The sequence below is a fragment of the Amaranthus tricolor genome, chromosome 16, assembly GCF_026212465.1.
Source record: "Amaranthus tricolor cultivar Red isolate AtriRed21 chromosome 16, ASM2621246v1, whole genome shotgun sequence".
Taxonomy (NCBI): Eukaryota; Viridiplantae; Streptophyta; class Magnoliopsida; order Caryophyllales; family Amaranthaceae; genus Amaranthus; species Amaranthus tricolor.
In genome coordinates this window covers 22,810,101-22,882,189 of record NC_080062.1, presented here as the reverse complement: position 1 = coordinate 22,882,189, position 72,089 = coordinate 22,810,101, and the positions used below count along the sequence as shown (strand labels likewise).

The window sequence follows — 72,089 nt, the reverse complement described above, 5'->3', positions numbered from 1 at the left end:
AACCCTAAACCCTAAACCCTAAACCCTAAACCCTAAACCCTAAACCCTAAACCCTAAACCCTAAACCCTAAACCCTAAACCCTAAACCCTAAACCCTAAACCCTAAACCCTAAACCCTAAACCCTAAACCCTAAACCCTAAACCCTAAACCCTAAACCCTAAACCCTAAACCCTAAACCCTAAACCCTAAACCCTAAACCCTATACCCTAAACCCTAAACCCTAAACCCTAAACCCTAAACCCTAAACCCTAAACCCTAAACCCTAAACCCTAAACCCTAAACCCTAAACCCTAAACCCTAAACCCTAAACCCTAAACCCTAAACCCTAAACCCTAAACCCTAAACCCTAAACCCTAAACCCTAAACCCTAAACCCTAAACCCTAAACCCTAAACCCTAAACCCTAAACCCTAAACCCTAAACCCTAAACCCTAAACCCTAAACCCTAAACCCTAAACCCTAAACCCTAAACCCTAAACCCTAAACCCTAAACCCTAAACCCTAAACCCTAAACCCTAAACCCTAAACCCTAAACCCTAAACCCTAAACCCTAAACCCTAAACCCTAAACCCTAAACCCTAAACCCTAAACCCTAAACCCTAAACCCTAAACCCTAAACCCTAAACCCTAAACCCTAAACCCTAAACCCTAAACCCTAAACCCTAAACCCTAAACCCTAAACCCTAAACCCTAAACCCTAAACCCTAAACCCTAAACCCTAAACCCTAAACCCTAAACCCTAAACCCTAAACCCTAAACCCTAAACCCTAAACCCTAAACCCTAAACCCTAAACCCTAAACCCTAAACCCTAAACCCTAAACCCTAAACCCTAAACCCTAAACCCTAAACCCTAAACCCTAAACCCTAAACCCTAAACCCTAAACCCTAAACCCTAAACCCTAAACCCTAAACCCTAAACCCTAAACCCTAAACCCTAAACCCTAAACCCTAAACCCTAAACCCTAAACCCTAAACCCTAAACCCTAAACCCTAAACCCTAAACCCTAAACCCTAAACCCTAAACCCTAAACCCTAAACCCTAAACCCTAAACCCTAAACCCTAAACCCTAAACCCTAAACCCTAAACCCTAAACCCTAAACCCTAAACCCTAAACCCTAAACCCTAAACCCTAAACCCTAAACCCTAAACCCTAAACCCTAAACCCTAAACCCTAAACCCTAAACCCTAAACCCTAAACCCTAAACCCTAAACCCTAAACCCTAAACCCTAAACCCTAAACCCTAAACCCTAAACCCTAAACCCTAAACCCTAAACCCTAAACCCTAAACCCTAAACCCTAAACCCTAAACCCTAAACCCTAAACCCTAAACCCTAAACCCTAAACCCTAAACCCTAAACCCTAAACCCTAAACCCTAAACCCTAAACCCTAAACCCTAAACCCTAAACCCTAAACCCTAAACCCTAAACCCTAAACCCTAAACCCTAAACCCTAAACCCTAAACCCTAAACCCTAAACCCTAAACCCTAAACCCTAAACCCTAAACCCTAAACCCTAAACCCTAAACCCTAAACCCTAAACCCTAAACCCTAAACCCTAAACCCTAAACCCTAAACCCTAAACCCTAAACCCTAAACCCTAAACCCTAAACCCTAAACCCTAAACCCTAAACCCTAAACCCTAAACCCTAAACCCTAAACCCTAAACCCTAAACCCTAAACCCTAAACCCTAAACCCTAAACCCTAAACCCTAAACCCTAAACCCTAAACCCTAAACCCTAAACCCTAAACCCTAAACCCTAAACCCTAAACCCTAAACCCTAAACCCTAAACCCTAAACCCTAAACCCTAAACCCTAAACCCTAAACCCTAAACCCTAAACCCTAAACCCTAAACCCTAAACCCTAAACCCTAAACCCTAAACCCTAAACCCTAAACCCTAAACCCTAAACCCTAAACCCTAAACCCTAAACCCTAAACCCTAAACCCTAAACCCTAAACCCTAAACCCTAAACCCTAAACCCTAAACCCTAAACCCTAAACCCTAAACCCTAAACCCTAAACCCTAAACCCTAAACCCTAAACCCTAAACCCTAAACCCTAAACCCTAAACCCTAAACCCTAAACCCTAAACCCTAAACCCTAAACCCTAAACCCTAAACCCTAAACCCTAAACCCTAAACCCTAAACCCTAAACCCTAAACCCTAAACCCTAAACCCTAAACCCTAAACCCTAAACCCTAAACCCTAAACCCTAAACCCTAAACCCTAAACCCTAAACCCTAAACCCTAAACCCTAAACCCTAAACCCTAAACCCTAAACCCTAAACCCTAAACCCTAAACCCTAAACCCTAAACCCTAAACCCTAAACCCTAAACCCTAAACCCTAAACCCTAAACCCTAAACCCTAAACCCTAAACCCTAAACCCTAAACCCTAAACCCTAAACCCTAAACCCTAAACCCTAAACCCTAAACCCTAAACCCTAAACCCTAAACCCTAAACCCTAAACCCTAAACCCTAAACCCTAAACCCTAAACCCTAAACCCTAAACCCTAAACCCTAAACCCTAAACCCTAAACCCTAAACCCTAAACCCTAAACCCTAAACCCTAAACCCTAAACCCTAAACCCTAAACCCTAAACCCTAAACCCTAAACCCTAAACCCTAAACCCTAAACCCTAAACCCTAAACCCTAAACCCTAAACCCTAAACCCTAAACCCTAAACCCTAAACCCTAAACCCTAAACCCTAAACCCTAAACCCTAAACCCTAAACCCTAAACCCTAAACCCTAAACCCTAAACCCTAAACCCTAAACCCTAAACCCTAAACCCTAAACCCTAAACCCTAAACCCTAAACCCTAAACCCTAAACCCTAAACCCTAAACCCTAAACCCTAAACCCTAAACCCTAAACCCTAAACCCTAAACCCTAAACCCTAAACCCTAAACCCTAAACCCTAAACCCTAAACCCTAAACCCTAAACCCTAAACCCTAAACCCTAAACCCTAAACCCTAAACCCTAAACCCTAAACCCTAAACCCTAAACCCTAAACCCTAAACCCTAAACCCTAAACCCTAAACCCTAAACCCTAAACCCTAAACCCTAAACCCTAAACCCTAAACCCTAAACCCTAAACCCTAAACCCTAAACCCTAAACCCTAAACCCTAAACCCTAAACCCTAAACCCTAAACCCTAAACCCTAAACCCTAAACCCTAAACCCTAAACCCTAAACCCTAAACCCTAAACCCTAAACCCTAAACCCTAAACCCTAAACCCTAAACCCTAAACCCTAAACCCTAAACCCTAAACCCTAAACCCTAAACCCTAAACCCTAAACCCTAAACCCTAAACCCTAAACCCTAAACCCTAAACCCTAAACCCTAAACCCTAAACCCTAAACCCTAAACCCTAAACCCTAAACCCTAAACCCTAAACCCTAAACCCTAAACCCTAAACCCTAAACCCTAAACCCTAAACCCTAAACCCTAAACCCTAAACCCTAAACCCTAAACCCTAAACCCTAAACCCTAAACCCTAAACCCTAAACCCTAAACCCTAAACCCTAAACCCTAAACCCTAAACCCTAAACCCTAAACCCTAAACCCTAAACCCTAAACCCTAAACCCTAAACCCTAAACCCTAAACCCTAAACCCTAAACCCTAAACCCTAAACCCTAAACCCTAAACCCTAAACCCTAAACCCTAAACCCTAAACCCTAAACCCTAAACCCTAAACCCTAAACCCTAAACCCTAAACCCTAAACCCTAAACCCTAAACCCTAAACCCTAAACCCTAAACCCTAAACCCTAAACCCTAAACCCTAAACCCTAAACCCTAAACCCTAAACCCTAAACCCTAAACCCTAAACCCTAAACCCTAAACCCTAAACCCTAAACCCTAAACCCTAAACCCTAAACCCTAAACCCTAAACCCTAAACCCTAAACCCTAAACCCTAAACCCTAAACCCTAAACCCTAAACCCTAAACCCTAAACCCTAAACCCTAAACCCTAAACCCTAAACCCTAAACCCTAAACCCTAAACCCTAAACCCTAAACCCTAAACCCTAAACCCTAAACCCTAAACCCTAAACCCTAAACCCTAAACCCTAAACCCTAAACCCTAAACCCTAAACCCTAAACCCTAAACCCTAAACCCTAAACCCTAAACCCTAAACCCTAAACCCTAAACCCTAAACCCTAAACCCTAAACCCTAAACCCTAAACCCTAAACCCTAAACCCTAAACCCTAAACCCTAAACCCTAAACCCTAAACCCTAAACCCTAAACCCTAAACCCTAAACCCTAAACCCTAAACCCTAAACCCTAAACCCTAAACCCTAAACCCTAAACCCTAAACCCTAAACCCTAAACCCTAAACCCTAAACCCTAAACCCTAAACCCTAAACCCTAAACCCTAAACCCTAAACCCTAAACCCTAAAACCCTAAACCCTAAAACCCTAAACCCTAAACCCTAAACCCTAAACCCTAAACCCTAAGGCAACTACTAGATAACACTATATTATAAAACAACATAAGATGATTTCATAAAACGCAAGTACAGATAGTAACCGTTTATCGACCGCTTATACTTCTTAATTTCATTACGTTCTTTCCAACCCCAACCATGCGTTCTTGGGTAGAATGCAGGTCTTCACGCTCCTCTTTTCAAACATAAACTCTTGCAAAACACGTATAGTATCAACTCGACCAAGGTATTAACAGAATACCTAACACATGACCTTATAGATCTTGTTTATCTTAAGGTAAGCGTGATCATAGTCTGTAATACCCTTGAGGTAATTTAACTTAGGCACACTTCTTCCTAGCATAAACTATTCTATCAATAAGTAGATGTTCTATCATTGAGAAAATATTCTATCAAAGAGTAAATGTTCTATCAATGTGTAAGCTTTCTATCAAAGAATGAACCTTCTATCAGTAAATAACTTTCGATCGATGAAAAAATTTTCTATCACTGAATAACTTTCTATCAGTGGATTTTTCTCTATTTCCTGGCATAGTGACACGGCCAAGGGCGTTATCGGCCATCCGGCGCCCATGGCAAAGTACGAGCTCATGCCCCCTCCAGCTGACTTTCTCGGGTACTAACTTCGGGAAAAACTAACACACTGGGGTTCTAAACCAGTGAAGAGGCCACCATATTGGGGTTTGCAAGGCCCGCATGGTAACACCTCGGTCAAGGGGCGGTATCGGCTATCCGACGCCCAGTGACCCAAGCATGCTCATACCCCCCTTACGGTGGTCCCGTCGAACCTCACGTAGGGGACTAATAAATCAACCGGACATAATCCAGTTGAGTCACGCCAGCTAATCATAATCTAATACTTTATCAAATGGGAATAACTTCCACTTTCGACTAATAATGAGCGCCCTGGGATAGCAGCACGCCAAAACCCACTGAGCCACTCATCAAAATATGAAATTCACCTCTAAAGGAGTCATTCTAACTCCAAGTAAGGCATAATCCAATTCTTAAATGGATAAGGGGTAGTTCTCGCCTTCTAGTAACCCTCTCATTCTCTAAACCATTCTAAGCGCAAGGATTCCATAGTCGATAGCTCTTTATGTAAAGTGCACTCACTAGTATCTCATAGTTTCAATGCAATGTATATTATCACAATAAACAATAATGTCTTAAAGCAAATTGCATATAAGGGTTAGTTACTGCGTGCGTGTACGTACCTGTAAGCGTCACTACACGATCAAAAGTCACAAAATCACCCTATATTATGTAGGTATAGACTGTTAGTGAAGGTTGTAAGAGACTGTATTGTATTATGTTTTGTATTTTTTTGTTTGTAACCGGAATATATGTATTATGTTTTTGCTAGGGGATGGTCCGACGAGGAGGACCCAGAGGAAGACCCTGAAGAGGACCCAGAGGAAGCACCAGTGAACAACCAAGTGTCTGGGGGTGAATATAGTGATATGGAGGATGCATGTTCGGATTCAAGCATTGATTCTGGAGGAGATGAGGATGATGAAGACTTCAACCCAACAGTCTATGATGAGTGTTCGGACACTAGAGACACCAGGCGCTAGATGTTTCTTTTAGTTATTATTTTGTTATCTTTCAGTTGTTTTTCTTTTTTTTTTAATTTTAGATTTTTTAAATGTAAACCTTCGGGTAAAGTGATTTTTGATTTTGTTTTTTTAATTTTTATCTTTATTTTTATATTTATTTATATTTTTTACTTAGTGTAAGTCTTTTTGTTTATAAAAATAATATTATGGTTTGTTTTCATCTCATATGTGGTGAGCCTTATTGCATGAAATAATTAATATTGAAAAAAACAATGGGAACTTGAGTTATCAATTAGATGTTCTTCCTTGTGTGCCGTTGTTTTAAAAGGTGTAAAAGAAAGAAGTTAATAGGGCCTGACCTCATCTTGAATCATAGGAAATATACTTATAGTACCCTTTATTTTCATTTGCAGAAGATGCCTCCAATTTCCTGGAAAAGACTAGCTAGAAATGACACTAACCGCACACTAAGGAATTTGGTTAAGGCATTAACCGAAGTTGGCACACCACGAACGAAATCTATGTCTAAACAAGCCTCTGAGATGAGCAAGAGGATTAGTCAGAAAAAACCATCACCCTTTGATGGTAAAGGAGAACCGTCAGAGCTCAAACACTGGTTAAGGGAGTTTGACAAACTCTTTGATGTGGTGGAGTGCCTGGAGGAACTAAAAGTCAATCAAGCTGCTTTCTATCTGACTGGGGAAGTTGACTATTGGTGGGCAAACAGTAAGGCGGGGCTTTTAGAGCAAGCTGATGGGGATTTGGATTGGGGTATGTTTAAGAGAGCTATGCGGGAGAAGTTTTTACCCGCTGCATGTGAGAAAGGACAAGTTGAACGAGTTTGCTCGATTCGAGATGGGTAGTTTGACTGTTGATGAATACTACCACAAGTTTATGGAGTACATCAAATACTGTCAAGATGATGTACCCACTTAAGAAAAGAAAATGCAACGCTTCGAACTGAGATTATCTTTTGATATTCAAAAACATATCGAAAGTGATCGCTATAGCACGTTAGAGCAGACGTATAAGCGTGCAGCTCAGGTAGGGAATATCTTACGAAATGAGAAAGAGAAGGAGAAGGTCAATGTTACCGAGAAGAGGAAGGAAATGGTTAGCCAAGGAGCACCGTCAGGCTTCTATCAGAAGAAGCCAAAGACTTTTGGAAGTTTTCAAGGGAATAGTTCGAGTGTGAATGTAGGGTTTAAGGGAGAAGTGAGGTCTGCTAAGCCTTTGCTCGATCGGGATGGCAAGGAAAGAAAGTATTTCCGCAGGAGGTGCAAGAAAAACCTTCCCGGGAAAGATTGTGAAGGAAATTTGGTTGCATGTAATTTCTGCCACAAGAGACGGCATAGGGAGTATGAGTGCTACATAAAGAAAGGAAGTGAGAATCCACAGCTGGGAGATTAACAAGGCAACTTTAGGAAACAAGACAACCAACAAACTGGGGGAGGTCATCATGGTAACAATGGTTAGAGGCTCCAACGACAATTTAATAGGGGGCAGGGTTGGACGGAAGGAAATCGGGTCGAAGGTTTAGGAATGCAACGTGTGGGAAACCAGGGGGGAGGAATGAACGCACAGCCGGCCAGTGGACGAGTATCTGCGGTCAGTTCAAGGGAAGCTGACCAAGCGACGGATGTGGTTACAGGTACGTTCACCATCCATTCTATAGCTGTTAATGTATTGTTTGATCTGGGTGCAACTTGTTCACTTCTTGCAAAGAGTAAAGTAGAAGAATTGAATTTAGAAACGTTTGAAAAAATATCATATAATGTGGCTATTCCATCAGGGAAATTATATAGTTGTGATAGGTTGTATAAGTATGTACCTTTGAAGATAGGGAAAGTTGTCTTTCCGAGTAATTTTTATGTGTTAGACATTGAGGGTTTGGAGGTAATTTTGGGAATGGATTGGTTAGGAAAATACAAAGCTACAATTGAATGTAGAGAACAGAGAGTGTTGTTTGTAGGACCACTTGGGGAAAACATTCGGTTTAGGAAATATTCCAAGGGGCCTAAAACGAACATAGTGTCGACCTTGAATTTGCAAAGACTCGTGAGACAAGGACATCCTTTGTACTTGTGTCACATTAGTCAGGAGGGGAAAAAGGAGGTAGACCCTAATGAAATTGTTATTTTGAATGAGTTCTTGTATGTTTTTCCTGATGATATTTCTAGCATGCCACCTCAATGAGAAATTGATTTCACGATAGACTTGGTGCCTAGAACGGGACCAATTTCAAAGGCCCTGTATCGCATGGCCCCAAAGGAAATGGAGGAATTGAAGTCTCAACTCGAAGAATTTTTGGATAAGGGTTATATCCGACCAAGTGTTTCCCCTTGGGGCGCTCCAGTGCTGTTCGTGAGAAAGAAGGACGCTAGTTTGAGGTTATGTATTGATTATATGGAGTTAAACAAGGTGACCATTAATAATAAGTACCCGTTACCTCGAATAGACGATTTGTTTGACCAATTGAGGGGAGTTGGGATCTTTTCAAAAATTGACTTGAGGTCGGTTATCATCAAGTGAGGATCGCTAAGGGAGACATACATAAGACAGCTTTTAGGATACCTTATGGACACTTTGAGTTCACCGTGATGCCTTTTGGGTTAACAAATGCCCCAGCTGCTTTTATATGTTTGATGAACCAGGTATTTAGTGCTTACTTGGATAAGTTCTTAGTAGTCTTCATTGATGACATACTGGTTTATTCCAAGGACCGGGATGATCATGAGGGACATCTACATTTAGTTTTACAAACTCTGCGTGAACACAAATTGTACGCAAAGCTGTAGAAGTGCGAATTTTGGTTGGAGAATGTGTCGTTTCTGAGTTATTTTGTTTCTAAAGAGGGTGTTTCGATGGATCCGGCAAAGATAGAGGCGGGGTGGTGCTGGTCGTCGCCAAAGAATGTCACAGAAGTACGAAGTTTCTTAGGCTTGGCTGGGTATTACCGTCGTTTTGTCAAAGATTTCTCACACAATGCTCGGCCTATGACTTCGTTGGTAAAGAGTGAGAAAAAGTGTGAGTGGACTGACGAGTGTGAATAGGCCTTCATGATTTTGTAGGAAAGGTTAACTACGGCCCCTGTCCTTACTCTACCTGATCCTACGTTGGATTATACAGTTTACAGTGACGCATCGAAGAAAGGCTTGGGATGCGTGCTTATGCAAGATCGTACAGTGATCGCTTACGCTTCACGACAGTTAAAAACACACGAGGTTAGCTATCCTACTCACGACTTAGAGTTAGCTGCTCTAGTCTTCGCTCTCAAGATATGGCGACATTACCTGTATAGAGTTAAGTGCAGAATCTACACCGATCATCAAAGTCTGAAGTACAAATTCATAAAAAATTGAATTCGTAAACAATATTTCTTCCCCAAATGAACACAATGACAAAAAAAGGATGTCAAAAAGGAGGCATACCTATTATGTTATGAAGTACAGTAATGTGTATAAGATCCCATAGCTAAAATACCAAAATGGTAATAGTTAGTATTGATAAAGAGTGTAGGATTCGAAAAAAAAAAGATAAATATAAGGACAAGATGTTAAATCCAACAAATTAGGACGTCCGAACTGTTGTTGTCGTATGTGGGAGATATTATTGTTGTATCGAGAACATATTTATGATGCGAGACCAATTACCCATTCTAATCCCGAAACATAAAGCAATTAATTAGTGTTTCAAAAAATTCTTATGAGAGATTTTAAATTTAGATTCTAGAAACTAATGAAAATAGTGTTAATAAAGTTACAACAATTTTAATAACTATATAAAAAAACGACTAACCCCATAAATGTTTTATGTTGTTTTTAGTTTTAAATCGTTAATCTCTATAATGGAGTAGGCTTGATGAGATATCACAATTTAACTAATTAATTAGTTCAATGAAGCCACAATTCATGCCAATTTAATCAAGTAGGCAGATAACTTTTGCAAAAATAATATAAAAAAACAGGTTGATGAAACATCACCTTGATTGGTGAGATAGACAGCAACATTGAGCTCTTTAGTAATCTTTATCAAATAGAACAATATCTGAATAAGTTTTTGCTGCAAATGCAAATTAGTTTAATCATGTACAAAACAAAGGACGACAAGTATATAACTTATGAATGTGAATATGTATTCTATGATAAGTATATAATTAATCTCTGACAATTGTTATAATCAACTAAGATGTTGTTTGGTATGGCATAATTAATATCAGGTAAGGGAAGCAAATACCGTTACCCCAATTTTTTTGTTTGGTATGAGATCAGGTAAATGCAATCCGTTACTCTAAGGTATTACCTCTCATGTACCAGGAGTAACAAATACCGTTATTTAGTTTTTTCTCTCCTCTCATGTACTAGGAGTAACAAATATCCTTATTCAGTTTTTTCTCTTTACCCATCTTCCCACACTCTCTCTCCTCTCCTGATTTGTCCTCTACATTCAACTCTAGCTATCTTCCATTAGCATAGGCAAGCTTCAATAGTGGAACTTTGAGGCCCAATCCTCATTACCTCCACCTTCATTCAACATAAACGTTGTTAGGTAATTTCAATTGTATTTTTCTTTGTATTGTGCAGAGTAATTTTCAGAACCCTTCTTTTATTTTTCAGTTTTTGAAAGTCATCTGTATCATCCCTAATTGATAAAAACTTGAAATTATATTGCAGTAGTTGACAAAAATGTGTTAGAATTGTTTTAGGAAGTCTTCTTCACTTTTTAGGAAGTGTTCTGTATTATTTTAGAAAGTCTTTATGTAACACCCTGAGATTTTGTGACGTCATTAATTAATATTTTAATGACTTGTGGGTATTTTATAATTATATTAAATTAATTTTGAAGTAGTTTTAATAAATTCCTTTCATATACGAATTTAAATATTAACATATATTTATATTAAAAATATAATTACGATTTCTAAATAAAGAGGTTCAAATCAAAATAATTATTTTTTTTATTAAAATGTGTGAGCATACAGAGGTGAGTTCTTAATTGGATCTCGCAAGAAGATGAATCTAGATAAATAAATAAATAAATAGATAGATAAATAATATAAAAGGATGGGTTAGGGTTGTGAGTACTTCCTCCCTCACTCACAAAGAATTACGCCACCTTCCTCCTTCTCTTTACCTCTCTTCTCCATTTCCTCCTTGTGTGCCGCAGCTGCTGCCTTGAGAGGCTGCCCATGGAGCCCCAGCAGCCACCACTATAGGCCGCCTGCCTTTTTCCCTCCACCGTGAGCAGCCACCGCAGCAGGGAAAGCCTCCTTTCCCCACAAGGAGTCACGGCTGCAGTAGCTTTCCTTGCTCAGCCTGCCGCCAGAAAACAGGACCCAGGCAGCCGGTTTTTCGCCCTGCGCCACCACCTCCGCGACCTCCTCTCACTTCTTCACCCTCTTGCTAGTTTTATTATGTTAGCCATCTCCTTTCTCTTATTTGATTTCATCTTATTTCCAATTAAAATTTATAAAGTTAATGAGAAAAGGGTTGAACTTTGTAAGATTGTTATTGAATCTTGTAATGAGTGAGAATTGGATTGATGACTTGAATGTACTTATGAATTAGGTTTTTGAAATATGAATGAAAAGTGTTGAACTTGTATTATTTTCATTGAATCTTTTTGTGGGTAAGAATTTGATTGATGAATTGAACATGTTTATGATGTAGGGTTTGAAGTGTGATTTGAAATTATGGGTGATATGTTGGTTTTGTATTAGTTTCTTTGAATCTTAGTAAGGGTACTAATTAAATATGTTATCTTTGAACACAAAATGACAAGGATTTGAATTTAGAAATGAAATCACTAATGATGTGTATTTTATGCTATATTTTGGGTGGTGCGATGATTGATTAAATAACCTTAAAAGTTGTTTTGAAACTTAGTCGATTGATTGTTGTTGTGATAATTAGTAATGGTTGATTGTTGCTGATTATGGAAGTGATTTTAATTGTTAAATTGGAAATAATAGTTGCTAATTGCTGTGGGTTGATTGTTGCGAATTACAAGTACCCTTATTAGGTTGTTATTGAAGTCATAATGCATAATGTTAGTAAGGCTATGAACATAGTGTCAACTTGTTTAGAATTATTAAAGTTACTTGTTATGATGTCTTGATTATAGTTCTTCCTAACCTTGAAGAATATAATATATGATATTGCGATGTGATAAACTTAAGATTCGTCATTTTCGTCATATTAGCACTACATTAACATCGCAAGATTTAAGTGTGAATTGATATGTTATCCTAAAGTAACGTGGATCGATATAACTCAAGTTGGTTAATGTAAAGGAATGATTCACACGATCCATTTCTCTTAAATTGATGGGAAGAATTGTGTTGAGTTAATGCTTTTTGACTTGTATTGAATGAGTTGTGTGTGTGTTAGAGTAATCGAAAAATCATGTTGAATGGGTGATAGTGGTTACTTGGGCATTTAGTTTGGTATGGCAAAGTAGTGAAGGGAAATTATTAGTTCTACTCATAACTTATATAGGTGCCCATTTCATAAGAGGAAGTAGAGCCTTAGTTGGGTGATTTTGTGACTCTTGATCGTGCAATGACGCTTACAGGTACGTATACGCAGTAACTAACCCTTATATGCAATCTGCTTTAAGAAATTATTGTTTATTGTGATAATATACATTGCATTGAAACTATGAGATACTAGTGAGTACACTTTATATGAAGAGCTATCGATTATGAAATCCTTACGCTTAGAATAGCTATAGAGAATGAGAGTGTTAGTAGGAGGCGGGGACCACTCCCTTATTATCTAAGAATTGGATTATGCCTTACTTGGAGTTAGAATGACTCCCTTAGAGGTGAATATCATATTTTGATGAGTGGCTCAAAGGGTTTTGGCGTGCTGATATCCCAGGGCGCTCATTATTAGGCGAAAGTGGAAGTTATTCCCATCTGATAAAGTAATTGATTATGATTAGTTGGCATGACTCAGCTAGATTATGTCCGGTTGATTTAGTAGACCCCTAGGTGAGGTTCGACGGGACCACCGTAAGGGGGGTATGAGCATGCTTGGGTCACTGGGCGCCGGATGGCCGATAACGCCCTTGGCCGTGTCACTATGCCAGGAAGTAGAGAAAGTTCCACTGATAGAAAGTTATTCAGTAATAGAAATTTTATTCATTGATTGAAAGTTATTTAATGATAGAAGGTTCATTCTTTGATAGAAAGCTTAGACATTGATAGAACATTTACTCTTTGATAGAATATTTTCTTATTGATAGATTATCCACTTATTGATAGAAAACTTTATGCTAGTGAGAAGTGTGCCTAAGTTAAGCTACCTCAAGGGTATTATAGACTATGATCACACTTATCTTAAGATAGTCAAGCTCTATAAGGTCATGTGTTAGGTATTCTGTTAATGCCTTGGTTGAGTTGATACTATACGTGTTTTGCAAGAGTTTATGTTTGAAAAGAGGAGCGTGAAGACCTGTATTTTACCAAGAACACGTGGTTCTGGTTGGAAAGAACGTAATGAAATTAAGAAGTATAAGTGGCCGATAAACGGTTAATATCTGTGCTTGTGTCTTATGAAATCATCTTATGTTATTTTATAATATAATGTTATCTAGTAGTTGGCCTTATTATATTTGATGCCAGTTACTGACGTGTACGTGTTTGTGTTTATGTTTGATTGTTGATGACATTTTATGATTGTCCTGCTATGACACATTGGCCTTTGGTCTAATGTCGAGCAGTAGGAGGATCATAGACATATATAGCAAGTTTTGGAGCTTCTTTTGCATTGCATTGCATTGGGGGAGAGTGATGAGGGCGGAGCATAACCTGTGTCATACCGTTATCTTTCGATTTTGTAGTTCTTGTTATCTTTTGTAAACTTTGGTTGTATATGTTTTGTTATGAGGCCTTGTGTCCTCCCTTGTATAATTGTATTTTCGCTATGTAGTTTATAACTCTGTATGGTTTTAAGGAGTTAAGTCTTTTTAAAACGCAAACGTCGACACTGGAACCACGATCCATGCTTGGCATGTTGATTTGAGAAGCCGGCGACGAATCATTCCGCCGTGGTGTGAGATTTTAAAGGCAATGATGCCTTAGATTAGTTCAATGTTTTTATTTTGTTAAGTGCTCTACCACATGTTTGATTTTTAGAAGAGATGCTGCCGAAATTTTCACTCACCTTTTTAAAGTTAATAATTAAAATTTATCCAAATTTTTTTCCTTTTCTTTTATGTAACACCCGAATTTCCTCTCGTCCTTTACGGTTTTGGTTTCTTTAAGGGGTCGGAAATTCAGGGGTGTTACAGTTTATCATTGTATTATAGTAATTGATATTAAAGTAATTACTCTAACTGATATTGTCCTTTTCAATATTTAGGAAAATTACTCTATGTTAGGTTTAGTTCATCGACAAACTTCTTTAAATTTTTTGACTTCACCATAATTATTTTTTGAATTTTTAGGTTTAGTTATTTTCTTTTTCCATTTCAGTTATCTCCTAATAACAAATTTGTATGCAAATCAAAAGAATGATGAAGTCCAATACCAAATTTCGACCATTTACAAAGTAGATGCACTTTGTCTGAAACTTTTTGATCTTTCTTCAATTTGTTAATTGTCCCCTCTTCTAACCTTGTTACGATACCAATTTGATTTTGATTTTTTGAATAATATTTTGTCAGCTTCTTGTTAACGTTGTAAATGGATGACATTATGCAATCAGTACGGAGAAAAAGAAGTCTTAAACAACTTCAATTGGTTGTAATAAATGTCATTATAGTTCTTATGATGTATTGGGTTAGGTATATGAAGAGCGTTAATACAATTAGGGGTGTTCAATTGATCGAAAATAAAGGGGATAGAAAAAATTTACGGTTAAATGTCATGTATCGCTTAATACAAGAAAGTGATGTACATTGCAAAAGTGAACTCCGTGTTAATAGAAAAACCTTTGGTATTATTTGTGAGATGCTTAAGGAATTTGGAGGTCTAAATCGTACAAAAAATATGTCTCATGAAGAAATAGTTGCAATGTTTATGTACACATTAGCACATCATAAGAAAAATAAATCAATTGCTCACTATTTTATAAGAAGTGGAGAAACTGTGAGTCGTCAATTCAACTTATGTTTGAAGGCTGTACTCAAGCTTCATTATTATTTGCTTTACAAGCCCACACCAATATCGGAAGATTGTGACGATGAAAGGTGGAAACCTTTCAAGGTATTAATGGGTTTTTCATTTAACTACTAGTTTCAAAATATTTATTTGTGGTTAAATGAATGATGTGTTTTTTGAATTTATAGAATTGCTTGGGAGCTTTAGATGGCACCTATATTAATGTAAGTGTGAATCCCCAAGAACGTGGAAAATATCGGACAAGAAAAGGTACAATGACTATGAATGTTTTGGGTGTTTGTGCACCCAATATGCAATTTATCCATGTTCTTGCGGGTTGGGAAGGCTCTGCACATGATGTCCGTATTCTGCGTAATGCTCTTTCTCGGCCAAATGGCTTTAGGGTACCTAGAGTATATGCAATCTACTAAACTAAACGTAAATTTTGAAAGTTTAATAAAATTATATTAATCTTCTTATTTTAATAACTTTGAAGGTAACTATTATTTGGTTGATGGGGGTTATACATATTGTGAGGGATTTCTTGCTCCATGTAGAGGGCAACGATATCATCTCAAAGAATGGACCAACAAACAACCGCAAACCGCAGAAGAATATATAATATGAAATATGCTCAAGCAAGAAATCTAATTGAGAGGTGTTTTGGGCTACTTAAAGGAAGATGGAGTATACTTAGAAGCCCCTTATTTTTCCCCATTCAAACTCAAGGTCGCATTATTGTTATTATTATTATGTTTATTTTTTATTAGGTTTATTTATTTATTTTTATCTCGATTCATTTTCTTGCGAGACCCAACTAAGAGACTCACCTTCGTGGTCTCACACATTTTAATAAAATAATCATTTAGATTCGAACCTCTTTATTTGAGAAATCGTAACTATATTTTTAATATATGTATATAAGTTAACATTTAAATTCGTATATGAAAGAAATTTATTATTTCAGAAATAATTTAATATAATTATAAAATCCCCAAAAGGTATTAAAATATTAATTAATGACGTCAGAAAATCTCGGAGTGTTACTGACAACCCCCCTTAAAAGGAGTTTCGTCCCCGAAACTAGAGTAACAAGTGTACAATTCATGAAAATTTGTATTTCTAATAACTCAAGAAGGTGATTTAACTACTTTAAGCTCCAGAATTGACTCAAGGATCGTAACTTTATTGACACTATTAACAAAAGGATACTCAATCTATCAGAATATTCATACATATCTCATTTCGAGTATTTATAAATACCTAAATCGGCTCAAAAAAAAAAACTAATCAAAAGCATGTAAATATCACACCAATTGATTCAAGCAATCAATCAAAAGCATGTAGATATCATACAAATTGGTTAAAACAATCAATCAAAAGCATGTGAGTTTGTAATAGGTTGTTATCATAGACGCGAAAATGCGTGAAAGCGCAGGAGGAAATGCGTGTAAACGCGCGAAATTCTATCACATTCTACCCCCCTTAAAACTTAGTTACGACCCCGTAACTCACTAACCTCGAAACATATGCCAGGATAGTGTGGTTAGACCATGGAACTCTAATTATTTAATATCTTTGATCTCAGTACTACACACCTTAGTATATAGGTCTCAATATGTTCCCGTAGTAAGACGACTCTTTTCAATGTTTACAAAAGTAACGGATCTAGCACATGTGCCTTTTAAAAAGTGTATCACTTGAGCTCGTAACAACACGAAACGTCTGTTATCTAATGTAATTCTTCAAACGACTTTTCCAATTCTACGTGACCACCTAAGGTCGTACTTTGTGATAATGTTGTAATGTACGAAACGTTTAACTATATTATCTAAACCATAAATGGGGGTAAAATATCAAAACAACAAAGTCCTAAAAGTAAAGTGTATAAAGTTGCTCAACACTTAACTCGTATTACAATTAAATACCCTAGACCCGAGGATACTTGAATCTTACAAAACTGATTGGTTATCAACTCCCAAATCGATTCACCGCTAACTTTGTAACACCCCGGCCCCTCGGACCGCTGGTGACTACTCTTGGAGACTGTAGACTAGCCCCAAAAACCAACACAAGTCTTTCCAGCGCACTTTGGCCTCACTCGTGCACACCTTGGAAAACTTCCATGGAGGTCACCCATCTTAAGTTTGCTCCCCACCAAGCACGCTTAACTGTGGAGTTCTTAGCAAATGGGTTTCTCAGAAAAGAAGATGCACCTTGTTGATATGAATAGTCTGTTAATCCTTTTTCAAGCTAAATCTAAGGTATTACACTCACCCCCACTTAAGAATACAACGTCCTCGTTGGACCGTAACTTTAGGATCTTTGCCCCCGCTAGGTGCACTGAACACTATCAGCCACGGTCGCAGGGTTGCTCTGATACCATTTGTAACACCCCGGCCCCTCGGACCGCTGGTGACTACTCTTGGAGACTGTAGACAAGCCCCACAAACCAACACAAGTCTTTCCAGCGCACTTTGGCCTCACTCGTGCGCACCCGGAAAAACTTCTCAGGAGGTCACCCATCCTAAGATTGCTCCCAACCAAGCACGCTTAACTGTGGAGTTCTTAGCAAATGGGCTTCCCAGAAAAGAAGATGCATCTTGTTGATGTGAATAGTCTGTCAATCTTTTTTCAAGCTAAATCTGGGGTATTACAAACTTCACTTATCATAACATAATCCTAACCTTTTACTTAACATGAAATCCTCTTTTCATTAATCATATATGATCATATCATTTTATAACATTCTAAATCATACATCATGACTTAATTAGTCGATTAACAACTCAAATTAATAACTTAGAACATAATACATGTTTCAAGTATATAATCAAATTATATATAACACATTTTAGCAAGTTACTGTAGTTAATAATTATACGTTCACAAACATATTACTAATACACATATTGTAATTGTTCAATAATAACATCCTTTATCCATCATAATATCAAATCATAATTACGAAAATATGGGGATGATTTAGAATCATGAAGACATTTTTCAGCTATTCACTTACCATACAACTAGATTTGTTGAAAGTATAGAATTTATATCAATTAAGATCACGAACTCATATATGACTAAAGTAATGCATCATGTACATATATAACGACGGTACTAATGGTACTAATAGGGTAATAATAATAGTGATGATCAACAAAGATGACATTTTATGTATACATAAAAATATGCACGATGAAAAAAAATAACTGATGAACACACCTACCTCACCGCAATTTCCAATATCAATAGCAAAGCAGTCATGTATCATATAGTTTGATAAAGTTGTGATATCAACACTAATTTCACAATATCCAATCTACATCATAACATTTCCATCACAATACTACCTCTAACTATAAGACCGTTATCACAACCATATGACTGCTACATTAACTATCCTAACACTATACTAAAGTACAACAACACAAAGCCAACAAAATAACGCAACACTTGAAATTATGCATTACAATTATTCCTTCGCAAACAAGTGGAATTCAATCACCCTTCGACCTAAGATGCGCAACTTAAAACTAACAACTATAACATATAAAACGTGTCAAAATTTCAAAACTGTTTTCATCAAATGTTTATTATGATCCAATGATTTAGTAACATCAAATTAAAACTCTTCTTAACACAAGTGTAAATATTATTTAAGTCTCTTTATCGCATAATAATGATTGTGTATAATAATCGTTTAAGACATAATTCGTTATCTCGATTCATTTCTCAAATTATGATTATTCGCATACTCATTGTCGTTTCTTCAATGTTTAGGTTTAAAATACCTCATGACTTTTATTAGGACCACATTATCTTTAGTAACTCTCCAAATTAATTTACCACGTATAACATCAATCATTATTAAAACAGTAACCTATGTAAAGTCAGCTTCATTTGAAAACTCATCTAAGTCTTATCATTTCAATGGACTGGCAGGACTATTAAATTGGTGATCAATGAGATACTCTAAAAATACTTAAAACATATAACTGTATCTTATGTGCACAAAGACGCTTATTCCACCTCATCATCAGGTTATTTTATCCTTATATCTTGTAACTGCCCAGAAGGCCATGAGGAAAACAAATTATAATATTGATTCCTTTTTAATTTCAAATATCATTTTATCCCGCTAACGCTTTAAAACCGTCACGATTCTTCTTCACATTATCATCCGATTAAAACATTCATCACTCTATATGAGCATTGAATAAGACAAAATGTCTTAACTCAATAGTGCTCCCTCGAATAAATCCTTAGGCCCTTAACATGCAAATTTGTTTACGATGATTATTCTTTAACTATCCACTTTAATATAAAGTTATCGACTTATGTATGAATGATATATCATGTCTCAACGAAATACAGAATTCAAAGGACTTGCAAATAATAATTTTCTCCTTTGATACTCAAACTCATATGTCTTCAAGAAGGAAAAAAAAATTCACCCTTATTTTATCCAAAGAACCACTTTAACTAGATTTTTTTTTTACAATAAATAGTGATTTAAAGGTCATTATCACTCAGCAAACATGAAATATTATATTCATTATGATGAGAGTTGGATGCTTACAAAAATTAAAATCAATGACAGGGGACCTTATAGTATTAATTCATCAAAAAATATATAAAGTGTTTACTAAGGCTAATAGGTTGACTATCGTTTTCACTCTCAACTGATTCTCAAGGTCTCACTACATGCGTAAGATGTTGGGTTTAGAACTAACAAATATATATTACATTAACCAATTTAAAGCATCAGTCTCAATCACCGTATGAGACTGAAAACGTTTATTGATAGACACAATTATGCCACACTAAAACTCAACACCAATGTTACTATAGCTAATTACAAAGGTCAAGAGCCTCATCCTAGTAAGAATTATAACTTCAAATGAAAATATTAAGGAAATTCTAGTTTGAACAACAATACTAATGTGATAATTTAGTTCAACTGATATAGCATTATCTTTAAACACTTAGAGACGTTTAAAACAATCTCTTAACTTCAACTCATCACTATATGAAGAATATATCAATAACACTCTTATAGATGGTTCGAAATTGGGGGTTGAATTCTCAAACTATAAACTCTTAACGTGCTCTCGAACTTCTCCTTAATATTTATGTTTTAACGCATCTATACTTTAACTATGACCGCATTATTAAATTAAAACTTTATTTACAAGATATCGCATATAAGACCCCTTTCCTTCATTTACAATATATCGAATTCTTATTACACTTTAGCTCTTATCCTTATTCTAGTTCAAACTACTTACGATCATGCTTGCATAGTCATTAAACATATTCAAGAGAATTATGATCACCACCTTCTATGTTATGATGGACGAATGCACTTGACAAAAGGAATGCTCAAGCAGATAAATAAACAGTGGGTTCATGTATAGGATTAATATCAAAACTCGTAAGCTTTATGAAAACAATTAACATGAACAAATATTCAGACACATAAGACTAAAGTTCATATAATCATCACAAGCAAGAGAAAGTTCCCGATGCAACCAACTTCTCTAGAATTTCATCATTTATACTTCATATCTCCATAATGACTACTTATAATACAACTCGAGTTGAACCAAATACTCAAAAATTTCATTATTTCTTGATAATACATATTCCAATTCTACTGATTTGTTAAATCATGTCATCATTCAAACCACCATCATAATTTTTATTTATAATAATAACACACATGAGAATGAGTCTCATAACAAGCTAAACAAACTATATATTTATCTATGCACGTGCAATGATAATCATTATGCATGAATATGTAATATGCACCTATCCCATATCTACCCAAACTCTCACGAATAACTTCTAACTTCAAGAAATTTCTCAACGATTTTGAGGACACAAAGCATCGAAAATAGGGACCACTGGCTCTGGTAACCACCTGTAACATCCCTGAATTTTCGACCCCTTAACGAAACCAAAACCGTAAAGGATGGGAGGAAATTCGGGTGTTACATAAAAGAAAAAGAATTTAGATAAACGTTAAGTATTAACTTTTAAAAAAGTGAGTGGAAATTTCGACAGTATCTCTTCTAAAAATTGAACATGTGGTAGGGTAATCAACACAATAAAACATTAAACTAGTCTAAGGCATCATTGCCTTTTTAAAATCTCTCACCACGAAGGAATGATTCGTCGCCGGCTTCTCAAATCAACATGCCAAGCATGGATCGTGGTTCCAGTGTTGACGTTTGCGTTTTAGAAAGACTTAACTCCTTAAAACCATGCAGAGTTATAAACTACACAACGGAAATACAAATATACGAGGGAAGACACAAGGCCTCATAACAAAACATATACAACCAAAGTTTACAAAAGATAACCAAAGCTACAAAATCGAAAGATAGCGGTACGACACAGGTTATGCTTCACCCTCATCACTCTCCCCCAATGCAATGCAATGCAAAAGAAGCTCCAGTACCTGCTACGCCTGTCTATGTGCCTCCCGCTGCTCGACATTAGACCAAGGACAATGTGTCATAGCAGGACAATCATAGAAAGTCATCAACAATCAAACATAAACACAAACACGTACACGTCAGTAACTAGTATCAAATATAATAAGGCCAACTACTAGATAGCATTATATTATAAAACAACATAAGATGATTTCACAAAACGCAAGCACAGATAGTAACCGTTTATCGGCCGCTTATACTTCTTAATTTCATTACGTGCTTTCCAACCCCAACCATGCGTTCTTGGGTAGAATGCAGGTCTTCACGCTCCTCTTTTCAAACATAAACTCTTGCAAAACACGTATAGTATCAACTCGACCAAGGCATTAACAGAATACCTAACACATGACCTTATAGAACTTGTCTATCTTAAGGTAAGCGTGATCATAGTCTGTAGTACCCTTGAGGTAACTTAACTTAGGCACAATTCTCACTAGCATAAACTATTCTATCAATAAGTAGATGTTCTATCATTGAGTAAATATTCTATCAAAGAGTAAATGTTCTATCAATGTGTAAGCTTTCTATCAAAGAATAAACCTTCTATCAGTAAATAACTTTCGATCGATGAATAAATTTTCTATCACTGAATAACTTTCTATTAGTGGATTTTTCTCTATTTCCTGGCATAGTGACACGGCCAAGGGCGTTATCGGCCATCCGGCGCCCATGGCAAAGTACGAGCTCATGCCCCCTCCAGCTGACTTTCTCGGGTACTAACTTCGGGAAAAACTAACACACTGGGGTTCTAAACCAGTGAAGAGGCCACCATATTGGGGTTTGCAAGGCCCGCATGGTAACACCTCGGTCAAGGGGCGGTATCGGCTATCCGACGCCCAGTGACCCAAGCATGCTCATACCCCCCTTACGGTGGTCCCGTCGAACCTCACCTAGGGGACTAATAAATCAACCGGAAATAATTTAGTTGAGTCACGCCAGCTAATCATAATCTAATACTTTATCAGATGGGAATAACTTCCACTTTCGACTAATAATGAGCGCCTTGGGATAGCAGCACGCCAAAACCTACTGAGCCATTAAAATATGAAATTCACCTCTAAAGGAGTCATTCTAACTCCAAGTAAGGCATAATCCAATTATTAAATAGATAAGGGGTAGTTCTCGCCTTCTAGTAACACTCTCATTCTCTAAACTATTCCAAGCGCAAGGATTCCATAGTCGATAGCTCTTGACGTAAAGTGCACTCACTAGTATCTCATAGTTTCAATGCAATGTATATTATCACAATAAATAATAATGTCTTAAAGCAAATTGCATATAAGGGTTAGTTACTGCGTGTACGTACCTGTAAGCGTCACTGCACGATCAAAAGTCACAAAATCACCCGACTAAGGCTCTACTTTCCTCTTACAAAATTGGCACCTATATAAGTTATGAGTAGAACTAATAAGTTACCTTAACTACTTTGCCATATCAAACTAAAAGCCAAAGTAACCACTATTATCCATTCACGACAAGATTTCAATTACTTCTTGCACGTACGCATCTCATTCAACACCAAGCATAATCGTCAATTCGACAATAACACAAGTTTTTCCATCGACAAAGAATAAAAGGATTATGTCAAGTGTTTCATTACACCGGCTAACTTTGAGTTATAACGATTCACATTATCTTAAAATAAAACGAAGATTCACACTTAAGTCTCACAATGTTAGTGTAGTGCTAATATGACAACAAGAACGAATCTTAGGTTATCGCATTGCGGTATCATTTATTATATTCTCTAAGGTTAGAAAGGACTAAAATCAAGACATCATAAGAAGTAACTTTAATAATTCTCAACAAGTTGACACTATGTTCATGGCCTTACTAATATCATTTAATTATATCTTCGATAACCAAACGAGAGACTTGTGATCAACATTAATAATTTCTTTTACTTCAACAAGGCCAATTAAGACTAATGTGCCTAACAAAACTCCCACATTCAACACAAATAAAGTTACACATGTACTAACACACCATCACAATAGCACACAACCATTATTTTCATTCATACTTCAAACTCTAAGTCATAAATATGTTAAATTCATCAAACACACTCTTACCCATAAAAAGGTTCAATGAAAATAATACAAAGTTCAACACTTTTCATTCACATTTCAAAAGCTCAATTCATAAGTACATTAAATCATCAATCAAATTCTTTCCCATAACAAGATTCAATGACAATCATACAAAAATCAACACCAAACTCATAAATTTGTTAAAATTGCAATTAGAAACAAGTAAAAGAAAATCAAAACAATGGAAGAAGATGTGGCTTACAATGGTGGGACTAGAAAAAGAGGTGAAACTATAGTTAATTATTGTAGTGATGGTGTCGTAGATGGAGCTCGGTTACGGTGGGGAAGCCAAAACAGCCGCTGATGCTGTCAGGAGAAGCAAACGTAGCAGTTGCTGCCCTTGTAGGGAGGAGTTGGGCCGGCTGCTGGTGGCTGTCGTGGGGAAGATAAAACGCAGCCGGTTGCTGCTGCTAGGCGGCCTGCTGCGGTGGTTCTCGTGGGCTGCAGATGGACCGTGAAGGAGAGGGGAGTGAGAGAAAGAGAGAAGAGAAGAGAGGGAATGGGAGTGACGGCTAACCTTGAGCATTTAGGGTTTTATGGGTTTTTATCCTTGTTGTTTTTACTATTATCATTATTATTATTATTATTATTATTATTATGATTATTATTATGTTTATTTATTATTAGGTTTATTTATTTATTTTTATCTCGATTCATTTTCTTGCGAGACCCAACTAAGAGACTCACCTTCGTTTGAGCTACTTTATCTTTATAAGTAGTCATTAGTAAAAGCTTCCGCACGACATTAATCCTTGCATAACCAAGGCCTTAATCAGCCCCGGTTTTGCATCAAAACCAAGTTTGAGCTACTTTATGCGCAAAAGTGTTAAAAACAGTTAAAAACGCATAAATCGCAACTTAACTCGTAATTTCTAGCATATGACTACGATTTTCAATTCTAACAACTTCAACACAATAATATATACCAAACAGTGTTGTGTGCCAAGTTTCGTGCGAAACAAACCAAGTTTGAGCTACTTTACGCGCGAAAGTGCCAAAAATGGTTAAAAACGCATAAAATCGCAACTTAACACGTAATTTCTAGCATATGACTATGATTTTCAATTCTAACCACTTCAACACAATAATATATACCAAATAGTGTTGTGTGCCAAGTTTCGTGCATAACAAACCAAGTTTGAGCTACTTTACGCGCGAAATTGACAAAAACGCTTAAAAACGCATAAAATCGCAACTTAACACGTAATTTCTAGCATATGACTATGATTTTCAATTCTATCCACTTCAAAACAATAATATATACCAAAGAGTGTTGTCTGCCAAGTTTCGTGCAAATCTGATACAAATGTGGTTGTATGAAATGAAGATACCAAAGGAGCCCACACAAGGCTGCATACAGACCTCACGACACAGCAGCAAACTATTGACCAGACCACCTTGCACGACACGTGGAGACCAAACCTATGCATCCCAGACCTAGGCTAAAGTGGAAATGGAATCTTGGTACTTGGATCTAGCTATCAAAGTCCTAAAATCATTCTAACAATCCCCGTGGACTCCTAGAAGCTGAGTTGAAGGAGGGCTGCTCGACAGTTTGCTAGATCAGAATTATCTAAGTGTTTGTGGTTGTTTCGTGTTCTTTTCATGATCATTTGTAGTTTTTGTCTGTGTCATTAGTCAAAGCTTCCGCACAACATTAATCCTTGCATAACCAAAGCCTTAATCAGCCCCGGTTTCGCATCAAAACCAAGTTTGAGCTACTTTATGCGCAAACGTGTCAAAAACGGTTTAAAACGCATAAAATCTCAACTTAACACGTAATTTCTAGAATATGACTATGATTTTCAATTCTAACAACTTCAACACAATAATATATACCAAATAGTGTTGTCTGCTAAGTTTCGTGCAAAACAAACCAAGTTTGAACTACTTTACGCGCGAAAGTGCCAAAAACGGTTAAAAACGCATAAAATCGAATTTGTGTACCTTTATTGCTGTCCATTTTGGAAATGTGGCTCTGGATGTAGATCCCATTTGTCCACGCACTTTTTTCATTGTGCTGAAATGTATGGGAAAAGTAATACTATTTATACATCTATATAACACTTAATTAAATCAAATTGGTAAAATAATTAATATTACGTACGCATTCAACAACGCTTTGAATTTTGTGTTGCGAGGCGGGCTTTGAGGTTTTTGTAATGAGTCGAAGACGTGCACAGTGTTCGTTAAAGGACATATGACCAAAATTATCCAATGCAAACTACAAACGCAAATTTAAAATCAACAAATTAGAGATTAGGTGACTTTAAAATCAAAAGATAAGTTCAATTTCAAAAATAAAACTTAATCTTCTGTATATGGAGCTAGAATGAACGTGTGTTTAGATGCAAGGGAATTAGTCAAAGCAATCTCAATGTATGCTCTGACGTCATCTGGATCATTTACACATTTAGTACCCGAAATCGACTCAGGACAAAACCATCCAATTTTTATTGGAGGTTCGCAAGAATTTAGCTCCTCGTAAGCCGTACTAAACTCACAAATAAGAAAATTTTGTTAGTAATTCGGTTATTAAAACAATTAAACAACAATGCCTAACTTGTAAGATAATGAACATCACCTCATGTAGACATGGAAAAGAGCTACGTTCAGCATCTCTCTTCTCAAAAATTGCCCGATGTCACTAGGACCAATAATTACAAACGGGCTCTCTATAAAGCAATATTGCTCCTTCAGTAGGTTCAGAATGAGTGGGTCCTCCTCACTTATGCGAGATGCACAATAATGCAGCCATTTGCAATCTTGAGAAAAATCTTTTAGCTCCTCATCAGTCAAAATTGGAGTGCTTGGCATCGACTTTGACTCAGTCGACACCTTTGCTGAGGAACCGACCTCTCTCCAAGATCCCTTTGGACTCTTTTGCTATTTCAATTTATACAATTAAATTAGTGTGAGCATTCAATTAAAAAAATAAAAAAATAAGGTAGAAATGATTCTTACCATGTTAGTGAATCGAACCCAAGCATATGGCCATGTGACGAAACTACCCAGGGCGTCTGATAGTTTCTCAAGGCTCCATGCTGGCATTGGAACCGGAAGTGAGAAATCTTTAAACCCCTTTACAATAGTTTCCACGGCCACACTGATGTGGCCACTTGTAACAGGCATTGAATTAAGTCGCCATCACTAGCAACACCTAACTGAGGCTGCAAAAGAGAACAAGGAGTCGCCTCCTGAAAATTGTGTCGTTTAGTATAATAAGCATCATAATAAAATATTAAAATGCGTTGCAGTTTAAATTAATAAGTGCTTATATATTTAAAAACTATGTACCTGTAGCACTGGCTCTGGAGTTGGTACCGGATTTTAAGCAACGGAGTTTATGTTCTCCGGTGTGGGGTTTTCCCCTTCAAGGGTAATAGTAATGAGCTGGGGTGCTACGGGGGTAATGGGCTCGGGTGTTGGCTCGACCGAAGCGTTAGGATCCCCATGTTGACTTTCCTGATCCTCGACAATCAGGTTTGCCAAGTCAACAATGGGTGCTCCCATTTCTGCAACACGGCGGCCAGCTTGGCGAGAACGTCCTTCGTAATCTCCGTTCGGTAGGTTGCTACTTCATCCTGTAGCGCCGTTCGGGATTGAGTAGCAACACACTCTTTGCTGAATGCCTTCTGTAACCCCACGCGGACGCCTCCTTTTCCGACTACCCGCCCACTGTGGTCTTTCCCTAAGACCATATGTAATGCGTCAACATTGCCTCTTGGGGTGAACTCCCCCGTAGCTTCTTTTTCCTTCCAGCCCATCTGTTCAAATAAAAAGTGACATATATAGCAATTAGTATAAGTACATCAAAGCCAAAGAATTCAAAACAAATCAAGAATATACTTAATAATTTCAAAACTCACCACAACATCAGCAACCTTCTTCGTTCCCGGATCATTAATGGTAAATTTACCACTTGCATCTCGGCAATGAAGCCCGCAATACCAGTCACGCACCCGATCTCCAGCGGGAGTATTCACGGATGCAGAGGTAGTCGTAGATGAGGGCGTGGATGAACTTTGATTGGGGTATAAACCCGCATCCACCCACTCTTTTCGTACGTTTTCTGGCCCAAGCGATGGTAAAACTTCCTTTTGCTTGCAGAATCATAAGCTTTACCACGCTTTTCCTAATTAATCAATAGAAATCGAATGTCATGTATTAGTTTAATGACTGAATCAAAAGAAGTAAATTCAAATTGGTAAACTATAATATAATATGAAATACTTACAACTTCTATGGGAGTTGTTCTTTTGGCAACAAAGGCCTCCGGAGAATCAGATGGATGTGTGAACAAGTGACCTTTCTTCACCCTATCTGCATGCCACCTCAAATTTAACGCATCTTTCTTTATTGAAAACAAGCGCTTGAATCTAGGTATTATTGGAAGATACCACAATACATAAGCCGGGGGCCCTTTAGCATCCCAAGCCCCTTTACGCTTGTAGCGCGATAACCCACACCTAGGACACTCTTCTAAGTTCTCGTTTTATTCCGATACAACACACAATCATTCGGACACGCATGAATCTTCTGGTACTCTAAGCCGAAAGGACATATGAGCTTTTTGGCATAATATGTCGACTTTGGAAGTTCATTTCCCTCATGAAGCATCTTACCTAACGCTTCTAATAACATTGTGAAACTAGCGTCACTCCAATTGAACTTTGACTTAATGTTGAAAATTGTCAACACTGCTGTTAGTTTGGTGAACTTTGTACATCCAGGGTACAAAGGCTTTTGAGGAGCCTCTGTCAACAAGTCAAAAACACGAGGACGTTTTCCTAACTCATCCTCGACTCCCTCCATCATCTCATCAACACGATCCACATCCTCATCGGCATTCTCTTCATCTGTCTCATACCCATCAACATGACCTACTACATCCTCATTGACATCGGCCACATTATTGACGTCCTCAACAACACTTTTCTCTTTGTAAACTCCCTCCTCACCATGCCAAACCCAAACATGATATTGAGGCCTAAACCCACGTCGAAGTATGTGCTCCCTAATGATATCAACACTATCTACCTTTGATACATTGCCACAACTGACACATGGGCAATAAAAACCAACTCCCCCCGTCCTAACTTGATGTTCAACCGCAATACTAAAAAATTCTAATATGCTATCAATAAATTCTGACGATTCAATGCTTCCATACATCCAAGAACGATCTTTTGTCATCCTAATTAGTGTGATTAATTGATTCAAAACAAAATTAATACACAACTTTTAAACATATATACTTAACGAACTCTAACTAACCACAAAATTAAGTAATAATCATTCATTTAACACTAATTAACCCAAATAATAACACAATGTTTTTTAAACTGTCCAAATGATGTTTATTGTGGTAACCATAATTAATATTTATATACATTAACAACATATAAAAACAATAAAAATAAAATCACATTCATAAACTTAGACAACTAATTAACATTCATATCAACAACTCATTCATTTAAGCATAAACAACCCTAATTAAACCTAATTTACAAACTAGAAAAAAAATTACGATAAATTTGAAACTTAAAAACCACACACATTCATAAATAAAATGAAGAAATTACTTAAAAATATAACAAAATATGATATATATGATAAATTTAAAACTTAAAACCAACAACAACATACACATTCATAAAGTATGACAAATTTAAACCTAATTTACAAACGACACACAAACCACATTCACAAATAATTACTAAATATGCAAATAATTAATTAACAAACCACATTTTTAACTAAATTACTAAATTCGTGAGTTTTGAAGATGAATTTTTGTCTTTTATTTTTGTGATATTAATTGATTTTTATGGGTTAATGACGGTAAAAAAAACTAGAACAAAGAGGTGATTTTTAAGGCATCATGTATGTTATTATTATCATTATGCCCCGTACATCCCATTCACATTAAGTATGATTGAAGAATGATGATGATGATGAACAAGAACACAGTAGAAGAATAGTAGGGGGTTTATGAAAATTCAAAGTTTGATGATGAACAAGAACAGCAGCAAGGATTTACCTTCAGAAACCGTTTGTGAAGATGAACAGCAACAAGAATGATGAACAACAGCAAATGACCGTTAGTGAAAATGAAGATGAACACAAGAAAAGAACACAAATCTTGATGCTTAATCTTATATGTTTGTGAAGATGAAGAAGAGGAACGAAGCAAATGAAGATGAAGATGAAGCGTTTTTTCAATGAGGAACAAAGCAAAGTACTGTATAATACGTATTTGAGAAGGGATTTGTGAAAAAAGAAACTGGCAGGTTTTTAAGAAAATTTTGTCCAACGGTCATTTGCTGCGGTTCAAAACAAAACCGGAGTAATTAGAAAATTTGTGAAGGGTTATTTGCTACGGTTCAAGCAAAACCGGAGCAATTAACATTTTCATGAAGAGTTATTTGCTGCGGTTCAATCAAAACCGGAGAAATTAATATATTTTTTAAGAGTTATTTGCTACGGTTGAAGAAAAACCGGAGCAATTAATGTAGTGTGAAGGGTTATTTGTTGCGGTCAACAGGAAAACCGCAGTAATTAATATATATATATATATTTTTTTTCTGATCCATTTTCCTATTTTTTTGCTGCCAATACACAAAAACCGCAGCAAATGATGAGCAGCAAATACATTTTTTTCCACTAGTGTTAGTGTATTATTAGTTGTATAATTTAATATAGTATGTAATTAGTCGTATTACTGTATTATTAGTATATTATTATTAGTCGTATCGTATTGGTGCGTTATTAGTATTTAATAGTCGTATAAGTGTAGATTAGTCGTATTAGTGTACTATTAGTAGTAATAGTGTATAATTAGTCGTATTAATATAGTAACACTTCTAGAAGATTAATTTTTTTTTTATTGTTGTTGTTGTTATTATTATTATTATTATTATTATTATTATTATTATTATTAACTAGTTGAACAAACTTATTAAAAGTAAGTTAAACAAAATTATAATTTGTTGAACAAAATTACTTGTAAAATTACTAAAAATAAATTTGGTCAACTAATATTCCTAAATACAACAAAATCAGTCGTATATTAGAATAATAATACTCGTATTAATATATATTACTTAGCTAACACTAATTAGTTATTAGTATATTACTATATTGTTAGTCGTATTAGTATATTATTAGTTGCATTTGTATATTATTACTCATATTAATGTATTATTAGTCGTATTAGTGTATCGTTAGTATAATATTAGTTGTATTAGTGCATTATTAGTCGGCTTAATGTAGTATTATTACATAATTAGTCGTTTTGGTATTGAAATTATACATCTCAATTATAATTATAAACCAATAAAAGTTTAAGATACTAACCTAATTTTTTAAATTTCTTCAAATTGTAATTAGTCTTAGTATAATATTACTCGTATTAGTGCATTATTAGTATATTATTAGTTATATTAGTATATTATTAGTCGTGTTGGTGCATTATTATTATTATTAGTCGTATAAGTGTATCATTAGTGTATTATTACTCGTATTGGTACATTATTAGTCGTATTAATTAATGTATTATTAGTCATATTAAACTATTAGTGTAGTGTTGGTAAGTACTTAGTTTTATTAGTGTATTATTATTAGTCGTATATTTATTTAGTATTAGAGTTTGAGTTAGTCGTATTATTATTATTATTAGTCACATTAGTGTATTATTAATTGTGTTAGTATATCATTAGTATATTATTATTATTATTATTATTATTATTATTATTATTATTTTGGACAAAGAAAAAAATTTCATAGAACAAACCAAGACATATATCATAGAAGATAGAGGGCTAACCAACTCTTTTTGCAGTGCATCAGTGTGAAAATAGAGTCCACTTTCTAGGAAGGGTGCTTTCCTCTCATGAAGAGTGAGATTATTATTAGGAAAAATTACCCTGAATAATATGAACTTTCACTGATTTTCCTACAATAATACGAACTTTCAATTAACCATAAATAATACGAACTTTGATACATATTTCCCACTGGCATACCATTTTACCTGTTACCGGTAAACTTATTCATTCCTTTTAATTTTTTTTGCTGATAAAACAAAGTAAAGCAAACAGAAGCAGAGCAGTCCTTCTCCCTCACGCAGCCATTCCTTCTTCAATCATCTTCCTCACCATACTTCTCCCTAAGCTGCGAGTTCACAGTTTCTTCAACAAGCTTTGTCTGGGGACAGAGAGAAAGACAAATTGCCAACAAAGCATACATCTGCTCATTTTTCTTCAGAATTTGCTCATACTGCGGAGATTTCTGATGATACTGTTTTGTCTTGTACATATACAAAAGAATTTTATTAAATTCGCGAACCGCCACAACGTATCTGCAAAGAACATGCTTTAGCAGATTAGTGAAACATTCATAAGCCTCAACAACCATACAATCTAAAAAAAACATACCTTCGTAGCATAAGATTTGCGAAACCATAGTAATAAATAGTAGCGATGTGGCTTCCAATTACAGTACTATAAAGACCATGCTGACTAATGTCAATTGGAAGTAAGCACTTCAACCCAGTGTTGTAATCCCCCAAGAGACAGTGAACTCGAAGCAAGCCCACCATGCTGAAGTACCCGAATACTCGCAAAACATTACTTCCACCATTATAATCATACCCATCATCTGCAGTAAATCGTTCAAGTCCCTCTTTCTCCCGTTTCAAAATTTCAATAATCATTGACTTGTCAACAAGTGCTTGCAGGTAATTGAGAACACCACATACACTCCATGCCTGAAGGAGATCAATTTAAACAAGAAAATTTCTGGTCACTAATGAATATCAATAAAGCTAACAGCTACTTTTGGATCCTATCAAAACTAACAAAAAACTTAAAGGTGAGTGTCAAATTAGATGCAAGAGTAGTCTCTATAGGTAGTTATTAGTTTTAGTTAGAATAAATTAGAAGTTTTTCATGGTTAACTGTCAATATAATATGTTTGAATTTTGAAAGACACTCATGGTAGTTTTCCCAAAAAATATACGTCAAAAGCTAATTAATGATTATTAGTGTTTTGCCTTGAGTCAAACCATGAACTGAAAGCAACCTAGAAGAAGTAATTAAATCGAAAGAGGAAAGTGAGCAAAAGATGAAGAAAATGCTGCTGAAAAAAGGCTGTCTAAATACCCATTAAAATGATGAAAAAATAGGGAATTTACCGTTTCTCCAGGTAAAGAACCGGTCAGTATGCCAGCGGGAAATATGTATCAAAGTTCGTATAATTCATGGTTAATTGAAAGTTCGTATTATCGTAGGAAAATCAGTGAAAGTTCGTATTATTCAGAGTAATTTCCTTATTATTATTATTATTATTATTATTATTTGGTTTTTCTCTAGATAATGTTAAAAAGACCCAACTTTTCAAAATAATGCCAAAAATTACTCCATACTATCCTTTAACTAATATTAGGGAGGCAACGACAAGCCAAGTGTTCCATAATGTCTGTTCATATGGAGTAATCACAGAAATTTTTATCAACTGAATTTTAGTCGGAAAATGGTAGGAATTTTTCCGACTAAAATTCAGTCGGAAATTAGTCGGAAATTTTCAATTAAAATTTTTCCTTTTTGTTCTAATTTAAAATTCCGACCAAAAATTGATTTAGTAGCAATTTAGTCGGAGATTTCGACTAACGCTTGTCAGTCGAAAAGTTTGTCGGAAACTTCCAACTATTTTGAGTTAGTTGGAAACTTTCAGTCGGAATTGCTCCGTGTTTTGTAGTTTAGCACGGTTAGAGAAAGAAAAGAACATTTTTTCATGTGTTCTTGAATTGAAGAGGATGATAATTTCTGATTTTGACTAAATAAAAAATTAGAAAAGTCTTTGAATAGATTAAAAACAACCTTACTCTCTTTTGTTGAAAATACTTTAATCATACCTAAAATCATTATTTAAGGTCTGATTTGAGTATTTGGTAAGTGCAAAAAGCTTCTCAAATTTTTTTTTAAATGTTTTTATTTAAAATATATTGAATTGAATCATTGTTTAAAGAATTTTTTCCTTATATTAAATTAAAAAATAAGGGAAAATAATTACTTATTTTCTAATAAATGTAGAACTAATTAAGTTGGATGAAGATTTTGAATTTAAATCACTGATAAGCATTTTTGTTTTTTAAATTTTCTCTTAAAATATACTATTTCTGTGGCAAAATGAAAACTTGCGATAAATTTCAAACTCAAGTGTCATAATTTATAACACAATCCCACAATACCTATTTACCCGTGATCTATAAGTCTTTATTTGCCACGATAAATATTTACCCGTGACATAAGTGGTGGATCAAAATTTTTTTGTCACAATAAATATTTACCTGTGACATAATTTTTGGTACAAGTTTTTGTTTGCCACAAAAAAATTTCTCATGGCATGATTTGTGGCGCAAGTGCTTGTTTGTCATTATTTTAATTTACCCGTGGCAAGTGTTTATTTGCCACGTATATATTTGCCCGTGCATAATTTGTGGCACAAGTGCATCTTTGCCACAATATATATTTACCCGTTTACCCGTAGCAAAAATTTTGGGTATGATTGTGATATTGTCTTGAAACCTATTTTTTTCGTGGCAAGATTAAAACTTGCCATAGATTTTGAATTCCCAAGGAAAATTTTTTGGGTATGATTGTGATATTGTCTTGAAACTTATTTTTCCCGTGACGAGATCAAAACTTGCCGCAGATTTTGAATATCCGTAGCATAATTAGAGGCACATGTGACGATTTGTAGTAGTGGCATGATGAGAAACTCATAGTGGCCGTCATGGGTACGAAAGGCGGTCTAAGGAACGTCCGAGCACGCCACCCGAATCGTTAAATCCAACTTTGAGAAAATTGGCGCCCCATGTAATTCGTCGAGTAACTCTTCAATTACAGGAATGGGGTATTTACATGTCTTCCACAACCATTTTGTCAATTTCCACATTTTGTATTTGTGAGTACCGGTAAGGATAAACCGATATCAGATTGGTTTTTCAAAACCATGCGATGCTCATGACCTTGCGACGGAGGCAACCGTTTGGGCATGGCAAAAACACAACCTTAATGACGCAAGACCTCATGAAGACCTGGAACAATAGTCGGATGAGGACGGTCCTAAAGGGAGGACAACTGCACCTTGTTCAGTAAGACCAACAACCCCCCCCCCCCCCCCCCCCCCCCCCCCCACATTAGCTTTGCAAATGGATTTGATCATGGATTTTAACGTTACTTGACACTGTTCCAAGGATGAATCACCACCTAAAATAACCTTAGAACCAGTTCAAAAAAGCTGCATTATACAGTTTCCAATTAGTCGAAACAATCCCAATTTTCTCTGACCATTGAAGACCGAGGATGATATCGAAATTGCCCAATTCGTAAGGGAAAAAATTTTCAAAAACCTCAAATGCACCCAAATCAAGCTGAACATTTTGACACTCCCCTAGGCCACCAACCAATCCACCATCACCTAAAGAAACTTAAAAATTGCCCACAGGAGACACCGGAATGCATAGCTTCGAAACAGCCGTCGAAGAGATGAAATTATGTGTTGCACCAGGATCCACCATCATCGCATTGAAAACAGATACCCTATTTAATTTCTCTTGATACTCCTTGTTTGTCAAACGCCGCACATTGTCAATTGAGCATTGGTATGATGTAACCTGCTGAGTAGTAGAACGAACTGGAACACTATAGCATAAGAAGAATGATGCAAAGCATTATCGGTATTAGATATAGGTTTGTGCACAGAAAAATACTCATTAAAAGTTTAAGCTTGAGGCTGGGAGGGAAAAAATCTAGGCCTATATGAAAAACCCCATCAAACGCCATCTACTTCTCTTCCAATCGCATTACCCATTCGAAAGCCTAATTCATATTCAATGGATTTAAAACCCTAAGCTCAGTACACAAACGGGGTTCCAACCCTAGTATGAATCTCGAAAGCATCACTTCCTCCGGCACATAGAAGAGCGGTGCTGCAAGGGCAATAAACTCATCACAGTACTCTGCCACGGTGCCGGTCTTATACACAGAAAGCCATTGCTCACACAGAACCACCCTCCCGAGTACGAAAATGGAGGAGCATAAGAAATTTTAATTCTAGCCAACTTATAATCGGTTGTCATTGATTTGCCCACTGTCACCGCAACAAAGCTTTTTCGTCCTAACCTATCACCGTCGCATCCATTTTCTCAGACTCCTTCACATTATAAAACGTGAAATATTGCTCGACTTTAGAAATCAATTCATCCGGATTGTCACCGGAGAAAATAAGTAAGTCTAATTTCTAGTTACGCCAAGTCGATTCTCTATTCCCGGAAAATATCAGAGGCTGCCGATCTTGATAGGCCAAATCAAACCGTGGATTGAGTATTGCGGGAGCTCGCCATTGGCCGCAGTGGTCCGTCGAGGAATATGGGCCAACCCATTCAGAAACTGCCGGTCATGAAACTGTTGTTCTTAAAACTATCCAAAACCATACTGAAATTGCCGATCCAGAAAATGCCCATAACCAGTCTGAAGCTGCTGATCTTGATGCCGCCCAGAAGCTTGCTGGAGTTGCCTATCCGAAAAATGGCAACGACCGATCAGAGTTTTCATGTCTTGATTCAGCCCAGAATTCGTTTGACTTTTGTCCGAACCCATTGAATTTGTACCTAACCCGTCTGAGATTTGTTGATACCCGGCTGAAGTTGTCCAGTACCCGGCTGAATTTGGCCATTACCCGTCTGAATTTCCCAGTACCCATCGGAAGTTGTCGGTCATTTGTTTGCCCAATTAAAGATTCATTAGTGAAAGAATCTTGATTACCTTTTGCCATTGCCAAAGACTTAATTTATGTAGTTATTACAGCCATGGCCGATCGTAATTCATCAAACTTGGCATCTTGGGTCGCTCGATCCTTAACCCGAGAACTTTCTTGAATTGTGGAAAAATTCCGAAGACCGTCTTCCACTCCTTGTATATTCTACTAAATGTCGTGCAAATTAGATTCCACTGCATCCAAACGATTTGCTTGAGTCGGGGCCATGATCACCCAGGAAAGCCAATTTGATACCAATATTAAAAACACTAAACACACTTCCGTATACCATTTATCAACCAAAACATCTGAACATGCATAATACATGAAATACTTACACCATAGCCAGAGGTAAGAAAGAGCAACTTTTATATCTAATTGTGTTAGGGTTTTTATGACTATGAGGTTTAGAGTTCAAACATTTTCCTTTTATTTAGTTTCGCCAGTAGTTTACATATAGAAAACTGCAACCATCAATAAACCATCAAAAATATAATGAGTAAAATCCATAATATTGTGTATAAAACAACAAACATTGACAACGTTTCAACTAAAGAAAATAAAAACCACCAAATCACTCTATATCTAATAACTTGCTTCATTCGATAGATTGGTGTTAGCATTCTTGAAAAGAAGACCAATATAACGGACCAAGTAGATCAAATCTATCATTTGTTAAATTTTAATACTGATTTATTACACGCAATGAATCAACTTTGCTTGTAGCTAGCTAGCACTGGTATACTAATATGTTAAGTACAATAGTGGCCAATCATGAACAACACATAAATTAGATAAAATAGTAAATAGTAAATAGTAAATAGTAAATAGTAATTGGACAAACATGATTATTGAAGCTAAACATCCCAGAATTGCCTTCTCAGCGGAGCCACACGCGTCCTTAATAATTGTTACGAGTTATCAATTATCGGTTACCACAACAGAGGGAGTGTGTTCATTGGATGAGGGCATCCCATACCCATATACGCATCCAAATTATAGTTTACATTGTTTGCTCTCGTAGTTACCTCGTTTAAATTTGCAATCTGCAATCCACACATCATATGTTATCAAATTAATCAATTTTAGGAAAAGGTGATCCATTTGAGTCTTATTGTAGAGTATCTACCTTATCCTTCAACAGTTGATTCTCTTGTTTTAGTGATTTCTCCTGTAAAAACATATCATGATTGCAAATTTAGTCATGGATGTTGGAATGATTACACTTATTGGTTAGCACCAACAAACAAGTAATTGAACCAACCTAGTAAAATAAAACACAATATATACAATAGACCTTACACTACATACAAATAAAATGTCTCTAGACCAATAAACTATTGTAATAAGCCGAACGCCATAAAAATATAAAAAATATCTACGGAATTCAATGAGTGCAACACAATACATGTAGACGTCATTAATATGGAAGGAGCAAAACACCTGTTCATGGAGCGTCGCAAGATGTTCCAACATAATTTGAGTCTGTTAAGAAAAAAAAGAAAAAAAATATATAATTTCCGATCATTTGAAACCACAAGAAAGATTAGAATACATAAAAAGTTCTAAACAAAGAAAAGGTACAATAAGAGAAACATACAGGTTTTAGTGTCAATTACTTCATAAGAAGCAATAAAACGCCACCCTTCTCGTATTATAAAGCTTTAAGAAATATTTAACAATTGTCGGAATGATTCAAAAATATCAATTAGATAGTGATCACATTAGTTTGATTTTAGGAATGGTTTGAAGAGTATGAAAAAAAAAAAAAATTCCCTTTTCATGCTTTTTGTTAGTTACTCTTTTCTTTATTTCAGTTGAACATTATATTCTAATTTTGGTAGAGTAATGACAATATTAGTGAGTATACATTTGTCTTTACTCTCAATAATGACTGCTTCAATGTATCAATAACAAGCACAAAATTTTAATGACTATGTTGTTCATTTTGTTTTATGTCCTATGTTATGGAAAGATGTGCCTTATGTGCACTAATATATTAAACGTGATTTTTGATTTAAATTTCGTATGATCACTTTGGGGGTGCTCTAGTGGGCAAATTGTTGTAAACAATCAAATTTTCATAGTTTAGTGTGGTCATTAAATGTTGTGCACTTCTTATTTATGTGAAGTTGCACATAACGTTTGCTAACAAGAAACAATCGAAAAGTACCTCATTATTAGTTTTACCATTTACAAGTCTACCTTAGTCACAATGTACCCTAAACACAGTACTCTAGGATTCATGAATACACATTTCTCACGCTTCTTAGATAACTTTATTTCTCTTCATTTTTCAAACAATCTCCTCAAATGTACTACAAGATCTACATTGATGGCATGCTCATTGCCTCCAATTCAAGGAAGGCCCTTGGGCAAGTCATCAGGAAACACATCTTTGTACTCTTCCAATAACTCATTCAGGGATGATGAGTTATTACAAAAAGTACCTTTTGTATCTTTGGTCCTTACAACCAAAGCATACCCTCCAACATTCTCTTTCACTATTTTTTCAAATTCATTACAAGTTACACGATAGTTGCTTTTTTCTTTTTTGTTTTTTGCAACTTTAGGGGGTAAGAGAATTAATTGAACTTTTCTACCATCCATAGTGGTTACAATATATTCGTAACTTTTTCTCTATGCTCAGAATTGTGGTCAAACTGCGAAGGTCTCCCAAGCAACAAGTGACAAGCATTCATGGGTAGTATATCACACCATCTTTCATCTGCAAAGCCTCCAATAGAACACCTAATATTTCATACTTTCCTTTTGGATGTTTATGTTTTGTTCATAATAATGGAGAAATCTTGGAAATTTTGACTCTCGCAATGATGAAGTAATATTTTTAAACTATTCTCAAAATAGTAAAGGTGATAAGCTCAAATAAAAAAATTAAAAAAAAATTGATCTCCAGCGTCTGTTTTTGTTTAGTTTAAAGTTTGTCTAACCAGCTCATGCCAACCAGTGCATTTCCGTAAGCCTATGATCTAATTTTATTCCCTTCGATATACCAACCTAAACACACAACCAAGAAAAAAAACATAAACATAATTTCAGATTTGCACACCAAACATTGTTGTTGACTCTTGAGGGAGTGGATTTGCATTACACTGAATAAACAAAAATTAAATTTAGTCAAAACTCAAAAGAAAGGCTTTAAAATTGACCTTTTGGTTTCTAGTATGTACAAGGACATCATTTACTTCCTTCTCCAGCTTAGAGAACTCATCAAGACTAAGATTTTTCATGTCAGGGCCTTCTATGTACCTGCAAGTTGTTTCAAGATTTACGGAACTTATGATTTACTTATCTTTCAAATTAAAGAAAATACAGATTTGGGATTTACCGTACCTTTTAAATATCTTTAATAGCTCATCACACGTTTGGACTTGTGCATTATTTGAACAGGTGTTCGGCTGTCAAAAGTAAAGAAAGTTTTATCTTCGGTAGAAGAAATGAAAACGGACTATGAAGATTGAAATGTAATCATTTTAATGTAAACATAAAACACTATCAGCCTGAGCCTCCACAAAGGAGTTAATTTCATCAGTTGCAACATACACATGTTTGACACTCTGATTTGAAATGCAAAGACCTGTCTGTGGAAGACAGTCCACAAAAAGAATATTGATACGTTGAATTAGTTTGTAAACCCATGATATCATATGTACCTTGGTAAAAATTAAGTGTACATAGAATAGACAAGATTCATTTTACCTCCCTTTCTTCCACGTTTGTTATAGTTCCTTCATCTGCTGGGGTGGAATCCTGATAGCGCTTGAGAATCTGAGACAAACTACAATAGCAAAACTACGTCTTAAACAGAGTTTGAAAGTTTAATACTCAACGAATGAACATCCTTAACACAACGATTGAAATTAATAGTGTAAATGATGTTATATTAGAAATCAAACAATGTATTTCAATCTCTAATATCACCAAAATCAAGTGTGTGAAGTCTTGTGATGAACAAATTACACTATCAATGAAAAAAATGTTTGTAGGAGAAAATAATGCAATAAAAATGACAAAAAGATTTAACGAGGTTCACCCAATTTAGGCTATGTCCTCCGGTGTGTAGTATCTCACTTATATTATTACAAAGGAGTTCAAAGAACTCTCAAATTGGAGAATTATAATAGAGAAGAGATTAGGCTAGTATTTGCCTTAGGGTGTATTTTTGTGGATATATTTTTTTGATGAGCATTATAAGCTCACTATTTATAAGGGTTAAGCACTTAAATGTAATACATTAATATTTACGCTTTAAAAGACATAAGAGTTACTAGTATCCAAGGAATAACGCATCAGAAAAGAGCATCCAAAGCCACTGATCATCCTGCTCGATCGAACCATCACAGTGCTCGTTCGAGCAGGGCCTTCTGCCAGCCTCTATCTGCAGCACAACAAGGTGCTCGTTCAAGCAGTCAGCTCGCTCGTTCAAGCACTTTTTCCCAAACCATTCTATTTAGCTTCTACTTTAGTGCCTCGTTCAAAGCCATGTGTAGTTTCAGAGTGCCTTGTTCGAGCATACTACTGCTGACCCAACTCTTGCACTTCATCATTAAGTTTATTGAATATAAACTTTATAGGATTCCACATAATTTATTTAACCTTCATTGCTCACATAATTTAAGCACCACTTTAAGACATACTTGAACACTCATTATAACTCCTTTATAGGATTCCATCTCTATGCAACCACACTAATGCATAGAATTTATTTGGTGCACTCAAGTCACCATTTAACACTAACAATCTCCACCTTGACTTGAGTTCATCCAAGTCAAAGCATGCTCTTAATTCACTCCTACATAATATAACAACATACACAACTACAAACTCAAAAGAAAAACAAAACAAAAATAACACATGTGCACAAGGGCTCACAAAAGAGTATGAAATTTAATTACCAATCAAGTCCATACATCCCATGGACTCATTGGAGTATGTTGAAATTATTCTCGATGTTTCATTACTTTTAGAAGTAACATCATTATCTTCATTATCATCATACTTAGTTGAAGTAGTGGACACACAAGTCGAACTAATTAAGGTTGAACTCACAAGCTTATACAAGCCATCATCAATGGATCCTTTTATGAACAATTTAGGGCCCTTGCCAACCATCAAAACTCCACCTTCACCAATGCATCTAAAACCTTCTTTATCCAAAATACCAAGGGAAATTAAGTGTCTATTCACACCTGGAACATGAAGGACTCCGGTCAATATTCTCACAACATCGTCAAACATGATAAATTTAACATCTCCAACACCAACTATCAAACAACTAGCCTTATTGCCCATAGTGAATTTTCTTCCATCAAGTTTTTGATAAGTTGAGAAGAAACAAGAGTTAAAAGTCATGTGTCTCGAACATCCTAAATCCAAAATCCAAGAATCACCACCCTTATACTCACTACTAACAACAAGAGCACCAACATCATAATCCTCACTTTCAACATAGCTAGCTTCGGCGGAGATAGCTTCCGTGGACTTGCTTTCATCGGATTGTTTGGCTTTTAATTTCCAACAATCTTTCTTAAGGTAGTCTTTCTTCTTACAAAAGTTGCACGTCATGCCCCTTTTCTTCCTACTTGACTCCTTAACAAACAAAGCATCATTTGAATCTTTGGACTCCTTTTGAGCAAATTAAGAATCAATAAGGTCCTTTTGAGTCAAGGTCTTCTAACATCCTTGCTACTCAATGTGTCTCTTCCATATAATAAGGTTTCCCTAAAATGCTTATATGAAGGCGGTAGTGAAACCAACAATAGAATAGCCAAATCCTCATCATCCACTTTTACATCAATATTTTGCAAATCCATAATTATTGAGTAAAATTCATCAAGGTGCGGTTTCATCGGCTTTCCTTCTTGCAATCGGAGATTATACAAACGACTCTTTAATAAAAGCCGATTGGTAACACTCTTTTCCATATAGAGTGATTTCAACTTTTGAAATGCCTTTTGAACTTTCCTCCTTTACGACTTCTCTCAAAACATCATTAGAGAGACAAAAATGTATGGCGGATAGAGCCTTCGCATCCATTTTTTCCATTTTGCCTCACTCATGCCTTCGAGTTTCTTCTCTTCACCATCTAGTGCTTTATGCACTCCATTTTGTATCAAAATTGCTTTCATTTTGACTTGTTATAAGCCAAAATTCACGCTCTTATCAAACTTCTCAATATCAAGTTTCATTGTAGCCATGCTGCACCAATATGACCTCTAAATGACGATAATAAAGACTTGGCTTTGATACCAATTGAAAATGACTTTTTATTATAGATCAAACAATGTGTTTCATTCTCCAATATCACCAAGATCGAGTGTACGTAGTATTGTGATGAACAAATTACACTATCAATGAAAGCAATGTTTGTAGGAGAAAATAATGCAAAAAAAATGACACAAAGATTTAACGAGGTTCACCCAATTTGGGCCACGTCCTCCAGTGTGTAGTATCTCACTTATATTATCACAAAGGAGTTCAAAGAACTCTCAGATTAGAGAATTACAATAGAGAAGAGATTAGGCTAGTGTTTGGCTTATGGTGTATTTTTATGGATATATTTATTTTGATGTGCTTTATAAGCTCACTATTTATAAGGGTTAAGCACTTAAATGTAATACATTAATATTTAAGCTTTAAAAGTCATAACAGTTACTAGTATCCAAGGAACAACGCATCAAAAAAGAGCATCCTAGGCCACTGATCATCCTGCTCGTTCGAGCCATCACAGTGCTCGTTCGAGCAGGGCCTTCTGCCAGCCTCTGTCTGAAGCATAGCAAGGTGCTCGTTCAAGCAGTCAGCTCGCTCGTTCAAGCACTTCTTTCCAAACCATTTTGTTTAGCTTCTGTTTTAGTGCCTCGTTCAACGCCATGTATAGTTTTAGAGTGCATTGTTCTAGCATACTACTGATGACCCAACTCTTGCACTTCATCATTAAGTTTATTGAATACAAACTTAATTCACACCATTACTTACATCATCAATGCTAACCTTCATTGCCTCCATTACTATTATGCATTAACACACATAATTTAAGCACCACTTTAAGACATAGTTGAACACCCATCATAACTCCTTCATAGGATTCCATCTCTATGAAACCACACTAATGCATAGAATTTATTTGGTGCACTCAAGTCACCATTTAACACTAACAAATAGGATATTACGCGACTGAACAAACCAATGTAAACTATTTTACTCATTATATCCTTGAATTCTATAACATCTAAATTCCTTTGTTATTCTCGAATACATCCCTTAATGTAGGTATCACTTTACTGTGTAATTTACTGTGTAATTACACACACATCCATCTAAATAGATCCATCATCTTCGTTAGCCATTCATATATTTACTGTGTAATTTCCTAGATGTCTAATATGGAATTGATTGCAACATATCCTCGTCAATCATCTAAACCACCTAAGCCAGAGACCTTCTGATGCATTTTTGCTATGAGCTTTGTTTTGGGGACATGTAATGGTCTTTTGTGAGATTTCTTTTACTGATATTGTGTACTATATAAAAGCCTAAAAATTATATTAGGTTAAGGGTAGTGTTTATTACAATGAGAAAAATCGATGAGAATTTCTTTTGTATGAGCATGTAAACTCCATTAAAGGAGCCAAGTTTGAGCTTTAGGAAGAGAGTTCATTGATTAAGAGTGATATTTCATTAATTTAGGGGGTGCAGTGTCCAAGGAAGAAAGCATTATACAGGCTTTATATTCTCTCTAAGAAAGAATAAGCATATCAAAGGTTCCTTGGAACCGGAACCGGCCGGGTGAACTGGCCTAGCGGTTCTTTGGAACCGTCCGAAAAAGAGCCATTAACTAGCCGTTGTGATTTTTACTATAAATACACATTACTTTCAATCATTTTCATTCAAAACTCATCTCTTCTCTTATTCTCTCTACTTACTCTCTTTACTTAATTACTTAATTACGCAATTATTCTCTTAATTACATAATTAGTCTTTTAATTATTTTTAAATTTAGTTAATTACATAATTAGTCTATTAATTATTTATTTAATTCTTCATTCCATTATTATTTCAATATTATCATGTCTTCTTTTTTGAAAAAAGCCTCTAAAAAAGTTACTAAAGTAGCAAAATCATTGGGAGGTTCTTCAAATTGATTAATTTTATAATTTTATTCTTCAAATTGATTAATTTTATAATTTTATTCTTCAAATTGATTAAATTTTAAATTATTATTTATTTATATATTGTGGTATTTGAGTATGTCATTACATTTAAATTTAGATGAAGATGAACAAGTAAGACAACCTTCTCCGGAAATGCCACCACCTAGTGGTAGAGCTGTTTCACATGTGTGGTCATACTTTACAAAAGAACCAGCTGACAATCCAGATGTTTTCTTATGCACTTGTCAAATTTGTGAAAGTCAAGGAGCAAATCCCTTAGTTTCATACAATTTCAACAGAGGTAAATACTTTTTAAGTTTTTTATACATACATGATATTCATCTTTTATAAATCAAGAATGTATAAAAATTCATTTATTATGTTTTGTGAATACGTGTTAGGTGATGGTACGGGATCTTTTAACAAACATTTGGCAAAGAAGCATGGAATCACAAAAGAAAATCATGCAGCAAGCGGTAGCGGGACCACAAGTGGAAGCCGACAGTAGGACATTCTCAGCGGAGTTATGCCTTTTAAATATAATCGTAATGATATGATTGATGAATTTTCTAAATATGTAATTTGTAATGAATTACCATTTAATCATGGTGAAAGTAGGGCATACGAGCATTACACTAGAAAAACTTTGCAACCACAATATAGAGCAATCACTAGGAACACTCTTAAATGACGCACAATTAAATTATATGAATCAATGCGCTATGTTTAAATCTTTTGATGGTAGGGTTAGCATAACAACTGATATTTGGTCTGCTCCCCCACATTTAGAAGCTTATATGTGTGTAACAGCACATTGGATAGATCAAAATTGGATTATTCAAAAAAGAATAATTGCTTTTGAGGTAATACTCGAAAGACATATGGGTGAAAACATAAAATACAGATTAATAGAGATATGTAAAGAATGAAACTTATTAGATAAGATAATTTGTTGTTCTATCGATAATGCAACCGCCAACATTAAATGCATCAAACTTTTGTATAACCAACCTGCATTTAATTTATCCTTGGGGGTAAATTATTACACGTACGTTGTTGTGCTCATATAGTAAAATTATCTTGCCAAGTAGGTATAAAACAATTAAGTGATTTATTAGACACCATTAGAGACATAGTGAAGTGGCTTAGAGTTGGACAGGTAAAGAAAAGATATAAGCAATTACGTGACCATTATCAACTAAAAAAGTGTATTGGTCATTAGATACTCCTACACGTTGGGGCTCAACCAAAAATTTATTAAAAAAAGCGATTGCTTATCGTCCAGTTATAACACAACTTTATAGTGAGTGTACAGATAGCTATATAAGTGATGGCACATGGAAACTAGCTATATGCGTACAGAAAATATTAGAAGCGTATGACCACGCAACTAAGATTTTGTCATATGTGTACGAACCAAACGTCCACTTAGTAATAAGTGAATGTATTACTATTTTTTATGATCTTCTTAAACATTCGCATGATGATGCTAACACATATTTAAAGCCGATTCTTGTAGACATGATGGACAAGTGGAAGACATATTTTACTGATTTCACTTTTATTTATGGAATTGCGATAATTTTAGACCCATGTCTTAAAATAGAAGTCCTTACTAAAGTAATTGAATTTTACTACCAATCATTAGATCGCCCACCTAGTGATGTACATAATTTTGTTGGAACTTGTAAAAAACTTTTAGCAGAACTTTATGATTACTATGCTAGTGTATATAACCCAAGTCGCGATACATCTAGGCGTGCTAGCGTCTCGGCACGTTCCACTTATTATAATTCCGTAATAGCTAACATAATAAGCCAAGATGATAGGTTTGTAGGATCATATTTAGAATTAGATAATTATCTTAAACATCACTTTGAAATTGATCAAGGTAGCTATAATATTTTAGAATGGTGAAAAGAAAAATATATAAAATTTCCCATATTATCGAGAATTGCAACGGCTATCCTTGCAATTCCTGCTTCTACAATTGCGTCGGAGTCTGCTTTTAGTGTAGGTAGAAGAGTTTTAGACGAAAAGAAATCTCGTCTTGCTCCACATAGTATTCATATATGTGTTTGCAAGAAAGATTGAGATCAAGCGGAGCTTCGAACACAAGGACTAAAGAACGATGATGATCCATGGATGATGATGGATACATCTACATCATCTTCAGGAGGAGAGTCAGCGGAAACATCTAACCAACCAGATGATGATGACGAAGACGAATAGGATCAATCGGATGACAATCAATCAACATTCAACAACTATAAATAAAAGGTATGCCAAAGAACTACGTGGGCTTTGATTCCTTCGGGATACGTAGGCAGTTTAATATTCCTTCGGGTACTAGATTTAAGTCCATTTTCTCCCTCTTTTTTTTATTAATCATCTTTATCGTTTCTTATTAATTTATTTTCTTCATTCTTTTTAGTAAATATTTTAATAACGATGACAAGCAATGAATTTCACTAATAATCAAGTAATCATCAAAGGTACGTCCGCATTATTATAGTATTTTTATATTATATTTAAAGGAAAAATAAAAATGGAACCGATGGTCCGACCCGCCCGACCCACGAGTTGGAACCGCCTCATGAATCGCCAAGGAACCATTCGAATCAGGTTCCAAATGAAACCGGAACCGGGTGGAACCGGAACGGAACCGGCCCAACCCGGACCGTGGCCATCACTAATTGTAATGAAGTAAATAATCAAATGTATACCATCAGATTTGATTGCACGTGTTTTAAGTAATAAACTTCTATAAATTTTGGAACACCATACAACTATAATTATTTTGGAACATGTAGACGTAATTCCGAAATTTTTTTTTTCCGAAGCTTAAATACTCCTATGTTTCACTCGAAAATGTAGAGATTCTACTTACTAATCTTCAAACGGAAAGTTTCTGAGAAATTAGGTCGTGTAGTTCTAATCTTCTAAACACGGTTAAACACCCTTTACTTTTTCCACTATTCTAATAAAATGGAAATTTTTTAAAAATAAAAAATATTATAAAAAGAGATAGAAAAGTGACAAGCTACAATATACAACAGGAGTACAGGTAGTTGATTTACTTGTTTTAGATGAATAGAAGATATTCCATGTCAATAAAGACACGTTTTGATTATAAAAAATTGAAAACAAGGTTAGAAAAAGACAATTATTGTATTTGAAAAACACTCCATTCACCAAAAGATGAAACTTCAAACCAGCTTTTGCAGTTAGTTTAGTGTTCTTATACCAACTGTCATACTCAAGTAGTGAAATTTCATATGTTGTAGAATAAAAAACAACAACTGATAATACTAACAAATCTATTATTGACGATCTCTTAAAGGAAATAGGATCGGAGTATTAAGAAGCAAAACATAAATCAGAAAAGAGGGGCAAACAAACCTTAAAGAAGATGAAGAAGAAGAGGCACTAAATAAATCGTAGAGACGACCATGATTGGAGAAAACAAGAAGTGCAACATCAACATCACAAAGAACAGATAATTCACGAGCTTTTTTCATAAGTCCACATCGTCGTTTAGAAAAAGTAACTTGACGACTGCTCTTATCTTCAATTTTCTTCATCTCAATTTTCCTTCTTCCCATATTTGTTTTTTTTTTTTTTTTCTCCCTCTAAGAACTAATCTCTTCTGCTCTGTTTAGTATTCTGCAGCAGTAGCAGTGGATTGAAATTCAATGGATTCTATTTGAATTATGAATAGGTTCGTAGCTTTAAAGTAGAAAAGAAGAGGTGTACTTGTAAGTTGTAACTTGTATGGTATTAGTCCTTTGCCAATAAACCATAACCAAACGAATTTCGCAGCATTCTATTGGACGACACCATTTCTTTTCCTTTTTTATTTTTATATTTGACATCCAGACAGGATTTGATTTGTTTCAATCGCAGTCACTATTTTTTTCTCTTTCTATTATTAACTCGCTTTGGACTTTTGTGTGGAGTTGGAGTACTAATTTAGTTTTACCTCTCTATCATATACATATACGGATATCTCTCCTCTTTTATTTCTTTTATTTTGCTACCATTTCTAATTAATGTTCAATTTTCAATAGCAAATTTGGCAAAAGAGTACTTCCTACTGAGTAAAATGAAACAAACTAACACTCGTGTTATCATGTATTATTGGTAACAGAACAGTACTTCAAATTTCATACTATTTAAAAACGTTTTCATTATATATTTAGTAAAATGATTCCAACCTTTCAGAAAGAATTAACTATATTTATTAATAAATTTCCAACGCAGAAACAAGCAAATCTTTATTAAAATGCTTTTAGCTGATTTTTTTTTTCGGAATAAGTTCTTTAATTTTCACCACCCCTTAATTTTAAAATTTTAAATTTTTTTCTTTTATGTTTCGACCGCTCTTTAACTTATTTTAAAGTCAAACCAATAATTTTAATTGTTGTCGATGTGAGATTGCAATAGAGTAAAGAGAATAGAAGTATATATGAAATAAATGGTTTAAGACAAGAGTAACATCAAATAAAAGTGGTGAACATAACTTCTAACAAAGACATTTTTAGAATTAAGTCGAGATTTAAAGTACGGTTCAAAAAGTTGTATTGTGTTATTATTCTTTTCATTTTCTAATGTCATGACACTTATATTACTTTATTGCTATTATTAGTTAACAGTTTGTCACGTGCTATTGAAGCACATTTTAGCATTTTCAATCTTTGGACTTTTTAGTATCTATTTTCCACAAGTATAATCACACGGTCGTTTATGACATATTAAAAGTCTATTTAAAAACTAAAAATAAAATCAATTATTTACTACTAAAATTGAATTAAAAGTTTTTTAAAAAATTACTATAAAAAAGCATTTCAGAAACAACATTAATTAAAAAAATATTTATCTTAATAGATATCTTAAAAGTAGGCATGGCCACGGTCCGGGTTGGTCCGGTTCCGTTCCGGTTCCACCCGGTTCCGGTTTTATTTGGAACCTGTCGCGAACGGTTCCGGTTCCGGTTCCGGTTCCGGGCGGTTCCAAACGGTTCCTTGGCGGTTCACGAGGCGGTTCCGGCGGTTCCAACTCACGGGACGGGCGGGTCGGACCATCGGTTCCATTTTTATTTTTTCTTTAAATATTTATATAATAAAAAAATACTATAATATTGCGGACGTACCTTTGATGATTACTTGATTATTAGCGAAATTCATTGCATGTCAAGTTGTCATCGTTATTGAAATATTTACTAAAAAGAATGAAAAAAATAAATTAATAACAAACGAATCAATGATAATGTCGATAAAGATGATTAATAAAAAAAAGGGAGAAAATGGACTTGAACCTAGTACCCAAAGGAATACTAAGCTGCCTACGTATCCCGAAGGAATCAAAGCCCACGTAGTTCTTTGTCATACCTTTTATTTATAGTTGTTGAATGTTGATTTATCGTTGTCGGATTGATCCTATTCGTCTTCGTCATCATCATGTGGTTGGTTAGATGCTTCAGCTGACTCTCCTCCTGACGATGATGCAGATGTATCCATCATCATCCATGGATCATCATCGTCGTCTTGATCATCATCATTCCTTAGTCCTTGTGTTCGAATCTCCGCTTGATCCCAATCTTTCTTGCAAACACATATTTGAATACTCTGTGGAGCAAGACGAGATCTCTTTTCGTCCAATACTCTTCTACCTGCACTAAAAGCAGACTCCGATGCAATTGTTGACACGGGAATTGCAAGGATATCCTTTGCAATTCTCGATAAAATGGGAAATTTTACAGATTTTTCTTTCCACCACTCTAAAATATTATAGCTACCTTGGTCTATTTCAAAGTGGTGTTTAAGATAACTATCTAGTTCTAAATATGAGGTCGAGGAAGAAGATGATCCTACAAAACTATCATCTTGAATCATTATATTAGCTATTACCGAATTATAGTAAGAGGGACGTGCCGAAACGCTAGCACGCCTAGACGTATCGCGTTTTGGGTTATATACACTAGCGTAATAATCATAGAGTTCTGCTAAATATTTTTTACATGTTCCTACATAATTATGTACATCAGTAGGCGGGCGATCTAACGATTGGTAGTAAAATCCTATTACTTTAGTAAGGACCTCAGTTTTAAAACATGGGTCCAAAATCGTTGCGATTCCTTAAATATAAGGAAATTCGGTAAAATATGCCTTCCATTTTTCCATCATATCTGCAAGATAAGTTAACTATATGCGCACAACAACGTATGTGTAATAAGCTACCCCCAAGGATAAAACTAAATGCAGGTTCGTTATACAAAAGTTCTAGACATTTAATGTTTGCAGTTGCATTATCAGTTGAACAACAAAATATCTTATCTAATAAGTTCCATTCTCTACATATCTCTACTAATCTGTATTTTATGTTTTCACCGGTATGTCTTTCTGGCATTGTCTCAAAAGCAATTATTCTTTTTTGAATAATCCAATTTTGATCTATCCAATGTGCTGTTACACACATATAAGATTCTAAATGTGGGGGAGCAAACCAAATGTCAGTTGTTATGCTAACCCTACCATTAAAAGATTTAAACATTTCAACTAATTCATAGCGCATTGATTCATATAATTTAATTGTGCGTCTTTTAAGAGTGCTCCTAGGGATTGCTCTATATTGTGGTTGCATAGTTTTTCTAGCGTAACGCTCGTGTGCCCTACTTTCACCGTGGTTAAAAGGCAATTCATCACAAATTACATACCTAGAAAATTCATCAATCATATCATTACGATTATATCTAAAAGGCATACATGTGCTGGGAATGTCCCACTGTGTCTGTCGGCTTCCAGTTCCACTTGTGGTCCCGCTGCCGCTTGCTGAATGAGTTTCTTTTGTGATTCCATGCTTCTTTGCCAAATGTTTGTTAAAAGATCCCGTACCACCACCTAACACGTATTCACAAAACACAATAAATAAATTTTTATAAAATATGAATATATAATGTATGTATAAAAAACTTAAAAAGTATTTACCTCTGGCGAAATTGTATGAAACTAAGGGCTTTACTCTTTGACTTTTACAAATTTGACAAGTACATAAGAAAATATCTGGATTCTCGGTTGGTTCTTTTGTGAAATACGACCACACATGTGAAACAGCTCTACCACTAGGAGGTTGCCGGAAAAGGTTGTCTTACTGGTTCATCTTCATCTAAATAAATAATTTAAAATTATAAAATTATAATTAAATAAATCAATAATTTAAAATTTAATTAATTTGAAGAATAAAATTATAAAACTAACCGATAGTTTGGAAATTGACTCGTTTACCACGAGCTTGTCTTTGTTGTTGTTGTTCTTCATGTGATCTTGTTGATGACTGTCGAGATATATGTATCCCAATAGGGGTCGTTGGTTCCTCTTCTTGTTCTTCTTCTTCATCAATTTGTATTTCTCTTTCCACTTCTTCTGCATAATTATGTAATTTTGGGTCGTACCCTTCTGGATAATTTGGTTCATAATTATAATTACTAATGGAAGGTGTTGTTGATACCGACGGAGTAGAAGTGGCCTTTCTTTTGGAGGAGCTGGAACCTCCCAATGATTTTGCCACTTTAGTAACTTTTTTTGAGGCTTTTTTCAAAAATGAAGACATGATTGATAATATTGAAATAATAATAGAATTAAGAAATAAATAAGTAACTAATAGACTAATTATGTAATTAACTAAATTAAGAAATAATTAAAAGACTAATTATGTAATTAAGAGAATAATTGCGTAATTAAAGAATTAAGTATAGAGAGTAAGTAGAGAGAGTAGGAGAAGAGATGAGTTGTGAATGAAAATGATTGAAAGTGATGAGTATTTATAGGGGAAATTCCAACGGCTCTCTAACGGTCACATAACGGCTAGTTTTGGCGGTTCCGGTTCCATGGAACCGTTGAGCCGGTTCAACCGGACCGGTTCCATGGAACCGTTGGACCGGTTCACCCGGACCGGTTCCGATTCCAAACCGCGGTTTTTTTGCTCCAGTTCATGAAGTATTTTTCCGGCGGTTTCACGGTTCCGCGGTTCGGAACCTGTCGCAAACGGTTCCGGTTTCGGATCCGGTTCCAAGCGGTTCGGGACATGTTCGGTTCCGGGTAACCCGCCCCGTGGCCATGCCTACTTAAAAGTTAAATAATTCCTATAACACGTAGATTAGTGTTATAAAAACTATTAATAATTTAACTTTGAAATTACAACTATGCGCTATAAAAGTTGGATTGACCGTGAGTAATTTCTATAAAAATTTATAACGTTATATTTTCATTTGGGGAAGATTACATGTAGGCCACGAGTTCTACTTTACAGGATAGACTGTACATATTGGAAAAACAATACTATTTATACTAGTATGTATACTTCATGAATTGAGTTAGATTTTGGAAAGGACGACCCTGATGGAAATATTGAAATATCATAAGAAAGCTTGACTTTTTGAAAGATTTATTGCAAGTGATGCTACCTAGAATGTTGGTAGAATCTTTTACGTTTCGTTTTTTAAGTGGCCATCGTGATGTACTAGTGCTTTTTATGCTACTATTCTAATCAAATATTTTATACTTCCTACGTCTTTATTTACTTAGGCTCAAGCATTCTTTACCCATTATATTTGTCGAATTGCATATAACATAACTTATAAATAATTAAAAATCATAAAAATTTAATATTTATTATTATTAATATTATTATTATTATTAATTAATATTACTTAATTAATAAAATAATTAATAAATAAATATATAAATAATAATTTTAATGATATAGATAATGTAATAATATTATTATATTAATTAATTCATTAATTAATTAATAATAAATATTAATTAATTAATTAATTAAATATTAATTATAATATACAAATGACTATTTAATAATGATAATCATGTTAATGACATTATTATTAATTAATTAATGAGTTAATTAATTATATAATATTAATATTTATTGTTTAATTTGTTAATTCAATAACAATAATAATAATAATAATAATAATAATAATAATAATAATAATATAGAGAGAGTGGTAGGGTTTGCTTTCGTGACGGTGGCCTAGCCACGGTGGGCCTTTCGGTGGGTCTGGGCAGTGCTTCGGGCATTTTGTGCAACTCGGCCATGGTTGGGTAGCGCGCGTCCTTCCTTTTTTTTGAATATTGGAATTAGATTCGATTAGAAATTATTTCTAATTATTGTTTGCTTTTTGAATTCCTTAGCTTTAACTTTACAAATTTTAAGTTTTTATTTAGTGTTTTTAGAGTGATAAAAGTGTTATTGAGTAAGATTAAAATGTTTTATACAAATTTTAAGTCCAGGGGCATTTTTGTCAATTTATTAAAATAGGGGCGGCAATAAATAAAATAGGTGGCGAAGTTTAAGGATTGGGTTAGCTAATTAATATTTTGGTGGGTTTCTTAGAAATGATTTATTTGGGTCAAAACATTTTTTTTTCACTCATTTTGTATCACTTTCTATTTTAATTTATCCTATTGATATAATGTCTTTTTCTTAGCGATAGTCTCACTCTCATTCTTTTAAATCTCATGCACAAATTTGTATTTTCATCCACTTGTTTTTTGTCTTCCTCTAACCTAATTTCTTTTTCCACTAAATTTCACCCATTTTGCTGTAGGTACAAATTGAGAGGAATGTAGCACATTATTAAATATTTGTAGAGTTGGCAATCAGATCGGGTACATATTTGAATTAATCGGATGGGTTGGAATACACAGTATTTGGATAAATTAGACCGATTAATCATATATTCGGGTAATGTCGAATTAGAAAATGAGTTATTCAAATAAGAATATACACTACAAAAAGTGAAAATGGCAACGACCAAAAGGAGAAGAACAAAGCTTCGTCGCCTTTTTTAGAAAATGGCAACGGTCTAGTGACGAGAAAAATCTTTCACGTTAAAATGGCAATGACCTACCGACCACTCCCAAGATTTTCGCCAATTTTTTAAAATATTTTATTTTTTTATTAAAATATTAGTGACGCTTGTCATCCAATATTTTTTAATAGCCGTCGTCGGTCATCGCTCGAGCTATATAGCGTCCAAATGATGGGGTCGTGTGTCTTCGCGTTTTTGATGTTTTTTTTGTTGTGATAATTAATTGAGTTATGATTTAAAATAATATTATCGGATATTAAATTATATATAAAGTCGTATTTTAAGGTATTTAAGACAAAACTATAAGGATTTGGTTTACTTAAGTTTAATAATAATGAGTTCGGGTGAGAAATACTTATTTCAATTCAACATAAACGAGTATTGAGTTGGCAAATTATCAAACCAGAGCGTAATGCAAATCGGGTCGTTTTTTCCTCCTCTAAATATGTGTAAAACAAAGAACTACCTTGTAACAAATAATTAGACCTGGGAAAACGGTCGGTCGGTCGGGTTTTGGGTCGGATCAATTTCGGTCGGGTCATTTTCGGGTCGGGTCAGTTTCAGATCAGGTCAGTTTCAGGTCGGATCACTCTGGGTTTCGGGTAGGTTCGGATTGACCCAACGGGTTACCATAAAACATTAGAATATCCAATCAACTAATTCAACATAAAAAAAAATCATTAAAATGTCTAAAAAAATCATTAGAGAAATTACATGTACGATTTTCAAAAAATAGTTGGTATGTCAGGTTCATTTAAGTGCAAGAAAAATAGGGGAATTAATACTTATTTTGAAAGACTTGTAAGATACGCGCTTTATAAAAGTTATTTTGTTTATTATAATTGTAACGTTAGATAAAAATGACGTTAAAATTATCTTCACAATTTTCATGTTGGAAAGATATACAACTAATTAAGTACTTATTTCGTCTTATAAGATACGCGTTTTATAATTTAGGGTAGCGACATTCGTTTTTTGAAAAGCTCATTCAAACGTGCGAAACGTTCGTATAAATTATATTGATTTGCTTACTGAAATGTAGAAGAATTAAAAACTCATTTGACTGATTTAACAAGATACATGTATTCAATTAAGATGATTATAACGTCCAGTTTTTAAAGAAAAATAATTACGATGGTTAAAAAGACGTTAAATACGTGTTTTTTTAGATCTATTGATGAGTTTTAGGGTTCAAGTGATATACTCAATATGTTGAGATACTTTGAAAACTAAAATTTTATTTGAAATGAATTCTAACATTGAAATTACTCTAAAAATTGATATTAAATCTGTCAAAACGGGTCGTTTTCCGGTCGGGTCATTTTCGGTCGGGTAATTATTGGGTCGGTCATGTTTCGGATTAAGTCGCTTTCGGGTCGGTCGGGTTCGGGTTTTATCGGGTCGGGTCCCGGGTTCATTTTCGGGTCGGATCAAATTTTCCCAGGTCTACAAATAATAATATAGCCCAAGTTTTTAGCATAATTTCATGTTTTGTGCCCCTCAAGTTTTGGGCGATACATAACAAATATGGTAACCCAAACGTTAAAGTATGGGGATATCAAAATTATTGTAGCTAGAATGTTATTGATTGGGCAACCATTAACAAATATATTATGAAAGGTAATTAATAAATTTGCCTTAATGTGAATGGATTCAATGCAATTGTACATGAACTTGCCTATAAATATGGAAGTTCACCAATATAAAAAAAAAACACCAATGAGTAAAAACATCTCTATCTTCTAACTTTTACTCATTTTATTTCCTCCTTATCTCTCTAAGTTTTAACAGTTTCTGACTTTTTCTAAGTATATTTTCCTACTAATTTTGCTAAGAGTATCATTAGTCAAGATTTTTTTCTTAATATTATATACTAGAATATAATATTTAGATTTTTCTAGTTTGTCTTACACTCTCCTTGATTTTAAAAGTCTTAAATATAAAATATACTCCTTTCAATTCTTTTTAGTTACCCCATCTTCTTATTTAGGCAATTCACTTTCATCATCCCATTTTTATTTTAAGATCTACATTTATATGTAGTTCCCTTATTTTCTTAAGATTAAAAATACCTAATATTACACATAAATGTACTATTTTAGGTAGGGGTGTTCAAAAATATCCGGTTTCGAAAACACGATCCGAAAAACCCGCTTTCCGATTTTTAAAACCGGGTAAATTACCCGGTTTTCCAAATTCGGATATTTCGGGTCGGGTACCCGGTTTTATAACCGGGTATTCGGGTCGGATACGGATCGCGAAATTTGAAAACCGGGTACCCGGTATCCGGTTTGAGTTTTTTTTTTTTTTTTTTTTTTTTTTTTTTTTTTTTTTTAAATGTCAAAAATGAAATTGAAAGATTCACTAATCATTAGGCAAAAATCAACACTATACTCATAAACTTAATAAAATTTTAATTAGAAACTAGGAAAATTACTCAGAGTAAAGATGAGAAGCTCACAATAAGGAAACTAGAAATGGAGTGGTGGTGGCGTAGGAGGGCCAAGGCACTGCGGTGGCGTAGGTAGCGGTGCAGGCAGCCGTAGCTGCTGTTGGAGTGCACGAAACAGCAGAAGTTGCTGTTTAGGGGGGAGAAATCGCAGCAGCTGCTGCTGCCAGGAGGGAAGAGGAAGGTGCGTCGGCTACTGCTGGTGGGAGTGAGGGCTGTCGGCTACTGTCCTGGTGGCTGTGCGGCTCACAGAGAGGTGAGGGTAGAGAAGAGGAGAGGGAAGGAACGAAAGAGATGGCAGCAGACAGCAGTGGGTTTTTGCAATGTGACGGAAGGGTTCTTGGCTTCTTGCAATGTGGAGGAACTAATTAAATCTCCAAAAATTATTTAAAAAACATTAAATTATTTTATAAAATATAATTATAAAGTTAAGTATTTTAATATTATTTGAATTACATAATAAAAAAAATGTTAAAAGAAATAAGAAAAAAAAAATTACAAAACCGGGTATCCGGTTTTCGACCCGGTTTAAACCGGGTCGGATCCGGAATAGAAATTTAACTATCCGGAAAACCGGGTACCCGGTTTTTTGGAACCGGGTCGACCCGGTATCCAGTTTTGAACACCCCTAATTTTAGGCGAACCCCTCCAATTACTAATATTTTCGAACTTATCATCTTCCAAGTACTAACTTGTACATATAGGATAACAATAGACACTATAAAACAATAACACAAATTCATTGGCGGACCTAGTATTAAACGAGGGGATACATATGCAACCCATCCAAAAACAAAAATTTCTCAAACTTAATTAGTTGGTCTCTAGGTTTGAACCCACAACCTCATGATGACATTTGTAATTCATCTACTTTTCTGCTTGGATATGAATTATACACCATATTAGTCCCTCCTATTCAATCCATTATTCTCATTTAGTTTTTCACACTTGCCGATACAATATTTTAACTTTAGATATCTCCTATTGTTTTTAAATAAAAATTATAAAAAGTTGATATTGATTGAGACGAATTAAATAAAATCCCACATGACTATATTTTAACTTATAAATTAATAATAAAATACAAATAAAAGTCATAACTAATAAGTGAATAGTGACCAATAATAATAGGACTAATAGCTTCAATAAGAGGGAGTACTATAATTGATTCAAACTTAGGTTTAATAATGTAATTTGTTTTGAGTATGATTTAATTATGTACAATTTCAATTTGTTTAATTTATAAATGATCTTTCAATTTTATTTTAATCAATGAAATTGAAAACCAATGTTAATCATCAACCAATGAAATTGAATATTATTTGATTATAAATTTAATTTTGATTATAAATTTAATTTAGTGATAAAAATATTAATCAAATTTATTCACTACTATAAATCGTCACTTGTGCCACTAATTATGCCACGGGAATTCAAAAACTGTGGCAAGTTTTGATCTTGCCACGGGAAAAATAGGTTTTAAGACAATATCACAATCATACACAAAAGTTTTGCCACGAGTAAATACATATTGTGGCAAAGAAGCACTTGTGCCACAAATTGTGCCACGTGTAAATATATATCGTGGCAAATAAACACTTATGCCACGGATAAATTGATATTGTGTCTAACAAGCAATTGCGCCACAAATCAGGACACAGGAAATATTTTTTGTGGCAAACAAAAAACTTGTACCAAAAATTATATCACAGGTAAATATTTATCGCGACAAAAAAAATTTGTGCCACCAATTTTGTCACGGGTAAATATTTATCGTGGCAAATAAAGACTTATAGGTCACGGATAAATAGCTGTTGTGGGATTGTGTATAAATTATTACACCTGAATTTGAAATTTATCGCATGTTTTGATCTTGCCACGAAAATAGTATATTTTAAGAGAAAATTAAAAAAATAAAAAAAAGTTTATCAATGATTTAAATTCAAAATCTTCATCCAACTTAATTATTCTACATTTATTAGAAAATAAGTAATTATTTTCACTAGTTTTTTACTTTAATATAATAAAAAAAATTCTTTAAACTAACAATGATTCAATTCAATATATTTTCAATAAAACATTTTAAAAAAATTTTGTGAAGTTTTTTTCACTTACCAAATATTCAAACTACACTTTAAACAATCATTCTAGGTAAAATTAAAGTATTTTCAACAAAGGAGAGTAAGGTTGTTTCTAACCTATTCCAAGACTTATCAATTTTTAATTTAGCGAAAATCAAATCTTATCCTCTTCAATTCAAAAACACATGAAAAATATTATTTTCTTTCTCTAAACATGCTACACTACAAAAAAGGAGCAATTTTGACTAAAAGTTTCCAACTAACTCAAAACAGTCGGAAATTTCCGACTGACAAGCGTACTACATTTGATAATAATAATAATAATAATAATAATAATAATAATAATAATAATAATACACTAAGTGGTAGGAGTGTTATGTTATAAGTATACTAACATTACTCAAATTATCGCTAAATAACTGATAACCTATTTGTTGGAGTGTTGGTATACCAACCTGAAGGTCTTGGGTTCAAATCCTACCCAAAGCATTTGTGTGGAAGAAATGTTACTGATTGTTAACATTAAGTCCATATTTCTAGTTGAATTTCTCTGTTTACGAGTCTATTTGTATAAATGATTTGTAGTGTTGTAAAAGAATATGATTAGCCACGGGTAAGTACATGTGGCAAAAGAATATAAATAGACACGGGATCTACCGTGGCAAATATAAAGAGTTTATGCCATTACCATAATTTTGCCATGGCAACAATCTAGCTATGATCACTTGTGTCACGGTAGTCTCTAACTTAAATTACCGTGGCTGGACATCATAGCCATAGTTAATTCTCACTTGTGCCATAATTGCTACTGTGGCACAAGTGATGATTTATAGTAGTGATTGTATATTTTTAATTTAATTATTACTCTAAGATTTGTTGTGTTATACCAATTGGCTGTTACATTGATTTAATTATTATAATAACTGATTTGTATAGTCTTTTTTTGATTTTCTATATTTTATATATATTTTTTGTTGTTTATAAAGGTGTATCTTGAATTTCTATATTTGATATTTGTGTTAATCCATCGTTTTGTACTTGTAATATAGATTTGTAGTTTATTCCTTCCATTCCACAAAAAATGGAACATTTACTTTTTTGAACACTCTTAATTTGTAGTTTATTCTTGATCTATAGATTAAAATATAGTCAAGTGAGATTTTGTTTGATTCATCTTAATGCAAAGATTATTAATATCCATTTTTTTAATATTTCACTATGTATAATACAGATATTAAGCATTTAATCAGTGCATTAGATAATGTACAAAAAGTAAATGGACATTTTGAGTGGAAGGGAGGTAGTATATTTTATAGTACACATTGTTATTATAAATATAAAAATTTTTGCAACCCATTTTTTAAATCCTGGGTTCGTCTTGTAGAGTAATGGAGACATCTAATAAGATGTGAGCCATAGAATTGTGTGTGGATGGCAAAAGTGAAGAGCGACTACCAACATAAGTATTATGTAATCAACGTTGTAGAAATACTAATGGATGATCGAATGCAACAAGAGGGGGGGGGGGGGGGGGGGGGGTGAATTGTTGTGTAGTAGGTTTAAGATTTTTGCCTCTAATTTTTTGCGGAATTATAATAAGTATCGAACAAAAACTTAAACTTAAAAACGAAAAGAAAAATAATAAAGGAGACAAGGATTTTTACGTGGAAACCTTCTTGGCCTAATAAGAAGGAAAAACCACGACCCCCCGGGATTTCAAAATTCTCACTATGTTTAGGCAATTAGTTACAATTACACAAAATAATGTTTGCTTCACTTGAAGCTTCTCAATTCTCTAAACGCTTTACTCAAAGCTTCTCTACTTAGGCCTAATTCTCTTCTCTTCTATTTTCTTCTCTTCTCTCCTTCTCTTTCTCTTCTCACGTTTCTATTCTCTATTCCCTTAGACTTCCCATAAGTCTAATTACAACAAAACACTCAATTACCCTTTACAAGGCCATTTCTCAAGAGGATAAGAATTAAATAATTACTTAAGAAAAATATAATAAATTAATTGGCATTGGAAAACTGAAAATATTTTTCTTAAGATGATCTCCCTTTAATGGACACTCTTGAATCCTAAAAGGATTGATTTTTGATTCGAGCAAAGTCCCTTCTATTTATAGAGGGAACAGCCAGCAGTTACCATAAGCATAACGTCCACTATCTCACACATACCTCCACTACCCCCACGTTCTCAAAACAAAAGGTGGTGGAATTATGAAAGTGTCCGGCTGTTATTTGCTCAAGGAAAAATCAGTTTCCTTAATGCTAAAAATAGCATAGGAGTTTAAAACATAAGATCCTAAAAAATAGGAGATCTAAATCTAATTAAGAAAAAGTCTTGGGCTATTTTTAGAAAACCTAAAAATAGATTTGCCAATTAACTTACTAATTAATTTAAGCAATTAAATTAATTCTAAACCATTACATCAACTTAAAAACAGAAAATAATTAATTCGCAATTTTTCAGTCGATGCTATTCTTCAGACCTGCTACGTAGGAACAGTGTACTGTCTCCAGCTTCAACATTCGTCAGAACTTTAACTCTAGGAACAGCAGACTGTTTTCCAGAGCAATTTCCCAACTTCTTGGATATTTGAGACATGTACTTCTTCCACGAATCAAGTCATAGGCTTCATCAACGATTCACATTAAATCGGATATATACCTACAAAACAATCTCTAATAATATGTTTGTTTATTTAAAAGTAAAGTCATCATCAAAACCTTAAGAGGCCAACAAATTCCCCCTTTTTGATGATGGCAAACTTTATAAACAAACTTAAGTGAAATAGAGTAAAACAAAATTCATAGAGCATAACAGAGATTAAAGTAACTCTAATTAACTTAGCAAATCATCTTGTTAGAATATAATTTACCAAGCATTCATAAACAAACAGTTTACTCTAAAATATCAAATATTTTTCAAAAGTTTTCAAAATTAATTAACTTAAAACTTAAATGAAATAAACTAAGTTAAACGAAAATGGACTGAATAAATTAACATAAATAAAATAAAACTAACATAATAAAACTATAATAAACCTAATAATAATAAACATAACTTATTAAGTTTTTTCACAGAATCAAATATTCATGAGGACTTCATGAGAACAGATGATCACTAAACTAGCATAAACACAGCAGCACACATATCATTCATAAGAATCAATATAAATCAACAAGATATGTAACTGTGTATTCACTGCTCCTGTTAAGTTTGTGCATAATCTTCCCCCTTTTGACATCAATCAAAAAGAATTGGGAGTTATCAAATCTCAGCACAAACCATATAGATTTGTTAGTGATGAAAACAACAAACAACAATAATAAAAGCAAGTGCTATGAACAATGATTAAACCTGCATAGAGTTAATTTTCACAGACCATAGAAAATAAAAACAAAGAAAAGTAGCAATTGTTCAAAGTTACAACAACCATGTACCCCAGATGGTACAAGGTAAAAAGAAAAATTGTTTGTTAAGTAATACAGCCAACAAATCATTAAATTTTTGAGCAGAGGGATCAAGGGTCAGTCTCTTCTTCATTAATGTACTCAGTCTGCACCTCCACTGTGTCCAGCTTGGCACCAAGGCGTTGTTCCATTTGGTTTAGCTGATCCACAATAGAAGCAAGCGAGACACGAGTTTCATCCTGAAATGCAATGAATTGAGACTGTAGATCAAGGAGCTTGGAGAGAATGGAATGTAAGGAAACTGCAGGAATAGAGTCAAAGTTAGTACAGCCAATATTGGGTGAAGTGTGTGATTGTGGTGGTGGTGTACACGGGATAGGTGATGGTGGTGGTGATGAAATTTGATGTGGTGGTGAATTGGCTGGCTTGGGAGAGGTAGGTTCATCAGGTGTTGGCTCAGGGATGGTGTCAGAAGGTGTTTCATCAACCAAAGTAGCCTTGCGTTTCGAGGCCAACCTCCTACTCTTCCTTTGCATTGACTTAGCCTTTTTCTTCAGAGCTATCACAATCTCTTCATCACTTGTATCATCACTAAGATTGTGATGAGCCTCTTCTCCTAAGGCTCCCTCCTGTTCTGCTTCCCCCTTACTAGGTTCTCCATCCTGTTCCTCTTTCTTAGATGTTTCAATATTTTCAGAGGGAACAGGATCTTGTTCCTTTTCTTCCTTATCCTCCTTGTCCTCCTTTTCCTCTTCAACTTCTTCAGCCCCATCTTCTTCAGATTCAACTTCTACAACCTCCTCATGCATCAATACTCCCTCATCATTCAATTTCAAATGCAAATTTTGTAAACATTTAGCACCAATTTTCATATTGGGACCCATTGGGAACTCCAACCCTTCCAATGGGACCTCAAACTTCCTAAAAATCCATGTTAACAACCCTCCATAACCAATAAAACTTTTCTTTTCAATGCAGTCTGATAAATGAGAGATCATCAACGAAGGAAAATTTATTTTAATATGTTTTTCCATGCAGTAAATCAAGGTGGCATCACGCAAACTCACTTGACTACGTTTTGAGTTTCGTGGTAAGATAAATCTGCGAGCAACATTGTACAACAATTTATGCATAGGGGACAGAACATTGTGACTGATCTTCCCCTTTTGATCAACTCCTAAAAATTTTAAAATTGTTCGTTCATTAATGCCAGAAAATGCAATCTTTGACCCAATATGATATGTATCGAAACCAACATTGGGAACATTAAACCATTCCCCTAATAAAGCGCTGTTAAATTCAATTTTAACAGTTTTAACAACACTAGAACACATACCGCCATCATTAGAGAAATTTACAATAAATTCTCTCATTAGGTTTGGAAAAATCGAATTGCAACTGTAGTTTGACATCAATGATTCCCATTCTTGAAACTTTAAAATGTCATGCAATCTAGGAAAGTTAGTAGAATCATACCAATATTTGTCCAACCCGAACCCTACAGTCATCTCCTTTGAAACTTCTTCTGCGCTGTTTGGATCAACATGCTTCGATCGCTTAACTACTCTAGAAGATGAACCACCTGTTGACATTTTTCTTTTGGTACTAGTGGGTTCAGTGGAGTGTTTTGGTGATTCTTGTGTGGTTTCAGTTGGTGTGGGTGGTGCATCCTGCAGTAATGGTGGTGGAAGAACTACTCTTAGTGGTTTTGGTTGATCGGGCATACAGGATTTGGGAGTTTTCTTGCCTGATTTAGAGGATTTGGGGGTTTTCATTTTTGAATTTTTTGAAGGTTTTGAGCGAGAAGGAAGGACGGTTTCTTGGGGGATTGAGAGAAGGTTTGGGAAGGTAATGGGTAATGACATGAAGCAGGGTTTTTAAATTATTGAAGTGACGGTTACTCCTCCAAGTCCCATCTCTTTATTGCCTTTGCATTACTTGAGTGAAGAAGAATCGTTTTCCCAAAACTCTCAATTCCATCTCTTTATTGGCCGTACAAAAAAAATGTGAAATATGAATAAAATATGAAATAAGAAATTTAAAAAAAATTAACAATATATTATGATATTATGATATTATGAAATATTATGAAGAAAATAATGAACATATTGCTTTGGTCTGATTGAATTAACAACATGCAAACGTAAAAACATTCATAGTACTAACTTTATTACGTGTTTACCTGATTCATGCAATAATTGATTTTCAATCAAGATTTTGAGATTGATTCCTGACCTTTTCATTTTCATGATGCTTCAATGGGAAATATATGCAACTCACTTTAGTGGAGCTTGATCATACCAAGTTCCAATCTCATCTTTTCATATTGTTCCCTAGGAAGTGGTTTGGTCAGAATATCTGCAACTTGTTCATTTGTGTTAACATGCTTTAGTACAATATTTTTGTGTTCTACGTTATCCTTAAGAAAATGATGTCTAATATGTATATGTTTAGCACGTGAATGATGCACTGGATCTTTAGATATACATATGGCACTAGTATTATCACAATAAATAGGAATGCATTCAACTTTAATACCAAAATCTCTAAGTTACTGTTTTATCCAAAGCATTTGGGAACAGCAAGCTGCTGCTGCTACGTATTCAGCTTCTGCAGTGGATAATGCAACTGTGTTTTGTTTCTTGGAACTCCATGAAACTAAACATGAGCCAAGATATTGTACCATACCTGATGTACTTTTTCTATTAACAAGATCACCTGCATAATCTGCATCACTAAAACCTTTTAAATCATAAACATCACTTTTAGGATAAAATAGGGACAAGTCGTCTGTTCCCTTCAGATATCTCAAAATTCTCTTTACTGCCGTGAGATGTGATTCTTTAGGACTTGATTGAAATCTAGCACATAAACCAACACTAAAAGAAATATCAGGTCTACTTGCAGTTAGATACAATAAAGAACCTATCATGCCTCTATACATGGTTTGATCTACGTTGGTCCCATTTAGATCTTCATCTAGTCTAACATTGGTAGCCATAGGTGTATGATTGGTTTTTGCATTATTTAGTCCATATTTCTTAAGAAGTTCTTTGATGTATTTTTGTTGATGAATAAAAATACCATTTTCAGTTTGTTTAATTTGCAAACCAAGAAAGAAATTTAATTCTCCCATCATGCTCATTTCAAATTCTGTACCCATAAGGTTAGCAAATTCTTTACATAACAAGTCATTAGTAGCACCAAAAATAATATCATCAACATAAATTTGAAAAACCAAGATATTAGAACCTTTATTCTTAAAGAACAAGGTTTTGTCGATTTTTCCTCTTACAAAGTTATTTTGAATCAAAAACTTTGAAAGTCTTTCGTACCATTGTCTAGGAGCTTGCTTCAAGCCATATAGGGCTTTGTCAAGCTTGTAGACATGATTAGGACAAGAGGTATTTTCAAAACCTGGGGGTTGTTCCACAAAAACTTCTTCATCAAGATAACCATTCAAAAAAGCACATTTCACATCCATTTGATATAGTTTAAAATTCATAAATGCAGCAAAAGAAATTAAAATTCTAATGGCCTCTAACCTTGCTACCGGAGCAAATGTCTCGGTATAATCAATACCTTCTTGTTGATTATAACCTTTAACCACGAGTCTAGCTTTAGTTCTAACAATTATTCCATGCTCATCAAGCTTGTTCCGAAATACCCATTTCAAACCAATAACTTTCTTGTTTTTCGGTTTGGGTTCCAAGTGCCACACTTTATTTCTTTCAAACTCATTTAATTCATCTTGCATGGCAATTATCCAATCGGAATCCTTTAAAGCTTCCTCGTGATTTTTAGGTTCAAGTGATGATAGGAACGCAAAGTGTGCACAAAAGTTTCTCAATTGAGATCTAGTTTGTGTCCCCTTATTTATATCACTTACAATTGAATCAAGAGGATGATATCTTTGATACTTCCAAAGTTTAGGCACAAATTCTCTTGAAGGAACAGTAGCATGTTCTTGTTCAGCAACTTGATTGACATTCTGTTCAGCTACTGGATCATTTTGCTCATCTGTGGGAACAGCTGGATTGGGAACAGTCTGCTGGTCCTGTTGTGCTGGCAGTTCCTGGATTTGGTCAGTTTCTTTTGCCTCTTCTTGTATCGACTGTTCGCTTGCTGTTCCTCGATCTTGCACTTTTATTCCTTCATCTTCATCTTCCAAATTTGCAAGACCTATTTTAATATTACTTGTTTCCTGTTCACTTGTTGAAAAGTTAGTTTCATCAAAGATTATGTGAACTGACTCCTCTACGCACATTGTTCTCTTATTATAAACTCTGTAAGCTTTGCTTTGTGATGAATAACCAAGAAACACTGCCTCATCACTTCTTTCATCAAATTTACCCAAATTTCGTTTTCCATTTACATGTACAAAACATTTGCATCCAAACACACGAAAATAGGAAATATTTGGTTTAACACCTTTGAGCAATTCATAGGGTGTCTTTGAAGTGATTGGTCTAATTAGTACACGATTCAATGTATAGCATGCAGTATTAACGGCTTCTGGCCAAAAATTCCTAGGTAGACCACTAGCAATCAACATGGTCCTTGCCATTTCTTCTAAAGTCCTATTTTTCCTTTCTACCACACCATTTTGTTGTGGTGTTCTAGGTGCGGAAAAATTGTGATTTATGCCATGTTCATTGCAATAATTCATGAAGTTTGAATTTTCAAATTCTTTCCCATGATCAGACCTAATGTGAACAATTTGATTATTGGTAGATTTTTGTGTTTTATTAGCAAAGGAAACAAACTCATCAAAAGCTTCATCTTTGCTTGCCAAAAATAAGGTCCTCGTGAATCTACTATAATCATCAACAACAACAAACACATACTTTTTGCCACTACGGCTTTGTGTTCTCATTGGTCCACATAAATCCATATGAATTAATTCTAATGGTCTAGTGGTAGTCACAACGTTCTTTGATTTAAAGGATGACCGCACTTGTTTCCCTTTAGCACAAGGATCACAAACTTCATTTTTAAGAAATTTTATTGCAGGTAATCCTCTTACTAGGTCTTTTGATCTTAAAGTGTTAATCAACGAATAACTAGCATGACCTAGACGCTTGTGCCAAAGAAGTGGGTCTTCTTCAATAACACTTAAACACGTTAGACTGTTTCTGGGAACAGTGTCCAGGTCCACCACATAGGTGTTCCCTTTTCTGATTCCCTCCAGCACAGGGTCTCCTGTACTGTTCCTAGAAATTATGCATCGTTCAGAAGTAAACTTAACAGAGTTACCTTTGTCGCAAAATTGAGAAATACTTAACAAATTGTGTTTTAAATTCTCGACTAAAAATACATTATCAATGGCATGGGAACTAGACCTCCCAACCTTTCCTTTGGCGATTATCTCACCCTTCATGTTGTCACCGAAGGTTACTGTTCCCCCATCATATGCTTCAAGTGAGAGAAATTTAGATTTATCACCCGTCATATGCTTGGAACACCCACTGTCGAGATACCATGAGTTGTTCCCCCTCACTTGAACCTGCAAAGCAAATTAGTGGTTAGGTGCAGGAACCCATTCATCCTTGGGTTCCTTGTCGACAATACTTGAATCACATTTCTTAATCCATATTCGTTCGACATAATTTTTATTTGCTTTGACATGATGTTCCCTCTTTATACATTGATGTTTTAGGTGTCCACTTTTACCACAGAAGGAACATATTTTACTACTAGGGAGATCTACATAGAACTTTTTCTTTTTATCATTCTTCATATAGCCTAGACCTTCTTTACTTTTGGTTTTAGCATTTAGAATCCATTTGGGAATTTCATTGATTTTCTCTTTTCCTCTTAAGTTTATTTTATTTTTCAAATTTTCATTTTCAATTTCGTAGGATTCTAATTTTGACTTCAACTTTTGAAATTCAGTGCTAACCATGTGAGTAGATATATTGTTTGCATCTTTACTTAATCCTATCAATTTGTTTTGATTCATTTCAATATTAAGAATAATGAAATCCTGTTTTAATTTCTCCAATTGTTCTTTTAAGATGATATCCTTATCTAACAAATCAAAAAATCTACTTTGCACATCGATCCTAAAGGAATTTAGGTATGAGATATGATCTTTACTTAAGTTAAGGTCTTTCTCAATTTGGAGACACTTAGCTGTTTTTTCATTCAACTTTTCTTGTGTCTCTAACAGCAATTTGATTAATTTATTCTTACTTAAATTAGACAGTTGTTTAGGAGATGGAGTAGAAGACATTACCTCTTTTTCCTTAGACTCTTCATGAGATGCCATGAGACACAGATTTGCGGTTTCTTCCTCTATTGGCGCTTCAGTTTCAGCTTCGCCTTCACTAGTACCTTCATGGGTAACTTCCAGCAGGTCCCAAATCTGCTTAGCGGTTTTGCAACCCATAATACGATTGTGCTCATTTGGACCAAGCACACAGTGAAGTAACTTGATAGCAAGAGCGTTCATCTCCATCTTTTGAAAATCTTCTTTTTCATATTCAGTGATTGGTTTTGGAACAGCTTCATTGTTGGAGTTGATGGTCGTCACCTCAAAGTCTCCAATTTCAATGACTCTCCAAACTTGATAGTTTTCGGCCTTTATGAAGATTTCCATTCTATTTTTCCAGTAGGTATAGAATTTCCCATCGAACATGGGTGGACTTTGTGTGGAGTACCCCTCTTCCATGCGCTCGTTCATCTTCAACATCTTTCCAGGGAACAGGATACTGCTCTCAGGGTTTCCTGATTAAATGAGGAACAGGGCTCTGATACCAATTGTAGAAATACTAATGGATGATCGAATGCAACAAGAGGGGGGGGGGGGGGGGGGTGAATTGTTGTGTAGTAGGTTTAAGATTTTTGCCTCTAATTTTTTGCGGAATTATAATAAGTATCGAACAAAAACTTAAACTTAAAAACGAAAAGAAAAATAATAAAGGAGACAAGGATTTTTACGTGGAAAACTTCTTGGCCTAATAAGAAGGAAAAACCACGAACCCCCAGGATTTCAAAATTCTCACTATGTTTAGGCAATTAGTTACAATTACACAAAACAATGTTTGCTTCACTTGAAGCTTCTCAATTCTCTAAACGCTTTACTCAAAGCTTCTCTACTTAGGCCTAATTCTCTTCTCTTCTATTCTCTTCTCTTCTCTCCTTCTCTTTCTCTTCTCACGTTTCTATTCTCTATTCCCTTAGACTTCCCATAAGTCTAATTACAACAAAACACTCAATTACCCTTTACAAGGCCATTTCTCAAGAGGATAAGAATTAAAATAATTACTTAAGAAAAATATAATAAATTAATTGGCATTGGAAAACTGAAAATATTTTTCTTAAGATGATCTCCCTTTAATGGACACTCTTGAATCCTAAAAGGATTGATTTTTGATTCGAGCAAAGTCCCTTCTATTTATAGAGGGAACAGCCAGCAGTTACCATAAGCATAACGTCCACTATCTCACACATACCTCCACTACCCCCACGTTCTCAAAACAAAAGGTGGTGGAATTATGAAAGTGTCCGGCTGTTATTTGCTCAAGGAAAAATCAGTTTCCTTAATGCTAAAAATAGCATAGGAGTTTAAAACATAAGATCCTAAAAAATAGGAGATCTAAATCTAATTAAGAAAAAGTCTTGGGCTATTTTTAGAAAACCTAAAAATAGATTTGCCAATTAACTAACTAATTAATTTAAGCAATTAAATTAATTCTAAACCATTACATCAACTTAAAAACAGAAAATAATTAATTCGCAATTTTTCAGTCGATGCTATTCTTCAGACCTGCTACGTAGGAACAGTGTACTGTCTCCAGCTTCAACATTCGTCAGAACTTTAACTCTAGGAACAGCAGACTGTTTTCCAGAGCAATTTCCCAACTTCTTGGATATTTGAGACATGTACTTCTTCCACGAATCAAGTCATAGGCTTCATCAACGATTCACATTAAATCGGATATATACCTACAAAACAATCTCTAATAATATGTTTGTTTATTTAAAAGTAAAGTCATCATCAAAACAATCTCTAATTAGTTGTATTAGTGTATTAATAGTTATATTATTTTAATATTAGTATGTAATTAGTTGTATTACTGTATTATTATTATATTATTAGTCGTATCGTATTGGTGCATTATTAGTATTTATTAGTCGTATAAGTGTAGTATTAGTCGTATTAATGTATTTGTAGTAGTATTAGCATATAATTAGTCGTATTAGTAAAGTAACACTTCTAGAAGATTAATTTTTTATTATTATTATTATTATTATTATTATTATTATTATTATTATTATTATTGTTATAAACTAGTTGAACAAAATTATTAAAAGTAACTTAAACAAAATTATAATTAGTTGAACAAAATTAGTTGCAAATTACTAAAAATAATTTAGTCGTAGTGTCATATTACTTGTATCTGTGCATTATTATTATATTATTGGTTATGTTAGTATATCATTAGTCGTGTTGGTGCATTATTATTATTCTTAGTTTTATTAGTGTATCATTAGTGTATCATTAGTATATCTCGTATTGGAGCATTTTTTTAGTCGTATTAATAAATGTATTATTAGTCGTATTAAACTATTAGTGTAGTATTGGTATGTATTAGTGTATTATTATTAGTCGTACTAGTTTAGTACTCCCTCATATTCAGCCTAAATATCTCATTTGACTTTTTGCATTTGTCGAGACAATATTTTAACCCTTAATATCTTAAATTATTTTCAATTAAAAATTATAAAAAAGTTGATATTAATAATCCTTATATTGAGACGAATTAAACAAGATCCCACATGATTATGTTTTAACTTATAGATTAAGAGTAAAATACAAATTAAGAGTGATAAGTGAATAGTGCCAAAAATCAAATGGGACATTTAAGCTGAATAGGAGGTAGTATTAGTGTATAAGTAGTCATATTATTATTATTATTATTATTATTATTATTATTATTATTATTATTATTATTATTATTATTATTATTATTATTATCTTTATTATTATTATTATTATTATTATTATTATTATTATTATTATTACTATTATTATTATTATTATTATTATTATTATTATTATTATTATTACTATTATTACTATTATTATTATTATTATTATTATTATTATTATTATTATTATTATTAGAAGCATTAGTGTATTATTCTCGATATTAGTATATAAATTTCAAAACTTGCGATAAATTTCAAATTTAGGTGTCATAATTTATAACAGAATCTCACAATAGCTATTTACCTATGACCTATAAATATTTATTTGACATGATAAATATTTACCCATGACATAATTAGTGGCATAAGTTTTAATGCCCAGCATGTAAAAATCCTACTATTTACTTAACCTAGAAAAATTCAACTTTACCTCTTTCAATTTTGTGACTTTAATATTCGATTCAATCTTTTGCAATGAATTAAGAAACTTTGTGACTTTTAACTTTGGATAAATTATATTAACTCTTTATTAGTGCTTTTATTCATTGATTTTAAAAGAAAAAAAAAATACTACAAATGTTATATTTATTCGGATAA

At 34.5% G+C, this 72,089-nt stretch overlaps 3 protein-coding genes across 3 annotated transcripts; 1 reads left to right on the top strand and 2 right to left on the bottom strand.

Annotated features, from left to right (window-relative positions):
* Positions 1 to 14,707: 14,707 nt before the first annotated feature.
* Positions 14,708 to 24,181, top strand: LOC130802651 (protein ALP1-like). The gene is made up of 3 exons (XM_057666659.1): positions 14,708 to 15,229; positions 15,313 to 15,528; positions 23,987 to 24,181. The coding sequence occupies exons 1-3, from the start codon at positions 14,708 to 14,710 to the stop codon at positions 24,179 to 24,181; spliced, it is 933 nt and encodes a 310-aa protein (XP_057522642.1).
* Positions 24,182 to 31,868: 7,687 nt separating this feature from the next.
* Positions 31,869 to 34,786, bottom strand: LOC130802650 (eukaryotic translation initiation factor 3 subunit L-like). The gene is made up of 3 exons (XM_057666658.1): positions 34,703 to 34,786; positions 32,165 to 32,496; positions 31,869 to 32,088 (listed from the first exon to the last, which is right to left on the bottom strand). The coding sequence occupies exons 1-3, from the start codon at positions 34,784 to 34,786 to the stop codon at positions 31,869 to 31,871; spliced, it is 636 nt and encodes a 211-aa protein (XP_057522641.1).
* A 2,405-nt stretch (positions 34,787 to 37,191) lies between these two features.
* On the bottom strand, positions 37,192 to 48,654 carry LOC130802738 (agamous-like MADS-box protein AGL27). The gene is made up of 7 exons (XM_057666787.1): positions 48,122 to 48,654; positions 40,269 to 40,347; positions 39,903 to 39,967; positions 39,719 to 39,818; positions 37,992 to 38,033; positions 37,678 to 37,719; positions 37,192 to 37,594 (listed from the first exon to the last, which is right to left on the bottom strand). The coding sequence occupies exons 1-7, from the start codon at positions 48,322 to 48,324 to the stop codon at positions 37,481 to 37,483; spliced, it is 645 nt and encodes a 214-aa protein (XP_057522770.1). The 5' UTR covers positions 48,325 to 48,654; the 3' UTR covers positions 37,192 to 37,480.
* Between the last annotated feature and the right edge of the window lie 23,435 nt (positions 48,655 to 72,089).

What these genes read in the sequence shown, in the direction of transcription:
- LOC130802651 (XM_057666659.1), top strand. Translation starts at nt 14,708, where the DNA reads ATGGATGACATTATGCAATCAGTACGGAGAAAAAGAAGTCTTAAACAA. An exon ending in AAAGGTGGAAACCTTTCAAG is followed by an intron (nt 15,230 to 15,312) that starts GTATTAATGGGT and finishes TTGAATTTATAG; the next exon opens with AATTGCTTGGGAGCTTTAGA. An exon ending in CTCGGCCAAATGGCTTTAGG is followed by an intron (nt 15,529 to 23,986) that starts GTACCTAGAGTA and finishes ATGGTGTCGTAG; the next exon opens with ATGGAGCTCGGTTACGGTGG.
- LOC130802650 (XM_057666658.1), bottom strand. Translation starts at nt 34,786, where the DNA reads ATGCCCAAACGGTTGCCTCCGTCGCAAGGTCATGAGCATCGCATGGTT. An exon ending in ATATCGGTTTATCCTTACCG is followed by an intron (nt 32,497 to 34,702) that starts GTACTCACAAAT and finishes GATCTCCTTCAG; the next exon opens with GCATGGAGTGTATGTGGTGT. An exon ending in GCAAATCTTATGCTACGAAG is followed by an intron (nt 32,089 to 32,164) that starts GTATGTTTTTTT and finishes TGTTCTTTGCAG; the next exon opens with ATACGTTGTGGCGGTTCGCG.
- LOC130802738 (XM_057666787.1), bottom strand. Translation starts at nt 48,324, where the DNA reads ATGGGAAGAAGGAAAATTGAGATGAAGAAAATTGAAGATAAGAGCAGT. An exon ending in CAAACGTGGAAGAAAGGGAG is followed by an intron (nt 39,968 to 40,268) that starts GTAAAATGAATC and finishes TACTTTTGACAG; the next exon opens with CCGAACACCTGTTCAAATAA. An exon ending in CTATTAAAGATATTTAAAAG is followed by an intron (nt 39,819 to 39,902) that starts GTACGGTAAATC and finishes AACAACTTGCAG; the next exon opens with GTACATAGAAGGCCCTGACA.